Raw genomic sequence first — 72,089 nt, forward strand, 5'->3', positions numbered from 1 at the left:
TTCTTGTAATTACTCTTGTTTTCTATTTATTTTTTGTTAGGTGAATCATCCCAAAAGGAGTCATAAAGTGATAAAAAGATCTAAGAAGAGAAGTAATCAAAGTATCCAAGTGCCCCAATCTAAGAGAAGTGGAAGAAGTGTGACGAAAATGAAGAGAGGGGTCAAAGACCTAGTTTAAGTCATTCAAATTAAGGATTTTTCATCACCATATCGAAAAGAACTGAATACGAAGAGAACAGAAAAATAATGAGGTAATTCCGAGTTTGGACGAAGAGATTACGAGCTAAACAAACTTATCAAATATCGAAGTCTACAGTACTGTCGGAATATGGAATTCGTGAAATGATAGGATACGTAGACTGGATATGTGTACCAAAAGTCCCTGAATTTTATTTAAAAGGAGTACGTGTACTACGAAGGCTAAAGTACGAACTCTTTTTAGGTCTTTCTCTACTTTTTTTTTACGGTCGGGTCCTGGAATCGACTATGATACTCGAAGACCAAGAATTATAGACCCCATATAAATAGGTATAAGGCCTTGCAAAGAAGATAACAATCTCTACATGTCATATCACAAACTCTACATCTAAACGGTTTACTCCTTTAGGGGGAAGCCACCGTTATTCATCTTCTTCATCATATTTGTAATATGAGTAGCTAAATCCTTTGTTAATACATATCTAATCCGAGGTTTTATTATCATTGTTTGCTTTCACTATATTGAGGGTTTGTTATTGGTTTCTAGATTTCTCAAGTGTACAATTGGATTATTCTATTGACCATTTTAAAAACAGTTAAATTTGCCAGCATTTTTGTAAGAGTGTAATCCTTGACAAACATAGATATGGATCAAGATAGGAAAATAAGAATGAAAATAGTAAAGTTTTCGGTCTAAGTATTTTTAAGGAAAAGTTTAAAGACATAGAAACAAGTAAACAAGTGTCCAAGGAAGAACCATCTTAATTAAGTAAAATCACATACTCCCTCCGTTCCTAATTAATAGGCTGGTCTTGTTTTTAGAGAAAATTAAGGAAATTAAGAGAACTAATCATTGAAAGTAGTTCTCATGACACTTGTCAATAAAAGAAGTGAAGTGAAATGTCCCCATGACACTTGTCATCATAAGAAGTAAAGTGAAATGGTCCACATGACACTTGTCATCAAAAGAAGTTAAGAGAAAAGTGGTCCCAGAAAACTAAAGTAACATTTGACTTTCCCAATTAGGAAACCAACCTATTTTTTTTTGAAACATCTATTTATAGAAACCAGTCTATGTTGGCAATCTTTTGTATAAACTGTAATGAAACAAACAGAGAAAAATAGAAAGAGAGGAAGGATGCAAACTCAGTTAGACAAACCAAAGTCGAGGCAAGGATTATATCCTCTAGCCTTAAGACAAATTCACCCCGCACTGGTGCTTACAGATTATCGATTTCTGTGTCATAGGATACAACGACTTTCTTCTCGATGTAGTAGCACTCCAAACTTCGAGAAACGACGAACCAAAACTTAAAGTGATGAACTCTCTCTTTGACACAAATTTTAGAATGCAAGTAGAATGATGATTAGGTTTCTGATTGATTAATCTTTTCTAATCTAGGTGTGCACAGTATTTGTACATTATCTAATACCTCTTCATTGAAACATCACGACGCTTCATGGAGCTCTGATCAAGGGGTTTGTATGAAAGGTCAAGTCCTTTCACGTTTCCGAAGTTTCAATTTGGTTTCCAAATTTGAAACTAACCTAACTAACCGGATCAGAAACTTTATTGGGCCAAACCAATTAATTCTAAAATCCAACTCCATTAGGTACTAGACATGGACTTTCCATTCATCTATGAAAATTGGATTCAATTTTCGAACGGCCTATTATTTAGGAACGGGAGGCTATTTACTTAAATTAAGATACACACCCAGAATTGTTATGCAAAGGTCATGTCATGTCACATCACATGATTATTTATTTGGACAATTTTTCTATCCTAATCGTCTAATAAAACCAATATAAATCAAACACAACAAACAAGTGAACAAAATTGAAGAAATTTGGTGTAGACCACCTAAGAGAAGCTGAAGGTTGGAAACCCAAAAAAAATGGTTCCTTTAAGACAAGGTGGTCGAACACCGAGATCTATTATTGAAAAGATGGAAATCGAACGAGTAGAAATATAACAAGTCCACTGGATAGGTTGGCTCGAAAATTTTTGGTCGCCATCCGGTCCTTACGGGCAAGCCCTATTAAATTTTTGGGGGTGGGGGTGGGGGATGGGTAGGCGATGATTACGTCTGCAGCCACGTACCATCTCCAAGGAACCTTATCCAACAACAAAGAGGTTTGGGGGAGCCGAAAGAGATGAATCTAAATCAAGTGGGAATGTTATAAATATTCTCATCTTTGTTCACCTAGCACAAATACTCCCGAGGAGTAATAAATAATTTTTTTGAGTCAACTTGAAAAAGTTGCTTCCACTTTTTGGAAGCAACTTATATAAAGGTGTGTCAATTTCTAAAAACAATTTGTATTAGTTACGTCCACTTCTAAAAACAACTTATGCTAATTGCTTCCATTTTTCAGAAGATATGGATAATTTCAAAAATTAAATAAGGATATATTTAAGGGGCGGATTTTGAGGGGTATTAAAATAATATTCCCATCTAAATCAAGGGGATCACATGTTGCGACCATATACATTATTAACGTTGCGGCCGTATACATTACTAACATCTCCAACCACACATAGTTTAATAGCGCGTTTCGATACACATTCAGAAATAATTTTTTGCCTTCTAGAAGTCAAAAAACAAAAAATCAGTTTGAATATAAATTTTCAGAACCATTTCTAGAAGCACAAAAATCGACTATTTGTGAAGCAAAATATCTGGACTTCTGACTTCTATTTCTTCAAAAACAGAATTAAATCCAAACACGCTATAACAAAATTACTGGACACCTGCACAAAAGGGAACAAAGGGCAACTTGAGATCATGGTCATGTTTCAAATATTCAACTTAGTTATGTGATTCATTTTTTACAATTCATGGGACTAATTATGACTTGACACGTGTCAATAGTTGCCCCCAATTTCTTTTGCAAGGTGTCACATTGTGATTGGTCCCATGACCAACCTCTAATGACCCCACGTAAACAAAATAAAAAAATGAAAAATATTCGTTAGTTGGTATCCTATTCTATTTGTATTTCTATTTTGAATATGAATAGAAATAGGTGTACGAGAACAAGTAGGAAAGCTGCCCTGATACGAGACTTGTATAAAGGGAGCACGCAGGTATATCAGCAAAACACACACATTGCCTTCTACAGGAGCTAGCTTTTCTTTCTCCTTCAAGGTATGGACGGGTATTCTTCGAAAAATCGCGGGTTCTCATCATCTTCTTCATTAAAGGTATTCTTATTCCTCTTATGCAGTGTTTTATGTGTATTTTCCGTAGTATCCAAAGAGGAAGCAGCAACAAAGTTAGGAACAGTAGTTGGTATTTGATCTTGGTACAACATATTTGTGAACACATAAATCACGAAGCCATCCACGTGTTCACAAACAATATTCGCATACATTCTAATTCTAAAATTGTACGTCATATGTGTAAAGGGGATAATTATATTGATTCATCGACTCAAAGCCTTCGAGCTTGTCATTGTCTAGTCGAATATTATCATACATAATGTTCGTATAAAGGGATAAACTGAGAAACAAGTATAAATGTAAAGCACATGAAGTTCAATGCTGAATGTAAAGTGCTGAAATGTAAATAAGACAAAGGTTTACGTGGTTCAGCACTAAGGCCTACATCCACGGGGCTGGTGTTTCACTATGTATTGAATAATTACAAAGATAGTCGAATGACTTTAGAGTACACATAGGTCTGCGGAAGTAGGGGATTACTTACTCTTCCTATTTCTCTCTCCTATATTCTCCTATAATTGCTCTCGATTGGTCGCCCCCTTCTCTCTTAGTGGAGAGGGGTATTTATAGGGTTGGAACGTGGGTCCTACTTCTGAGGTGTCGTTGCAACCTTATCTTCTTGTGCTTTGTGCCCATTACGCAGAGATCTTCGGCATATGCTGCGGTCAAAGCTTGAATACGAAGAGCTATCCTCGCTTATTCCACGAGCTGATTGACACGTGTATATCTCTTGGTATTTAATGCAGGCAGTTGGACGTCTGCTCGTGTCAGACAAGTGTCTCTTAGTCTGGTCACATCTGCGTCAGTCAAACTCTCTCTCAGCCGTTGATCTGGGATCTTCCTCGGGATAGGATGTACTGTCACCCAAGGGGTATTATCTGGTGCTCCTCCTTTCCATCATACCTCTGTGATCCTCGGTCCCTGACCGTCAGATCTGCTGACCGGTGACATTTTCTGATGAGATGCTTCTCTAGGTTATGACTGCTTGTTATCATGTTTTGATATCTCGCTTTGCATGCCTTCCACGTGTCTCTTCCTGTACACATGGTGGATGATGAAATATTTACATACAATATTCATGTGTTGGTGTTTACAAGAACGGACATGTCGAAATCATAGCAAACGCCCAAGGTAACCACCCATCTTGGGTTGGTTTTACTAATTCTAAAGAGCGTTTGATCGGTGAGGCTGCAAAGAATCAAGCTGCTTCTGATCCCGAGGGAACTATCTTCGACAAGCGTCTAACCCGGTGCATGCGCACCGGAAAAAGATGCAATATTGATGATATAAAATCTTGAAAATTGGTGACCGGTATTGTGTTACATAGTTTGAGCTTAGAATGATATGTGGAAAGCTAAAAATAGTGTCCCATGTTAACTTTATTTTGTGCCCATTGCCCCCGAAAATCAAACAGCAGGTAAACCGAAGTTTAAACAATTAATAACGGAACCAAGGCAGTGAACATTAGATTAAGAAATAGTAATGATCCTAGTTTGCACAAAAAGGATTAGTCACATGCAAGCACATTGATATCTGGTTTTCCTTGTAATTCATTATAAGGATTTGCACTTATAATGTGCATGAGCGGATGAGCCACCTCTTTCCCAGATAAGTTAATATATGTATTAATGTAACCATAATTAACGGAAAAATTGTGTATTCTTGAAGGTATACTAAGCAAATCTACTTCTATGGCACGTAGATTTTTTCCCCTCTATTCCAGTAACAGGAAGCTACTCTTTCATTAAGAAATCATTTTCTTGTTTATCCCTAGAACTGCCATTTTATGAAAAATCTTTTCATAATTCTTCACAATACTACTCAACCATTATGCTTGGTGTTCTGATAAAATTATCACCTTTATCTCAATTCATAATCTAAAACTAGTCTAATAATGCAACGGACGAATGGGAACAGCTCGTCCTAACTTGGTACAGTATAGCTGTTCCATCGGCTATTGCAGTACTTTCAGCCATTGAGTAGTTAACCCTCATGCATGATACTTTTAGGGATATATAGATTTATGTTGTTTCTTGAAGTATGTTACCTTTCCTATATCCGATAGTCTTACTTATTTGGTTTAAACTTTAAACTTACTGTTGTTTTCTTCTGGAAGATGCCAATGATAATGTCTTAATTACAGAATACTTGCAACTTCACTTCTGTGCAGTAATGCAACAGATAATTTTTCCAAAGCTGATAAACTTGGAGATAGGGGATTAGCTCTGTTTATAAGGTGTTGAAATTATTTGATAAAGCAATTGAGCATGACATTGTTAAAAAGTATAAGTCTGAACAGAGTAAGTCGCAGTTAAACTGAATGAAGTTTTATTATGACATTGGAATGAAGTTCACATTGGGGAAAAACTGACAATTACTGAAAGTTAATTCTTTTTTTCTTTTTTTTTTTGAAAAACATCAAAGAACAAATAACTCAACATAACAGCGACAGTTCATTTATCATATTCTTTATTGACATATCTGAATAGGTACTTCACCGCCGATGCTCAGTTTGTTCCGAAGACATACGGCGCATGACCATTATTGATGTTTGTGTTTACTGATTTGGTTCTTCCAATTGCATCCAACGTTGATGTATATAGTTCCCATATTTTTGCTTTGCATGCCACAAATAAAGCTTAAATCTAATATCACAAAAGATTGGATAATTTCTAAATTCACAGGCATTACTGGGATTTATTAGCGGACAATATATAAATTCTTATTTAATAGTGCGCATATAGTGAGTGCGTATGATTCTGAACTCTTGTTTGTTAGACCTAATAGGTTCATTACCGTACCTGGGATAAATTTTTGTGAAAATGATTTTCTGAAATGTATAGTCTCCTTCCTTTTTGAATTTTTCTTGCTTGATTCTCCTTCTGTCGCACATATATTGGAAAATATAAAACCTTTCAGTAACGATGTTGTAAATGTTATCTCGGAAGTTATCGTAAGGTCTGGTGTTCACCTGTTTTTTTTGAATTAAACTTTGTGAGATCAATTGGGCACACAATTGAGGTTGTAGTATTTTCAACCGATCCGTCAGTATGCATAACGGAATGTGAATGGGTAGTTGTCATACGGTTATCTTCTTTGCTGATTGTTTGTTCTTCCTCATCTGCATCTTGCTGGTTTCCATATCCATTGCAAGCTTACATATCGTTGGTTATCTGTGAAGCCGATTTTGTCGAGTATTTATAGAGAAAATAAGCAAACGACGTGTCTATTGAGATATTGAAATAAAGATGCAACTCCAGAAAACGCATCTTTTCCGATTTTAAAATAAGCAAACTACATGTCTTTTCGTGTAAGATTTGAAGTCTTTTAGTAGTACTATAAGATTGACGAAAACATATTTCTTGAAATACTAAATTGAAGGGGAAACTCTTCTAAAAATACCCAGAAATATGTTTTCTTCAAATACGTATCTTCTTTTCCATTCTAAATTTATCAGAAAGTGCACCGTTTGGTGTCTTTCAATCAAATGTCGGTAAGAATTAACCTGAAAGGTGGCGTTTGGTGGTCGGTGTTTCGTTTGAATTATGTCTTGGATTATGTCTAAAAACAATGGCGACTGTTGGATGGGGTCTTTAGGGTTGCCTACTGGGTTATGTCTTATAGAAATCGTGACTCTTGAATTTGCGACTGTTGGAGGAAACTTCGGAATCATCTACTGGATCATATATATCCTATTGGAATAGCCAATCAGGTAGCGATGACATGTATACTTTGTGCTGACATGGCTTCACCACAATCAAAGAGTGATTGTGGCTGCGACATGTGGCGACTTGGGGTCTCTTATTATAAAGAAAGATATCAAAAAACTTATTATTGGAAGATTATTTGGCGATAAAAATGTACAAAAGGATATGAAACTCTTACCGTATAACGTCGTGAATAAGGATGGGAAGCCTTATATTCGTGTTACGCTTAAGGATATTGGGGAAACTAAAGTTTTCAGTCCTGAGGAAATCAGTGCTTACTAAGATGAAGGAGACAGCTGAAGCGTTTCTTGGAAAGAAAGTTAAAGATGCTGTTGTGACCGTACCTGCATACTTCAATGACGCACAGAGACAGGCTACAAAGGATGCTGGTGTGATTGCTGGTTTAAATGTCGTAAGAATCATCAACGAGCCAACTGCAGCTGCTATCACCTACGGTTTGGATAAAAAAGGTGACGGAGAGAAGAACATCCTTGTTTTTGACCTTGGTGGTGGTACTTTTGATGTCAGTATCTTGAATATTGATAATGGAGTTTTCGAGGTTCTTTCGACCAACGGAGACACACATTTGGGAGGTGAGGACTTTGATCACAGAGTTATGGATTTAAACTGATCAAGAAGAAGCACGGAAAGGACATCAGCAACGACAACAAGGCTCTTGGGAAGCTAAGGAGGGAGTGTGAACGTGCTTTGAGTAACCAACATCTAGTCCGTGTTGAGATTGAGTCTCTATACGACGGCTTGGATTTTTCTGAACCACTTACCCTAGCTCGTTTCGAAGAATTGAAGAGTGATCTATTTAAGAAGACCATGGGACCTGTGAAGAAGGCTATGGCTGATGCCGGACTAGAGAAAAACCAGATTGATGAGATTGTCCTTGTTGGTGGAAGTACCAGGATTCCCAAGGTTCAACAGCTCCTTAAAGAATACTTCAACGGCAAAGAGCCAAGCAAAGGTGTCAACCCAGATGAGGCTGTTGCTTATGGTGCTGCTGTACAAGGAGGTATATTGAGCGGACAAGGTGGTGATGAAACCAAAGATGTTCTTCTTTTGGATGTCGCTCCACTTACTCTCGGTATTGAAACCGTTGGTGGTGTGATGACCAAGGTTATCCCTAGGAACACAGGTATCCCAACCCAGCGATCTCAGTTTTTTACCACTTACCAGGATTAGCAGACCACTGTCTCTATACACGTTTTCGAAGGTGAAAGAAGCCTGACCAAAGACTGCAGGGAGCTTGGGAAGTTTGATCTTTCTGGACTCGCTCCAGCTCCAAGAGGAATCCCTCAGATTGAAGTCACATTCGAGGTTGATGCCAATGGTATTCTTAATGTAAGAGCTGAAGACAAGGCAAGTGGAAACGCAGAGAAGATCACTATCACAACTGAAAAGGATCGTTTGAGCCAAGAGGAGATTGACCGAATGGTTAAAGAGGCAGAGGATTTCGCAGAGGAAGATAAGAAGGTCAAGGAAAAGATCGAGGCGAGAAACAGCTTGGAGAGTTATGTTTATAACATGAAGACCCAGGTGAATGATAGTGACAAGCTTGCAGACAAGCTGGATTCAGATGGGAAAGAGAAGATTGAGGAAGCAGTAAAGGAGGCTCTTGAGTGGCTTCATGAGAACCAAGCAGCTGACAAGGAAGACTACGACGAGAAATTCAAGGAAGTAGAAGCTGTTTGCAATCCAATCATCACTGCCGTGTATCAGATATCTGTGGTTGGTTCACTGCATTTCTTATTCTTTAATCCGTGTGGTTGGTTCTTAATCGTATTAAGAATGAATGATGTATAATTAAGGGCGAATCAATGATATATATAAACCCTTCTATATCATCTGCATTCATTTACTTTGGTGGCTTCTTCTTCTTCTTTTCTCTACATTATATTGCTCCAATCTTGAAATCATATTCATTGGTTTAGGTTCTTGGTAACTATTGGTTCTTGTTAATAAATTATGCGTATCATTGAGTCGGATCATCGATTAGACATAAATTAAATCAAAGAAGACAATGATTAAAGTGGTTCGGCACTAACGCCTACGTTCACTGAGGAACCCCGTAGGGTGAATTAGATTGATCTCCAGAATCATTGTGTTGGGATAACTTTACATTTCCATTCACGCTCTTATTTATGGTGTGATATGACTAAACCTAAGAAGATAATACCTTAACTAAAATATCTTGACTAGGTAAATATTTAGGAAAATATAAAGATTGCATTTAACAATTTTGATCTTGTAATCTGTAATTATCTTCTAATATCTTCTCTTCATGGACATTGCACGGACACCTCGGTATCTTCTCTTCATGTACGGTTACCTTGATATCTTGTATATGGGGAATATATTTCAACACCCCCCTCAAGTTAAACACGGAAATGTTTTGAAGTGTTTAACTTGAACCATCTCAATAAAATGTCTTGTAGCATGAACTTTGATTGTTGACCATGGTATTTGATCTTCGATGACAGACCACGATAGTTGAATAAAGGAAAGTCGCGATAACAGAAGCAACAAAATGATAATTGCAGAGTATATATATGTAGGTCTTTTACGGAGAATTGGCTTGATTGGCCAATGGACTTGATTGTTAATTACTAACCATACGATAAATTCATGTTGAGTCCATGTTTAGAAACATTAATGGACTTCGAAGAGACTCCTATAAAGTGAATACAAAATGGTAAAACAACTCATTTGGAAAGATTCAGAAGCTAAGATGAACCGTTCTTGATTGGAGACGCATAAAAAATCTTGTGACAGATTTTCTTAAACCAAAGATGCAGCAAGGTGAAGGACCACTAAGGAGTATGTTGAAGAAAGCGATATGAGTTTTGCTTTCACCTTAACAGACTTTAGGTAGTCGTACATTTGAGAAACTCAAGATGTTCTCAAATGATAGACTTTAGATAGGCGATTAATAATAAATCATCTTTGATGATCGGATGATTTATAGAGATGTAATGAATGGAAAGTCCATTTACGTGAGCAAACTCGACCTTTCAGATGGCATAGACGATCAATGTCGATGCAAACACATATATTTGATCACTTGGTAGGAGAATACCAATTATAGCAATATTAATAGTGATAACTGCAGATGTCAAATAATAGCAGAGAGTTCAGTTTTGAGTTTTGACTTTTGAGAGATAAAAAGAAAATCTTGCGGTGAACAATGGCAAGAAATCTTGATAGATATTTTGTTGAGGGAGATGGATATGGATCTACACCACACCAATAAAATGGCATAAGATGTCAAAACGAGTTTGATGATATGAATATTTTGTATGAAAATTATTTTTGGAAATAAAAAGATCTTCATAGTTTGGTTTAAACTAGATTCAGAACCAGTACAATTACCAAAACGAAAATTGGCAACCATTTTCAAATTCCAGAAGGAAATAATATCATTAACATTAGCAAAGAAAATCTTGCTAAAGTTAAGGAACATTGATAGCAGAAAACAATCCTGCAGTGAAGAACAAACATAACTTTACCTTCGTGATTTTCGCAGAGGCCGCCAAAAATAAGCAAGATAACTCTGTTGATAAAAGAAATATTAGTTCAATAGAAGTCATTGAAGAAAAATGATTATACTGTGTTGACAGTAAAATGATCAACTAATTATTTAGCTCATAAAATCCGAGCAATATGTGAATAATAAGATCCTGGATAAAGACCTGAAAGAAGATATAGTTGATCATTAAAGAGAATTTTTCTTAGTGAAAACTGATAGCAAAAGATATCCATGAAACCATGACGAATGGGTTGTGAATAAACCCTTAAGATATTGGGTAAGAGCATAAAAGAAAACAACTTCTGACCCATAACAAATACAACAGTTGATAAAGATGGGAAACACAATATTTTGTTGAGAAAGATAATATTTTGATATAAGCGGACTATTGGCCGAGCAAGTGAATAAATATCACAAAGAAAGTAATCGAGAATAACTTTTTTGATGATAACTCTAACTGAAAACTTAAAATTAATAGTCATCCATTGAGAAAAAAAAAGAAAAGAAAAACATACTATTTAAAAAAAATCTAGTCTAAAGAAATGGATGAAAATGATAGCCCAATAAATAAAAAGCGGAAGTAATTGAGCGGTTCTCCCCTGGTGCCACTACTCTGGACAAGCGGAAGCAATAAAAGAAAAGATATAAATAATGAAGAAAGATGCATTGAGAACTCCTGGTGCCACTACTCTAGATGTATTAAATTTTTTAATTTGTTACCATAAATCAAGCCTGCCATTTTTTAGTCCTACAATTTGATCGCAAGAATGGATAATATGTCATATTCAAGAAAACAAAATATTCTTACTTTCAAGTTGTGGATCTGGGATGTAACTTGCAACAACATAATCAAATATCGTAACAACTTGGCTATGTAGTGAACAATTAACATGTATATGATTATCTAGTTGGTAGTAATACAAAAATGATTGAGAAAGATATATTTACCTGACATAAGGCTTATCCCTGCAATAAAAATAAAATAAAATAAAATAAAGATCACTCAGCTCATAAGCAGCCAAATTTGGAGCACCAGCTTCATAGTTATTATTTTCACCAACACTGCCATCACTATGAGTACGAATTATGACCGTGATTAATGGCTCAAGATGGACACCGACTTTTTGGTTGCCCTGACCTCCTTGCTTGCGAGGTCCGACAACCTATATGTATGTTTTCTGTATGCATGTATCGCCACTAACGGATATATTCAAAGGAAGACGACAACTTAAAGATGCTATGTATCCTCTAAAAGTCGAGTATGCCGCGTCTCTCCTAGAAGCGTAACGGGAAGCCCTCTGCAGTTTGAGTTACTAAAGGGTGAACCCAAATTTAATAGTAAAATCAATATTGGTTTTGAATCTACCAACGGATGACAGCAATGAGGAGGAATTTTTTTACTATCAAAGGATGTTCAAATTAAAGATGGTAAATATATATTCACGGATGGAAAGGTTAGTACTTAGTAGTGAGACGGGAAAAGCGATAAGCTGAAAATTCAGCTGGCTCCGCACTTATCCACAATATATAATATGCAGCTGGTAATCCCACATATACTGGCAATATATATCAGAAAACTAATTAACGGAAGACTAAATCAGAAAATTTATGAACTTACCATAAAAGATAATTAGTATCTGACCAAAAAACTTCTGCAAGCCCTCCACCATGATAATCTATTTGATTAACAAAGTGTTTTATCATGACCAACAACCAACATTAATTTCTGCAACACATACACAAACGAACAAAAGTAGACCTGATTAATTAAATTGTATAGAGGCAGTAGTATACTTGGGAAAGGAAAAGAGGCAGTAATCTCACAAAAATTAGGATTCTGCATATTAGATAAAAAGTAAGGTGTTATGAGGAAGATTTGAATTTTGTATATTGAGAAAAAGATTAAGGCTTATGAGAAGTAGAATATGAATTCAAGTAAGTGTTTCGTCACATTAGCTAACCCATAGAACTCCTCCTCTTCCTCCTCTTGTCCGTTCCTGCTTCACTTCTTCGAAGTAAAGTACCCTCCGGTTCATAAGCTTTATATACAGTTAACTTCTTTAGATTTTTAGGCCTCATAGAATATATTATAAGACCTTTCTGTAAAATCATTTTCTACAAATGATGCTAACCTATAAAAGTCAATAAGCAAGGGTTTCTCCCAAAATGATCCGCGAACACCCCCACACGACCCACACTCTTTGTGGTGTACCTCCTATTTGATGGAAAATAGCACTGAAAATTTGTAATCATTTCTCCAAACAACCATGAGATCGTTGTGATTGGTTATATGACCTAAATAAGAAGTATGATTAAGCAGCAATTGTTCTCACATAACCACGTAATATTGTTCTTAAATAAGCCTATACATTTTCTCATATAACCACGCAATATACACAACCAAGTTTAATACATGGGAAATTGAGATACGATCTTGATGCGACAACTCCATTTTCGTGATGAATTTTCTTTCACTACATTGCTCCTGAATACAAACAGATCAGACTAAGTAAGCCCATACATTTTCTTATTGAGAAACTACTGGAGTAGCACTTATCTGTATAGACCAAATATCAAAATAATGGAGATAAATTCCTAACACTTACGCAATGCAGTGTTTGGATGTTATTTCTTTTTGAACTTCAAAATAAAAATACGCAATAGACCAGTTACACCTATTTTAGTTCATTATAGGATGCAATCAAGAAAATCATTAATACCTGAATTATATATTGAGAAACTTTTGGGAATTCATTCAGGAGAACCACTGAAGTGGATACTAACCAATTCTACCAGGTAGAAAAACAGCACAACCTCATGTGCATCAACAGATCTAGCCATTTATTTGAATTTCCTCTTCAGAAGATTGCTGCAAGAAGAATTATAGAATAAAACATCAACAATAGACTTCAGAATACATAATGAATCAGAGTAACAACCAAAGTTTACTAAAAAGGAACTTGTTAGAACTGAACATTACAACAAATCTAAAATATAACTAAATAAAGATTATGATCCCATAAGATAAACCATTGAACAAAACCATCAATTGGGTAGTAAAAACTCGAATGGGTTGTAAAAACTCGAATTAAGAAATGCAAAAAGTTTATCCAGCATAAAACCTAGGATTTCTCATATTGATTCTACCTTGGACTTTATTGATCTTCAATCTCAAATAATGAGTCGTCAACAATCACTAATAGCTACATCATAATCTCCATTCTCCGCTATCAGCAGTAACACCTTCATCAAACAATTAAAATTGTCAGTACCTTCATCAATCAATCAAAATTTTTTTAATACAGAGCCAAGAAAAAAGAATCTAAAACGCATATAAACTAAATGGTTCTTCTCAGTATCACTGAATCAGGAGATGATCATCAAAAGAAAATGGTGGTGAAGCATGAGGTGGTGGCGGCTATCGGAGGAAGCGGAAGAGAAGATGGAAAAGTTAGGGTTATGGGAAAAGACGGTGAAAAAAAGCGAAAATAATTTCTTCTTATTATTTTTGGAAGGTACTCATCACCTACCCAGGCGTGAGTGTTCAAAAGACAGATATCTAAAGACTTAAAGGCCTAGACAAATAAAGCTCCCACGTTGAACGGTGATGAAATCCTCACTTATTCGCCAAAATAGGCCCTTTTTGAATTTTGTGAAACGAGCGTTTTGGTGAGGACACTTGACAATGTATGACTGGTTTAAAAAGAATAGGAAAAAATTAAAAAAAGAAAACTAAATTCAATATTTAGATGACGACACTTGGCAACGTATGATTGGTTTAAAAATTACAAACTTAAAAGAAAAACTTAACTTAACATGTTTGGAATTTTATGGAGAATTCAATTTGGAAATTGAGTAACTAATATATTAGGGCTTCTCTTAAATGTAGTCCATACTTTTATTAACCATAGCCCAAAAAATTTAAGTTCAAATCAAAAATCAATTTTACCAAACAAGTCTTAATTTTGTTCTAACAATCCAACTTCTTCCCCAAAATCAAATTACTATCTTTCCTCTCTTTTTTTTTAATCCAAACTAAGTTATATTTCACTATTCTTACAAACCTTAATTTTATTTCCCATTATTACAAACTAAACTTAAATCACCGTTTCTCTAAAATGATTTTATTTTTCCTAAATCAAGATTTCGGTAATATCGATCGAGGTTATATGCTCTAATTATTTCTTTTAAAATTCTCCTTCTCCACAATCGAAAATCGGAATGAAATCAACTAAGGTTTTGATTCTTTTCCTAAAATCAATTTTCTAAAACTCCATAAGCATTATTATTCTATAAAAAAATTATATGATGATCTTCTTTTTTCTTAATCACGATTATATTAAATTGAATATTATTAAAAATCATCAATTATGTCATAAATCTTACATAAATTTAATTATGAAAATCATATAATTAACTTTATTTTTTTATGATTTAGAGATTTGATAATCTATTCAATTATTTTGGGCTATATATAAAAAATGTGTTGAATTTTATGGGTCAATAATATGGGAATCTGTTTGGTTAGATTAATGACTTATTTTGTAAGGGATATGGTTAATAAGAGCATGGGCTATATTTAAGAGAAGCCTATATTATGACTCTTTTTTCCAAATTAATATATAAACGGAAAAGAATCCACATATTTTCTACAAAAATAAAAACAAAAAAATAAACTAGAACTCTTTTTTCCAAATTAATAAATAAAAGAGGAAAAAATCCACATATTTCTGAAAAATAAAAGTAAAAAATAAATAAAATCTGCACATATTTTCTACCTATTTAATGTTTTTGCCCCGCCACACCAAATCAAAATTTCATCACTACGGGGCGAGGCGAAGCCCTGCGTACACCAAACCAAAAATGCATTGCTACGGGAGGGGCGAATCCCCGCACACACCAAGTTTAAAGAAAAAAAAAAATTGCACATATTCTCCACCTATTTAATGTATTTTCCTCGCCACACCAAATCAAAAATACATCGACAGGGGATGGGACGAAGCTCCGTGCACACCAAATCAAAAATGCATCGCCACGGGGCGTGACAAAGCCCAGCGCATACCAGATCAAAAATACATTTACACGGGGCGGGGCGAAGCACTTCGCACTCCAAATCAAAAAACATCTCCACGAGACGGGGCGAAAGCCCCGTGCACACCAAGTTACAAGAAAAAATAAATAAAATATGCAATATTCTTCACCTATTTAATGTATTTTTCCCGCCATACCAAATCAAAAATACATCGCCACGAGACAGGGCAAAGCCAACTCAAAAATACATCACCACGGTGCGGGACGAAACCAGCGCACACCAAATAAAAAAAAAACATTGCCACGAGGCGGGGCGGGACGGGCGATTCCCGCGCACACCAATTTAGAAAAAAAGGAATATGCACGGTGCGTAGCACGGGCATATATCTAGTTTAATTGAAACCCTTTATTCTTATTGGTCCGGGACCAGGAGCTCTAAAATTCAAGCTTTTGGCCTAACTTTCACTCTGAAACCAGTATTTCGGCCTCAAATTATATATACAATTGGGGGAACGGTTAAACGAGAACCAACTGGGGACGATATTGAAGGAATTACGTACCTGTATAATACCTGTATAAGGATCTTCTAGTTCCAGGAGATGAAGATCCAGTTCCAGGAGATGCAGACTGATGTGCCAAATCTAATGTCTCATATGTAGCCGTACTAAATTTTATAATATATGTCACACAATCTATCTATATATATGTATATATATATATATATATATATATATATATATATATATATATATATATATATATATATATATATATATATATATATATATATATATATATATATATATAATTTGATCAACTTCCATTTATTTTATTTTTTAATTCTCTCCTTTGTTTTTAATCATTTTTACTAGTCTCTTTGTATCTGATCTTTGGGGTTTTATACAAAGTCGTTATCCTCCTGGTAGACCTATTGATGTACAACTGATAACACTAAAAACTGCTTGGGGTAAGGATACCTTCATTTGGGGCGAAGACATGGTACAATGAGCACCTATTGCCAGTATCACTGTAGTACAGTGGTAAAGTAGCTGGATGATGATACCAGTGACCTGAGTTCGAAACTCGCTAGCATCAAATTTTTTACCGATCAAAAAAAAAGAAAAGAATGAGCACCTATTCTCATGGTTTATGGCATGACTTGGAAAGAGTTGCCACTTCGGATTTCATGAATCATGTCAAAGCTGATTTACCGTGTTACTGGATTTTAAGGATAACTTTGAATGAGCATGTCAAGTACTTGGTGCTGCTGGGTGAACCACCATTGGGGTGATGTGCATTCAATGTAGAAAGTTATTACTGACCGTCAATTGAAAGTAATCGAGTTGTAAAAATCAATCTTTCGCCAAAAATATGGTTTTCTAAGAAGTCGCTTAACCTGCTGGATTGGAGGCTCATAGTATGTGTGCTTCTTAAGTGATATGTGTCATGGATACTTCGATATTTCAGTTAAACCGTTCCACTTCATCAGTTGGATATCTTGAATAAAATAAAATGACTTTCTAGAATTGACATTTCAGAATTTGGGCAAAGCAATAAAATGATTTTTGTTTCCATTTTCAAGACAACAAAATCATGACTATCTCAAATTCAACATTATTATTCCCGTCGTCTCCAATCTCCATCGACATTCTCATTCTACTAGTTACAGAAACCACCAGGTCCACCATATGCGATAGTATTTTCCCACTCCTCACCTATTCGACCAGCAAACATAATGTTGTAGCATTGCGGTACTGTTCCATATATGGTTTGCACTGAATATGGGTCTAGGTCAACATCGTCTCCTGCCTCGTTGACATACTTCATTAGTCTCATGTAAGCTGTCGTATCAAAGTCTTGAAGTTGAGGCAAAAATCCATTTCCCATCGGTGGAGTTGATGCTTGAGACATTGAACCTACATATCCTCCATATCGTACAGCTGACGCAGTGTTTCTTAAAACCGTAAAGATTTCATTCGGCCAGTATCCTACATCTTCACTTATTTCAGCAGCCGCTCCCATTCTTAACCACCAGTGACCAGTACCTGGGGCCTGTAATTGTATAAAAACATTTTCAGTGAACCTCCTGTGTTTTGATTTTGAAGAATTTAATTCTCTTGACTTTTACAATAATAAAAATTTCACGTCAAGCCTAAGTTGATATTTACTTAACCGCAAACTTACCCGATATACTCTAATATGGATATCATATGATATTTGACCATATACTGACGAGCGTACAAATGGTTGATCGATAAATATACGAGGGTTGGTCTGGATGAATCCTTGGCACGCCATATTATAGCAACCACCGACCTCGTGTCCATTAGCCTACAAATTTAGTAATTTGAAAATTTTTATGTTAAAAGTTTGGAATTAATATTCTGATGAGTCTAGGATTCGGATTATAATTAAAGGCCGAAACTTAATTAGCTTTGAAATATATATACAATGAATAAGGGTTGTACATATTTCCACAAGATGTATACCATTTTGAATAAACATTTAGATAGAGAACAACCACATAAAACTTACAACGATCCAAAAACCAAATAGTCGAGGGAGGTTACCACCAACTATACTTGGATTTTTCTGAAAAATTTATGATATAACCCAATTAAGTGAGACTTTTTTGATAAGAAATGTGATCAAATTTTACATGGTAAAAAAGGAATAAGAGAAAACAAAAACTTACCATTATTCCGGCTTGGATGCCGTTTATTTCTGGCGAAGTAACATTCACAATCCAAATTTGTGAAGTACTAAATTGGTCAGGATCTACTGTAAGGTTATGTATAGACATAGAAGCTGAGCCTCCGTAATATTTTCTCCGATGAATGAATTTCCCACGAATGATTTCTTCTGCATAGACCGACTGGAAAACACAAATAAAGTATATAAATTAATAAATTTATACAATCAAATGAAATAAGCTCATCAGAATGTATCACATAAAGTATATAAATTACATGGTAAAGAATGTTAGGGAAACCGTTTGCATGAATTGGTTCGACTTTCTTTGCGAAAACCAAGTCTTCTCTAGTTAATCTTCGAATAGGGACGGTTCCTAAAGGACATCGTTCCTTTTGAAGCCCATGAAAAATATAGGATGTTGAAACATTATTACTTCTTTTCTGTCCTGGAGTTGATCTTGGACTTATCTGTGTATATGTAAATGTCGAATTCCATAAATAACATCGAAAGTCGGTTAGTATCAATATCAATATCACACTGTATAATGAAACATTATGGATTTTTGGAAATATATATATATATAATGTGAAATAATTTTTTTAATAAAGGAAGTTAATGTTGAAACCTGTGAGTTACATTGGCTTATGATCACAAATGCATGCGAATTTAACGAAAAAGAACTAAACGTTTTCTCCATTAGGGACGGAGTCAGAAATATTTTTTAAGGGAGGCTAATTAGGCAAAACACAAATTCAAGGGGAGCTAACTAACAATTTTTTCTTCTAAATAACAAAAATTCCCAAGGGTTTATAATGAATTAACGAGAAACAGGGGAGGAGGGGGCCACCCATGAACTACACTAAGCTCCGTCCCTGTTCTCCATAATCTTATCTTGGTCTTCCCCAACATGTGAAATGAGCTTGCACTTTTATTATATGGGTAGAACCAGTGCATGGATTATCCCGGCTCTAAACCACCCTAATGTCTATTAATAAATTATAGACTTTAAGCCATCCTAAAAAAAAGTATAGGCTTCGAAGCCTATCCTACACAAATTTTAGCTATGCCATTGCTTTTATAAATGATTTGTACAAAAGATAATTGTATCTTACCTGGATTTTATGATCCTTGAGCAGTGGGTTATCAAATGCCGGTTGCTTATAAATGTCTATGCAGTCTATTATGTCACCCACCTCGGTCTGAAAGTAAGGAAAAAATATTAGAAAAGAAACAACTGACATGAATAACGAATTCAAGAACTCATACTCGAAGTCATCTTTATCGCGATATACCAGTCTAGAAATACAAGTTAAACACTTGAACATGAACAAGGGCATATTTTACTTACTATAATGGTTTTAACCGGCTTCTTGTTTAAAGCTCTTAGTTGTCTCTCAATTTCTCTATCATCTACTTCCTCATTTGATAAGTTTCTTTTTCCATCTATGATGTGTGTTGTTGATATAAGACTAGGAAAAAATAGGACAAAGAACACGAAAAGGGAGCTTTTCCTTAAATACTCCATTGGAGTTAGTAATGTTCTTTATGAGTTAAATATTTAACTATGTCCTTAATTTGTTTAATTTATATAGTTCATTAATATGGGTTTTGTTAACTTGTATACCCTTATACATGTTAAGGTTTAATAAATAATTTTTTAATGGTATTGAAAATTGTGTGTTTTTTTTTATTATACTAGAAAATTGTTAATTCTTGCACTAAAAACAACAAATCATGTTCCAATGCAAAGAATTGTTGTTTTCATTGCAATAAAACAAACAAATCTTGTTTCGAATGCAAAAAAATATTAATTTAATGCACCTTACGGGTATACAAGTTAAGAGGACCCCATTAATAATGTGCATTAAATGAGAATCTATGCAGATTATCATTTATTGCTATAAAGTAACGACATAAATGAATATCCGCATCCAAATCTAAAATTAAGGCCTAACGTAAAGAAAATCTTGAATAGATTTTTCAGTGTTGTATATATCAATCTGCATTAAATGTTGAGGATAATAGTCCAACATTAACCAAATGAGTCCTGCTGTCACGCGTGTGTGACAGTTGACGTGAAGTCGCATATAACAATAGTTGGATCTCTGTACAATAGTTACTGATCCGGAGATCAACGAGAATTTATTATTCTCCATATATTTTATTTTATAGCAACCATAAACTTTATATGTCCTCCGCAAAGCGAACTGTGATTTTTTTCTTCTCTTTTAAGTTTAAACATCATGTACAAGTGAAGAACTTTCATGGAGAATATATATTACCCACCATCACACAAATTATTAGGGTTTCTGATCAAATCCCTAGTTGGTTTCTAAATCTTGTATTCATGTCCAGAAACCCCAACTAAATTAATCCTTTCATCCTCTATTCGAGATAAAGAAATCACAATTACAGCCACAATTAAAATCAACGAAATCTTGATGAGATCACTGGAAAAAAAAATCCATAATTATGATCGCAACTCTGTACATGCTTTACAATACTTTAGATGGGTTGAGAAGACTGGGCATAAAATTGATTGGGTTGAGAAGATTGGGTATCGAATAGATCAACTGAGTTAAAGATTATTGAAATATTAGGTCGTGATTTCGAAAAGAAAAAAAAAATCATGCCTGTTGTGTAAATGATCAGAACATCTCAAATTCTCAATCCTACTAAATACTAATCACATGAAAATCAAAGCATATCACACGTACACACTTATTATGAATAAAAATATTTAATTCAACTACTGATTTGTGATTTTAAGAATGCAAAATTTGTATAAATCATTTTGAACTTCGTGATGGGAAATGGAGATGTCGGCATCTCTTTGGGGAACTGGTAGCAGGATTGAACATTAATTAATGTTATTGTTTGATTTCAAGGGCTGGATATAAAATAAGCAAGAAAATTGTGGGTGCTTAAACAATTAAATATATAGCGTTTCACTAATTCAAGGATCGACATCTGTGATACACATCTAACGGCTCGCAAATGCGAGTTCATTTTAGCTATCACGTGAACGCGCGCGTGATAGCATGACTCTTAACCAAATCCTTAGCTATACCACTTATTTCCGATTGGTTTCAAGTAAGCACATCAGCTATCTATACTTTGTCCATGATGTAGAAACCCCAAATTCGTACCCACCATGGAGGGAGATACCCATAAAAGATATAGGGTTCGCCCTAACATGATGGGACGTGCCCGTATAAAGGTCCCACATTATATAGACTCCAAATTCGTTACCTCTCAATGCAGCTCGTCTTCATTAAGCTATCTCAATTATGCCTGCAAATTATATTATATTGAATGTGTGGAAAACAAATTACAAAGAAAACCAATAAAGAAAAATATATGCTAGTTAATGAAAATAAAATAAAACACCTCAATATAAAACACATTCTCTACATTTTACTTCATAACAGTGAGGGTTTATTGAATTAGGTTCGTCTTAAGGGATTTCTCAGTAAACATATATAACCAAGTATATAACATATCTGCTTACGATACCGGTTGGAGATTGTTGTTCCATAACATGTCCATGGCGTGCAATATCATCCCTTTCCAGTAGTATGTAAAGATTGCAGTAGCTTCCTTGATTCCTTCTATATCTTCCTTAATATATGATATGCTTCTGAATTATGCAAGTCCACGAATTTCTTGAAATCCACTCTCTCCACACAGTTTGGTATTTTATTCGTTCTCTTAGCAACGGTAGCAAATTTATCACACCATTTTCTTAGAGTAGTCTTTTTGTTCTTCCATGATTTATTTTCCATTCTTGGAGACTTTTACTTGATAATTCAGGTACCCTATACTCATTCTTGATGAAAAGTCTCGTGCCATCCGTCTCCTTCATAATGATTCACATTACCATGGCTTGGAGAATGATCACCATTTGATGAAGAACATAAATCGTAAATCTTGCATTAATAGCCATATTAAGAAAAGTAGACGAGTCAAGAGTCTCGAATTATAACAAACAATTCTTAATGGAAAATTACAAAAATAGATTTATAAGTAAAACATTTAAAGAATAAAATTATTAATAATCTTTGGTGCGAGGAATGTTTATAAATAATGGTATAATGAAACTACGTAATCTACTTGCTAAGAGGCAGGCTTTTCGATGCAGGTGAGCAATAGGCGTATGTGGAGATGTGTTTGTTGAGATCAGGTATCTATAATAGCTATCGCGCTTATGAATATGGTGTATGTGAACGTGTACCAGATACGGGGTTATCAATCTAAATTATTTAAGGATTTCTTGGAAAGTATATCTAAGACAATGGGTTGTGCAAGATTCATAAAAGGAAAGGCTACGAAGCTTAATGCCTGGAAGATTTGGTTGAACGAAAATTAATAGTAAAGTTTTTTAAAATAATTTAAGATATTTATTATTTAAATTTTAAGTGTGAACGAGTACAAGTTCAAAGCAGAGTCCAGCAAATAACTAAAAGAGTGTTACTACTAAAGTCTAGTTTTTGTGCATCATTTGGCTTGTTTTTTCGCTGCAACATATTACTTTAGAAATTTCCTACTGAGATTATGTGCTTATCCTTTTTGGTCTCTCTTCCTACAGAGTATGCAAAGACACTGGTCGAAGAAAATAAATTATACTGTAATTTTTAAAAAGGATTTTTGCATCAGTATTTCAATATTGTTGAGTTGTTATTTATGAATAGTTTGGTTAATTTGGAAATGGATTGTATCCATTAATTTATTTATTTTTTTTATAAATTATTTACTCATTTAACAATATTTGTTGGATTTTCTTTCGCAGTATTAATTTATTCTTACTTTAACAGAGACTTTATTGTTATCGCCTGACTAGGGTTCTGAAACCTGTTTTCACACAAATACATTATGCTAGCAGCTGGATCAAATTGAATGCTAATTGAGTTTGGTTTTTGATTCCAAACAAATTTAGCATATCTGCTGTAGAAAAGCAGATGTTCGGTCGTTTCTAATGTTTCTCCGCACATTGGGAGAGCTTTCCATGACCATCATGGCATAGGTCAAAGGAAAGGAGGAGGAAAGCCTTCCCATCTTCGGTACATCTTGATCATCGTCATAGGGATCTAGCAGGTGTTCAATTTCGATACATTTCCAGAAAAAAGAAATTATTCTCTAGGAGGTGTTCAATTTCGATAGAGCTTTTCAAAAGGTTTTAGGCAAAGGTAAACTTACAGCTTCTGCGGCTATTTTATTAAACTTTCCATAGATAGACTGTATAGTGTAATCTTCTGATGTTTTTAGGGTCCATCCAAGCCTATTTTTTGAACGCTTAATTTATCTAGAAACAAGTATGAGGAAGGATCTTTTCACACTCCTATTATCATACTATCTCATATTTTGGACGTCCATTTTGTTAATAAAAACAAACAATAATGTATTTGAATCAAATATTTTAGGGATATATTCGTTTTATAAAGATCTAAATACGCACTAAAAATGAGAACATTGCGAAAAATATAACTCCATCATCTATTATTTCGAAAATCTCAGCCGTCGAAAATCAACAAATTTTCAACTGTCTAAATTAAGGTTGGTAGATGATGAGGTTTGGCATTTCAGAATGTGCTAATTTTTAGTGGATATGTAACCTTTGTAAGACGAATATATCCCCAAAATATCAACTACAAATACGTTATCGTTTAGTTTTTATTCACAAAAAATACGTCCAAAATGTGAGATAATGCAAAAATAAGAGTGTGAGCATGTGACGGAATCCTCCCTCAACAACTATATTCTACATATTTGTGAATCCATGTCTGGTAAGCTATGTTCGAGAGAAATTAATCATTGGTGAGAGAAAAGTCCCATTTTTTAGTTTAAATCCTTACTCTCCTTCTAAACTTGCTTGGCGGATAACACAGATTGACACATGAGGGAAATAAATGGGCCGAACACTATATTCTACAAACAAGCCCATCAAGACGTGATAATACACTGTCTGTTTACAAGTTCGGACGTTTTAAGCAGAAGAAATGGACTAAACTCCTTTGTGAGGGATCAAGCCCAGATGTACTCAAACATGTCAGTCCTTCGTGACTGACAGCTTAACCCTAATCAAGATATTTTCAATCTTCTAGATATTCGGGCTATTAAACTAGGTAAACTAGTGAACCCTAGTCTGAGTGTGAAGTGAGTAGAAAGAAAAGGAAGAAGAACGAACTAGAAATGTGGTTTTCAAGAGATTTGAAATGAATGATGAATTAGGTTTTTATTGTATTTATACATTAAATGCTTATATACAGACCGGCATTTTAAGGGATATTCAAATTTTGGGTCCCAATTTTGTGACCAGCTTTGAGTTTAGGTCTTGAGAAAACATTAACTAGAGTTTGGATCCTGAATCGTAGATCGTCTTGACCGTAAACAAAATAATTTTAATAAAAATAAAAATAATCTCTTCATCTTGTTCTTCATTTATTGTTCACAGATTCTTATTTTCATTATTACACGCTCGTCTTTATACATGAACTTTGTATTTGCTGGAAGCAAACACTTTGAACCTTTCTACTGATCATCCTACAACACATCACCAACATCAATTAGCAATACCATCATCACCATTCAATTAGACCCATCAATTACTGTTGATGTAGAAGAGATTTCTTTCCGGACTTTCTTCGTACATTTGTTGGGCGCACACTGGTGTTGGGAGAGATGAGCTTGCTCTAATCTTCTGACCTTTGTTATATCTCATTTCTTACAGAGAAATCAAAATTCGACAACCACCCAAAGGTAATAATCAATCACCATCACCAATCAATTATATTGCCAAATTAAAGCCAAGCTAGGGAAATGGAAGTATTTTAAGATTCCTTGGATTTAAGCTAGTGACAGAACATTACCTTGCATAATCTGCTTACAAGAAATCACCAGGCATTTTCATTACAGTATATATATGTTAATTTCAAAACTAATGAGTTAGTAGTGGTGTCGTGGTAAGTTGAAAATGAGTTAGTAGTGGTGTGGTGGTAAGTTGAAGAAGATGGAAAAAATAGGGGTAATGGTGGTTCCGGCGTTGATAGAAGATGAAGAGGAAGAAAATGGCGAAGTTGGTAAATAAATTAAAATCTGAACTTCAAATTGTCTTTTCGATACTGAACCAACTTATTTTAATTGTCAAGACGATCAACTATGGTCAAGGACCCAAACTCTAATTAAAATTTTCTCAAGACCCAAACTCAAAGTTGGTCACAAAGCTGAGACCCAAAATCTAAATATCCCTCATTTTAAACAAGGGGACAACCACCCCTTCACAAATATTATGGACCCCACCACCCCAAAATCAAACATGAGGTCTCATTGATATATATACGTGGGTGAGAGGTTTTGGTAATCCCTCTATAAAAATTAATAAATTACTAAAAAATAGAAAGATTTAAGGACAGCATAACCACTAATTATCACCAAAAAAAAGTTAAGAGGAATGTTTATAGAACTAGAAAAATTGTATGCAACAAAAAAAGCTATTGTGAAACAACAATCAAGAGACAATTTCATAGAACTAGGAGAAATAAATACTAAATACTTTGATACAATAACTTTGAGAATGCATAAATGGAACAATATTGAGTGTCTAACAAATAATCAAAACTTAGTCATACGAAACAGAGTCGAAATAGGTGATCTTTTAACTGACTATTTCCAAAACTTGTTTGCTCAACCTGCATCGACCTTGAATTCTAAAAATGATATCTTTGTAAACATTTCACCAGACATCTCAGACATAGATAATAACAACATTATGAAAACTACATCTCTTGAGGAGATCTGTTTAGTGCTTAAAAATATGAAACCAAACAAATCTTCGGGACCAGGTGGTTTCCTACTAGTTTTTTTAAGAATAATTGGGAAACAAAAGGAATTCAAGTAATAGTTGCGGTGCAAGATTTCTTTCAAACTAAACTCATGAATCCCGAACTGAATAAAAAACATCTTTTCTTAATTCCTAAGTTAAAGCAACCAAAAAACCCTAGTCAGTTTCGTCCAGTAGGCCTTTGCAACATTATCTATAGATTGATATAAAAAATCCTAGACAATAGCATTAAGCCTATGTTAAATAAAATAATCTCTCCTTTCCAATATGCCTTACTCTCATCTATGCAAATTTTTGATAATAACGTAGTAGCCCATGAAATAATCCATTCTTTTAAAAAGAAAAAAACAAAAAGGGGGGGTTTAGGCATTAAGATTGATATGTCTAAAGCCTTCGACAGAGTTGATTGAGACTTTATTTTAAAACCTATTTCTTTGCTAGGTTTTAATAAAGAAGTATGTAATATTCTTGAACAGTGCTTTTCTACAACTTCGATTGCGGTTCTTCTAAAGCCATGGGGATCCTCTTTCTCCTTACTTACTTATTCATTATTTGTATGGAGATCTTCTCACGACATCTTTATTTATTAGAACAAAATAAAACTCTTCACGGTGTTAAAATAACATCTAAAAGGGAACCGATTTCTCACCTCTTCTTTGTAGACGAATTTCTTTTTTTTTCAAAGCTGATCTAGTTTAATGCAAAAACATTTTAGAAACCATCGATAAGTTCAGTCAACCCTTATGACAACTTATCAATTTTGAGAAATCTGGGGTATGTTTTAGCAAAAAAGTTGAACCAAAACACCAGAGGATGATAACGTAACTCTTAAAAATTAAACACACTAACTTCAAGGACCCTTATTTAGGTGCACCTCTGTTTATTTAAGTCGAAAATTAAAACCTTCGCCTTCATTATAGAAAGAATGGAATCTAAGTTAAAAGGCTGGAAAGGAAAAATCCTTCCTCAATCTAGTAGAACGGCATTGATCAAAGCTGTGTTAGAAAGTGTCTCTATGTTCCAAATGGGGTGTTTCATAACTCCTAAGACAATAACTAAAAAAATAGATGCAATTCAGAGGGACTTATGGTGTGGAAAGGATACTAACTCTGGAGGGTTTTATCCAAAACCTGTCCAAGTCTATGCAAACCTATTCATAAAGGAGGTTTAGGATTTGTAGATGCTCACAAGTTTAACCTCGCAATGGTAGCCAAATTGGCATGGAATAATCTAAATAAAGCTCTAAGATATTGGAGTAAGCTGAAGAAAACAGGAAAATGAAATCGTGTTTGGAGAAACGGAGCACACGTCCCACCTATTTGGTGACATGTAATAGCATAATCTAATAAGATCAAAAATCATTACCTTCTTGGTCTCTATTATGTCTTGTTATCACCTAAAGCAGGTTGGATGCTGCCGCACAATAGTCTTATTCTTTCTAGGGTCCTCCTTACTATGAAATCGATTTTGAGTCTGTTTGTATGCATGAAATGGGTCATATTCTTGGAATATACTATACTGATGAGCCAAGATCTCTGATGAATTCTTGCTTGTACAATCCAAGAAACTAAGATGGTAAATTTCCCTATTTTCTTTCTAAGACAATTATGGTTTGAATTAGAGTTTGGGTGGGAGTTTCTTCCATCTCGGACAAGTGATGGAAATAGTGTAGGGCTATTAACTATATGGGATGATTCTGTTTTGGAGATTTTAGATTAAAGATTGGGCTTTAATTCTATTTCTCGTCTTTTTCGGTGTAGAGGAAATGGTTTCAAGTTCATCCTTACAAATGCTTATTGTTAGGTACCATCTGCATTAAACTTGTGACGAAATAACCACATGGAACGAATAACATGAGATCCAATAGGTCGTGGTACTAGGTCCCAAGTGTTAGTTTTTAACATAGCAATAAACTCATCTAGCATGGCCTTGGTCCAGTTGGGATCTGATGAGTGCCAAATATTGTATATATTTATCCCTTTTTGTTGGCATTTTAACTCATCTTTTGTGCATTAATTCTACATGTTATCCCATATTCTGTATTTTCATTGTTTTCAAGAATAAATATTTTTATTAATTAATTTTGCATTTTTAGGTAATAAATAAAGTTCGGATGAGTCGCGGAGCGAAAAGAGCAGAAAAGTAGTGAAAAGCCGGGAGAAATTACGCAAGGAAGCCGCGAAGAATGGTGCGCACAACCTCATTTTCTACACACAAAAGCGCCTCCGTTCTCAGCCGTCAGATCAGTTCTCAGAAGCATCCGATGGTCGCTCCTTCATAGAGCATCAAAATCTGAAGTCTCTGCCAAGCACCACAGCGCTGAAATTCCAAGCCTTCAGATTAGATGGTTGTTGAATCCAACGGTCGCTCCCTTGCTGTTCATCAACGTTTGATATCTCCGCCTTACACTACAACACCTAACCCCATCTAGAGCCGTTAACTTCGTTGTATCAAAAAAATCTGACGGTCTCTACAAGCTTCACTTCACATCACCGTCCGATCTACCTACCAGCTTCGCATCCAATGACTCAGCGTCACAGAACATCAAGATTGGATGAAGCCGCCTCACACTTTAGCGACCGAACCCATCCACCTAACCAAACACCCTTCTCTCCCAACCAGTCGAGCCACTTTCTTCTCCACCTTACCCCTCTGCAGAACCATCTCCCTGCAGCCATCACCACCACCTGCTCCGCCACCAACTCCTTCTCAATCACCACAACCACCACCATCTCTTCTCAAATCATCATACACACTCGACCCATCACCTATATCACGTTCTAATCTCTATCAAACAACTAATTTCGCCTATTCTCTCACCACTGAACCCTAAGAGTGAGTTGGTGAAATTAGTTGATGATATAGATCAATTGGAGGTATGGGAAGCAAGAGAAGATGACAAGGAAGATTGGGTCGAAGCTATTGAGTGCTATCAGTGATTAGGTAAAACCTAATTTCAATTTTCACCAAACCCTAATTTCACTGTTTTGGGGTTTTTGATTGTTTGTATAAATAGATGATATGGGTATATGTTAGAACTCATGTTTGGACTAGCCTACATCCAGGACTCTCATGTCCTGTTAATTTTCAGTTTACAACTCAATTTCAATTTCATGTTCAGTTCAATTTCCATGTTCTGTTAATGTTGATTTTTTTAGTTCAATTTGCTGCTTAGTTCATGTTCATGTTAGATTTTTCATATCCTGATTGTTTCCTGATTAATGTTAATGTGTGATGTTCCTGTTGTTAGTTAGACTCATTGTTTTGTCACTGTGAATGCCATGTTTAGTGTAGTGTTAAGTTTGTGATACATGTTAAGTCATGGAGTGTTAGAGTAAACTTTGCTGCATAGTGTTAATTGAGTAGTGGGGAGAAACTAGTGCTCACTAGTGACAATGAGCAAGCTAGCTCTCTTCCCACTCTAATAGAGTGCCTTAGTTTAGCTCCATGTTAGCTTAACCATCTTCTCCTGCCTTAGGCTAACTGCCTTTGTGTCATTTTCACTTTGCTCCTTTGTGTTTTGTTCACTGTTTAGTTTTCATTTGCTTTGTTCCATTGTTTTTGCCCTGTATTGCTTTTGTTTGCTGTTTTCCTGCCATTCCTTGTGCATTCTGTCACTGCTGTTGTGCACTTGCTTTCTTGCATTGCACTGCTGCATTACTATTTGCTCCTCTGCTGCTACATTGCCTTCTGTCACTGTTGCTGTTGCTGCTGCTACTACCTGCTGTGCACTGCTTGTGCAGCTGCTGCTGCTGCTTTTCTGCAGTTCCTGCTGCCACTCCATTCTTCTGCTGCAGCTGCTTTTGCTGTTTACCACTCCCTGTTGCAGCTGCCCTGCCAAGATGCTGCCACTTCTTCTCCTGCTGCAGCTCCACTCTGCTGCCACTTCTTCTGCTGTGCAGTCTTGCCACTGCTGCTTCCTCCCCAAAGGCCTAGCTAAAGACCCAATCCAACTGAGCCCAATTCACTTCAGTGAAGCCTAAGGCCCAGTCCTCAGTAACCAAGCCCAGATTTGAACCAAAAGTTGAGGCCCAAGTTTATTAAAAGCCCAATCCAAGTAACTGTGGGCTTAATCAAAAGCCTAAGTTTAAGGCCAAAGCCCATTTACACTTCAAAGAATAACTGAGCCCAAGGCTCAGTTCAATTCAAAGGCCCAAGACCTAAAGTATTTCATTGTTAAAAACAAACCCATTAAGCCCAATAGTTCCAAAGAGGTATTCAAAGCCCAATAGCAAACTAGGAACCCAATTAGCTAAAACACTTCCGAAACACACCCGATCTCTGTGGATCGACCCGTACTTGCACGAGCTACAACCGACGACCGTGCACTTGCGGTATTACTGTAGGCCCGCGTTTTCATCGCATCATTTCTATACACTTTCAAGGCCTGCCAGGATCCTTAAGAGCATAAAGGTGAGATTTTGGCAGATTGGAGATATGCTGTTGTGTCTGAACATTGAGATTCAATCGGTGAATGGGACGGAAGATTCCACGAGAGGCACGAGTAACAGAGCGAGAGGAGTTGGCTGAAGTGCCAGGATGAGCGGAAGATGGAGGCGTGACCGCCTGGATAGTGCAGTCAGGCGCTGTTGCAGTGACAGTACGCACTGAAGTGTTGCTGTCAGGAGCTGTGGGAGCTGACTGCTACTGTGGGGGAATATGGAGGTGAGGTTCTGTAGTAGAACGACGATGAGGAGGTGTGTAGGGCTGTACTGCAAGAGAAGGTGTATGTGCAGTGGCGGAAGATGGTGGAGCAACGTCTGGGCGCTGCTGCGTAGCGGAAGAAGAAACTGACGTAGTGGCGGAAGGTGGCTGGACAGGAGGATGAGGAGATGTTGGGTAACGGAAGCGAATGGGAAAAAGAATGGAAGATGGTGTGGAGGGAGAGTCTTGACAGTTTGATGGAATAGAAACATTGTCCTTGAATGGAAACCCGTTTTCATCAAACATCACATGACGAGACAAGATGATTTTGTTAGTGGCTAAGTCGAGACATCGATAGCCACGGTGATGAGTTGGAAAACCAAGAAAAAAACACTTAGTGGAACGAGGAGAAAACTTATGAGTAGTGGTAGAGGAAAGATTGGGATATCAAAGGCAACCAAAAGTACGAATATGAGAGTACGTTGGTTGACGTTGATAGAGATGGACACCGGAGAAGAGAAATTTAGGATTTTGGAAGGAAGAATGTTGTGGAGGTAGACGGCCATATGTAGGGAGTCGGCCCAATATTTGGGAGGGACAGATGCATGGGACACAAGCGTGCGAGTGATGTCATTGACACGACGAATCATTCACTCAGCTTTGTCGTTTTAAGATGAGGTATGAGGGCATTAGAAACGGAAAACTAACCCATTTTTGTGAGCAAAATCATGAAACAATGAGTTGTCGAATTCACGACCCATGTCACACTGAAAAGATTTGATTTCTCGTTCAAACTGAGTTTTAACGAAAGAACGAAATTCCAAGAACTTGGTATAAACTTGGGATTTTAATTTGAGAGGATAGATCCATAAATAATTTGTGAAGTCGTCTAAAAATATAAGATAGTAATTAAAACCAGTCTGAACATGTAATGGTGAGGTCCATAAGTCGCTATGAATGATATCAAAAGGAGCAAAAGTAACAGAATTTGATTCAAAAAATGGCAGACGAACATGTTTACTAACTTGACAGGAATGAGAAAGTTTGGTAGACTGATTTTTATTACATTGAATTGAAGAGTTTGCACGTAAATTATTTAAGATAGCTTTCCCTGGGTGGCCAAGGCGGCTGTGCCAAATGTCATGAGAGCACAGGCAAGGGATATAGGACGAGACAGAGACGAAGTTGAAGGTGATACGGCAGAAGCAGTAATAGGGTAAAGCTCCCCGGAACTGTTACATCGAAGGAGAATCTTCCTCGAATTCAAATCCTTCACAGAAAAACCAAACGGATCAAATTCAACAGACACATGATTATCAGTGGTGAATTTACGAACAGAAACCAAGTTTTTGATTATGTCGGGAGCAACAAGAGTATCTTTGAGCTAGATTTAGGGTGCGGGATGGAATATCTATGAACTTGGTACCAGAGGCAGTGACTGGAATACTGTGACCATTTCCAACTAAGATGGAATGAATATTACTAGTATTAAAAACAGTATTCAAAGTACCTGAATCCGCAGTGAGATGCGATGTTGCACCGGTATCCATATAGAAACCGTCGTCAGGTGAGTATAAACTCATGGAGATGTACGCTTCGGCAATGTCACTGGGTTGAAGATATTTCGTGGATGGAGTTAGATATTCCTGTGCACGTCCGACGCCAGAGGTTTGACCGCGTGACTGACCAGTACGGCCACGGCCTTGGAAGGAACCGCGGCTGGAAGGTGGCTGCCAAGGTGTTGCCAGAGGTGCTGTAGGGTATGGACAAGGTGGCACTGCCCATTGTGGTGGACAGTGGATGTTGTACGTTGGATGGGGTGCACCGTAGAGCTGGTAGGGATGCGGAGGTGTTGGCAGCAGGGGCGGTTCGGTGGCTGGAGCAGAGGAGCGATGGCCACCGCGTCTGGCATGACCACCACGCTGTGAGCGCTGGTTGCTGCGGTCTGTGGGTGGAGCTGCAGCGGCAAGAGCAGTAGGTGCAGAAGTCGGCATTGATTGTTGTTGGGAGCGGCGAATCTCTTCGGTACGCAGCTGGGATCGAGCGACATCAAACGCCGGCATTGATTGTTGGATAAAAGAGGCTACCGTGTTGTATTCCTCCGGAAGGCCGTTGACAAGTTGAATCACAAGTCGTTTATCATCCATGGGAAAGTCAAGATCAAGTAATCGATCGGACAGGGATTTAAGCTTATCGCAGTAATGATCAATACTAGTGCAATCAATAAACTTAAGATTGACAAACTTACGTTCAAGAGTCGCAGCGGGGTTACCTTTGTTGTCTTTAAAGAGTTTCTTGAGATGATTCCAAATCTCTTTAGCAGTTTTGCCAGATTTTAGGACGGTGAGCATTAAATCCTTGTCCATGGTGGAGAACATCCATTGACAACAGAGAGCGTCGAGTTGGAGCACGGTGTCGGCGTCAACATCTGGGGGGGGGGGGGGGGGGGGTTGTCTCCATTGATGAGAAAAAGAAGGCGATGATCCTGAATATGGAGTTCAAACAGAAAAACCCAAGATGAGTATTCATCCTGTTTGATGTCTAGGATAATAGGGATTAGGGTTTTGATGTTGTTGATAGCAAACGCCGGATGGACTGTCTTTTTATCTCCTGCCATTGTTGGTTTTGGTGAAGAAGATGAAGAAGAAGAAGAGGATTGGCTATTAGGTCGATACCATGTTAGAGTTTTTGTTATAACACCTTACCCTCTTTCGAGAGATAATGGCCATATATATTATTATGATTTTGGTCAATTAAGGAGAATATCATGTGACCGTAAATAAGGCAGAGTATCTTCTATTACTTATTCTCCTTATGACTATAACTTGAGAGAGGATTTTTGATGTGATATTGATGACATTAGGAGCTGGTGTTCGGAAGCACGGTATTTTGTTTCGAACTGGAAATTGCGCAGGTGTGGACGTCTTTAATCAAGATGTGATAAAAATGGAGTTACAACAGTATTATTCTTCTTTGTTGACAGCCTCTTCTTCAGTTTCTCCTTCATTTGAGAACATAAATTTCAAGAGAGTTGATAATACTCAGAAAAGTTGGTTGGAAAGAGCATTTGAAGAGGAGGAGATGGTTGCTTCAATTAAGAGTCGTGGAGGAGACAGCAAAGCTCTTGGTCCAAATGGTTACAATATTGAATTATACAAGGCATGCTGGAGTTTTTTAAAAGTGGATGTTAGGGATGCGGTTAATGAATTTCACAGCAATGGTAAACTGGATTGGAGACTAAATATGTCTTTCATCAAGTCAATTCCAAACAAGGAGGATTCATCTACTGTCAAGGACTTCAGGCCATTAAGCCTTATTAGCAGCTTTTATAAAATTATATCAAAACTTCTAGCAGAAAGGTTGAAGATAGTAATTCCTAGCCTAACATCTAGTGTTCAGGGTGATTTTCTTAAGAATAAGAAAATTATGGATGGCATTTTAATTGCAAATGAATACATCAGTAGTAGGTTAAGGAAGGAGAAGCCTGGAATTTTATGCAAAATAAACTTTACTAGTCTCTTTGTATCTGATCTTCGGAGTTTTAGACAAAGTCGTTATCCTCTTGGTAGTCAGCCCTATTGATGTTTCTCAATTGGGTATAAGCGACTCGAGAAATAATACTATGATTGTAACTATGATCATTACTAAATTTCCCCTTAATCAAGAATTTCAGTATAGAATGTGTTATTCTTCTTCATAATGCATGTGAACATCTTTCGCAATAAGCATTTTGCAAGCTCCTTTGTTTATGGTACTTTATGCACTTTGTTTCCCTAATACTTGGCAGGGTTGTTTAGTTATTGTTGTTTCGTGTGGTTATAATGAGGACTGTTGGTTGGTGCTACATGGATTGTCTGGGTCGAGAAAAACGGTACCTTTACCACTGATAACACTAAAAACTGCATGGGATAAGCATCCTTCATTTTGGGTGAAGACATGGATGAATGGGCACATATTCACATGGTTTATGGCATGGCTTGGAAAGAGTTGCCACTTGGGATTTCTAGAATCATGTCAAAACTGATTTACCCTGTTACAGGATTTTAAGGATAACTTTGAATGAGCAAGTCAAGTACTTGGTGCTACTGGGTAAACCACCATCGGGGTGATGTGCATTCATTGTAGAAAGTTATTACTGACCGTCAATTGAAAGTAATTTTGAGATGTAAAAATCAATCTTTCGCCAAAAATATGGTTTTCTTAGAAGTCGCTTAACCTTCTGGATCGAAGGCTCATAGTATGTCTGCTTCTGAAGTGATCTATGTCCTGGATACTTTGATATTTCATTTCATGTTTTAGATTTTTTTTTTGGGTACCATAGCATTTAATGTTGGTCAGCTTGTTCCAATCCAAAGAACTTAATCTAGTATTTAATTGGTGTATCTCCAGTTAGACTAGGAGCTGCTGCAACGGCTTTTGTTCGTAAACTACAGAAAGGTCACTCCAGTCATATCTCTCAAGGGGCAAGAAAAGAAGACTTGAATTGGCACATACTCTTGGAAGGGCAGTTGCCACTTGGGAAGGTTGGTAAAATAAACAGACATTACTTCTCCTCATCGTCTTTGCATAAAGAATTCGAATACAAAACTTGGGCAAAGCAATAGAATGATTTTTATTGCCATTTTCAAGACAACAAAATCAACATTATTATTCCGGTCGATCGTCTCCATCAACATATCATTACATTCTCATTGACAAAAACCACCAGGTCCACCATACGCGATAGTATTTTTCCATGCCCCACCTATGTTACCAGCAAACATAATGTTGTAACATTGTGATACTGTTCCTTTATTGATTCGCACTAAACGTGGGTCTAGGTCAACATCGTCTCCTGCCTCGTTCACATACTTCATTAGTCTCATGTAAGCTGTCGTATCATAGTCATGAAGTTGAGGTAAAAATCCGTTTCCCATCGGTGGAGTTGATGCTTGAGCCATTGAACCTACATATCCTCCATACCGTACATCTGATGCACTGTTTCTTAAAAGCGTAAAGATTTCATTCGGCCAGTATCCTACATCTTCACTTGTTTCAGCAGTCGCTCCCATTCTTAACCACCAGTCACCATTATCACCTGGGGCCTATCATTGTATAAAAACGTTTTCAGTGAACCTCGTGTGTTTTCATTATGAAGAATTTCATTCCCTTAACTTTTCTAATAACAAAGATTTCATGCCAAGCCTAAGTTGATATTCACTTAAATGCAAACTTACCCGGTATACCTTAACATGCACATCGTTTGACATTTGGCCATATAATGACGGGTGCACAAACGGTTGATCGATAAATACAGTAGGGTGGGTCTGGATGAAGCCCTGGCACGCCATATTATAGCAACCAGCAACCTGGTGTCCATTAGCCTGCAAAATTAAGAATTCGAAATTTTTTAAAAGTTTATAATTTAGATTTAAATGAGTTTAGGATTCAGATTATAATTAAACGCCGGAACTTAATTAGCTTTGAATATATATACAATGAATAAGAAATATTCATATTTCCACAGGATGTGTAGCATTTTGAATAAACATTTAGATAGGGGACAACTAAATAAAACTTACAGCAATCCAAAAACCAAATAGGCGAGGGAGATTACCACCAACTAAGCTTGGATTTTTCTGAAAAATTTATGAGTGAGATTTTTTTAGTAAGAAAAGATAATCAAATTTGATATAGTAAAAAGGGAATTGGAGAAAACAAAAAATTACCATTATTCCGACTCGGATGCCGTTTATTTCTGGCGAAGAAGCATTCGCAATCCAAATTTGTGAAGTACTAAATTGATCATGATCTACTGTAAGGTTATGTATAGACATTGAAGCTGAGCCTCCGTAATATTTTTTCTGACGAATAAATTTCCCACTAATGATTTCTTCTGCATAGACCGACTACAAAATACAAGTAATAAATTTATACAATCAAATGAAATAAGCTTATCAGAATGCATCAAATAAAGTATATAACTTGCATGGTAACGAATGTTAGGAAAACCGTTTGCATGAATTTGTTTGACTTTCTTCGCGAAAACCAAGTGTTCTCTGGTTATTCTTCGAATAGGGATCGTTCCTAAAGGACATCGTTCCCTTTGAAGCCCATGAAAAATAGAGGATGTTGAAACCTTCTCACTTCTTGTCTCTCCTGGAATTGATCTTGTACGCATCTGTGTATATGTAAATTTCAAATTCCACAAATAACATCGAAAGTCGGTTAGTATCAATATCAATATCACATTGTATGAAACATTATGGAGTATGTATATACATTACAGAGTTTTGGAAAATATATATATAATTGAAATATTTTTTTTATAAAGGAAGTTATTGTTGAAACCTGTGAGTTATGATCACAAATGTAGGCGAATTCTACGAAAAAAAACTAAATGTTTCCCCCGTAAGTCTGTCCCTACATGTGAAATGGGATTGCACTTCTATTATATCGGCAGAACCAGAGCATGGCTTATCTCGGCTCTAGCCCACCCTAATTCTCAATCTATATTCTTTTTAACACCTATTTTAAATATAAATAAAATAACATATATAAATTATAGACGTCAATCCAAAAAAAAAAATTAGGTTTTTTTTTTTTGTAAGTTACAAAAAAAAAAAAAAACATTTGTACACATATTTTAGGTTGCCAAGCCTAAAATATGATCCTTGCTTAAATTTTAGTTATGCCATTGCTTTTATAAATGATTTGTACACAAAATTATTGTATCTTACCTGGATTTTATGATCCTTGAGCAGTGGGTTATCAAATGCCGGTTGCTTATAAATGTCTATGCAGTCTATTACGTCACCTACCTCGGTCTGAAAGTAAGGAAGAATATTAGAAAGAAACAACTGACATGAATAATGAATTCAAGAACTCATCCTCGAAATCATCTCTATCACGATCTACCAGTCTAGAAAAAACAAGTTAAACACTTGAACATGAACGAGGGCATAATTTACTTACTATAATGGTTTTTACTGGCTTCTTGTTTAAAGCTATCAGTTGTCTCTCAATTTCCATATTATCTACTCCTTCCTTTGATAAGTTTGTTTTTCCACCTACATAGTGTGACGTTGATGCAGGACGTGAAAAAGTTAGTACAAAAAACATAATAAGGAAGCTCATTTTCAAATACACCATTGCAGTGAGTAATCTTGTTTAATTATGAGTTAAATATTTAATTGTGTCATTAATTTGTTTGATTTATATAGTTCATTAATATTGTACATTTAATGAGAATCTATGCAGATGATCCTTTGTCCCATAAAGTAACGGCATAAACGAATTAGAAAATCTTGAGTAGATTTTTCAGTGTGGTATATATCAATCTGCATTAAATATGAAATAAAAGGTATGAACCTAATTTTTTATCATCACAATCAGAAAACCCTAACTCTCTATCGAAGATCAAAAGGTATGAACCTAATTTTTCCAGTTTCATACTTGTCAAGACTATTATTCCTTAGTAACAGAAATCATTTGTGAAGAGTAATAGAAATCAGTGGAGATGTTTCGGTTGGATGCTGTTCTTCAATTAGGAATTGTTGGTAATTCTTCGTATCATTTCTTCTTAAATCTTTTGTGAATTTTTTAACCCAGACTTCATTTAAACATCACGAATAATTGGGGGTTTTGTTGTTTACAGATTTGGGTTTGATGTTGAAGTTGTTTCTTACAAGGTGAACGCCCTTTTCATTTAAATCTAGGGTTTTATTGATTTTACGATAAGAGAATCATAAAGATTGAAACTTATTGGTTTGTATTAATTGTTGTTGTTAGTTGATTAGATTGTGTTTAATTTGGTTGTCTGTATGTACAGGGCATCAGCTCCGGCTCATAGAAGAGTTAAGGAAAGTCATCTTAGTTCTGATGCCATCTTCAGACAGGTGATTTTCATTCATTCTGATTTCTTCTACTCAAATTATGAATTTTGTAATTAGTTAGCTAAAAATTTGTGATTTATCTGAAATGAAAGTGGAAAGTTCTGCAAAATTAATGTTTTCTTGCAAAATTAAGATGCCCATGTTGTGTTTGTTCGTAAGTACTGTCAAATTTGATCAGGTTGAGACTAGTATTCATGGATTGATACATCAATTTTAGGAGATAACACTATATTGAACTTCTCTTTAGGATTATTGGGGTACTTTTAGTGGGAGTACCTTTGAAAATTCTTGTTAGTACTTTGCTAATTTCTCTTATTGCAAAGGATTGTTACAAGCAAATCTAAAACTTGGTAGTTATGTTTGAAACAGTAAGCTTAATTAAGGTGATGTTTCGTAGGAAGTTATTATAAAGAATTGCTAAGATGAAATGTTGGAAATGTTGAATGAGTTACAATGGCTAGTAATCAATCTCAAAATCTTGCTTTAGCTAGGAAATGTTGTTCTGATAATTGTCTGAAGATATGGATGTGGAAAAGTGTGGTAACTTATTATGAACCAGTAATGAAGTCTGGTTATTTGATTTTGTTAGTTGAACTTCTTATTTTGATTGCAGAGTCATGCTGGTTTGTTCAATCTCTGTATTGGTGTACTGGTCGCAGTCAAAATAAGACTTATTACTGAAAATTTAATGAAGGTTTGTATATATTTCCTTAGTATGCTACGCAGTTGAATTGGAGCTCGCTATTACAGAAGGCTTACTAATATATTCCTCAGTTTTAAATCCAATCCTCTTGTGGCATACGACTGTTTAGTTGTTTGAGTTTTTGTTATGCTTATTATTGCAATATGGCTTACTAATTGGATCTGGATTTTGGTTCAGCTTTACATCACTAAGAGACTGGCCACTTTTCATGTGTTGGTATGCATCTACTCTCTATCCCATGCTTACTTTGAAGTAACTACATCTTTGGAACTTCCTGACATGAATATTATTGAACCGTGTTTATCTGAATTCAATCTCAGCCTACCTTTGTTTGTGGTTGCTTCTTATATGGTTGAAAAGATAGCTCAAAATAAGCTCGTTTCGGAACCAGTAAGTAATAACAAGGTTATTTCATTTTGCATTTTATGCCCTTTAGCCATCAGCATAGTTATCCATGACTATATACATTCACAAGATGTGCTTTTAAGCTCCCTTGGGAAGTTTTAGTTCTTGTACTGGACTTGCCAGTTTGACATGTAGGTGAGTAGAATACCCTTCCGTTTTTTCAGCATACGTGACTTCGATTTTTGGTCTTTACTTTAGTTGCTAATGCCCACACCATATGTCACAGGGACCCATTTTTGAATGAGATCGAAAAATTGGGTAACTATTCGGAATCTTAGGATCTCTCCTGAACTAATTACTTAATATAATGCAAATATTAGCTTTCAAGATTCGAACAAAGGAAAAAAAAAGAAGGAATGAATGGTTATTGCTAATTTAGAAGCTTGCTCAGTTACTCTCATATCCTGCAGTTTGTAATTTCTCTTCACGTAGTTATTACCATAGATTCAATTATGTACCCAGTTTGTATGATTCTCAATTGAGTGAACTTAATGCATTTCGACTTAATCCTTACATTCTCCGGATACATTTTTTTTGTTATATTAATGTGATGGTTTTACTGTTGTATGTTAGAGACCCCGGTTTGAGTTATTCAGCTTTTGTGCAGGATTGATTCAATTGATGTATCCGGTGTAACACTAATGCTTTTTGCTAGTGTTGTGTGGTTTAAGTTGGTGTCATATGCACATACAAATTACGATATGAGGGCGCTTTCCAAGTCCAGCGACTAGGTAATCTCAACACTCCTATCACATAAGTACTTGCAGAAAAAAAAACTAGTGGTGTAATGTTCTAGAGATTTCAATTTATTGAATAGGTGGATATATAGGTAACGTGAAGTAACATACTTGGCCATATGAGGACTTAGATCATATTAAGCAACTGTAACACCAAAAGCAACATGAGCTTCTGTTTGTTATATAGTAATCCAATCCACCAAGGAACAATCACTATTTTATTAGATTGTTATTTGGTGTTCATGTACCATTATACCTAAAGGGAATAACATTCCAATGGGTACTTCTGAGAGCACAAGTGTGATATCCCAAGTTGGCCGAACTTGAATAACTTGTTCTAAACCTTCTTATGATTCCATATTCTCTTTTTAGTATACAGAAATGTTGCTGATGAACATTATGGATCCATTTTCATCCTACTCATTCTAGAAAATGATACAGAAAATTTATTGATCTTTCCTGCACAAGTGGCCCCTTACAGTATTTTCTATTCGCTGATGGAAGAGCACCTGAGCCAAGTTGGTGTCGATACAACTAACAACAAATGGAACAAAACGCTTGTTTTGGGTGTGGTGGATCCAAAGGATTCATTATCTCATCCGGCAGGGGTCTTTGATGTTCAAGTTAATTCTGCTACGTGCTTAGATTCTGATCATTTTGCCAACTTCTTGGTACGTTTCCATCTCATTTTCGTCTTAATGGTGTGAAAGAGAGGATTCAATTATGTTTCAAGCTCTGTAGTATAATTTGCTTGTGTGGTATTCCTTGTGTGGTAGTTTGCTTTATCAAATTACAAGTGTTTGTAGCTGAACCTCCTATGTTCTAAGAAATTACAAGTTATAAAGTCTAGTTCCAATATTTGAACGGTTTGTGTCTGTTCATTTTGCATGTTCTGCAACTGCTGGGAGAAAATAAATAATTTGTTCTAAGGTTGGGTAAGATTAGTTAATAGATGGGTTGACATGCTTGTCACTAGAGAAATACTCACTTGCCACTGTAGTGTATCATTTGCTGATCCAGTTGACGTGAGGCATGCTCTAGGAACGATTTCTGAGTTGGCCTCTAAAGATCTTTATTCTAGAGCTCATGCATTAGATGTTCTACTTTGATTGTAAGTGGTGATATAAGTATTCTTGCATAATCAAATGTTACAGCTCAGGATGGTGATACTAAAATGAAGCTCGCATGCAGTTTTATGTCTGCTGTTTTCTCACAGAATTCTTTGTATGTTGATATTTGTTTTCATAAGCATGGTCTTTGGATTTTTCCTTGTTAAATAATTTATATTTCCTGTTTTGCCATGCCGGTTTTAATAGGCTGGAATATGTTTCATTTTCTCGTTACAGGTGAAAACATAGGCAAAGCTTCTGAATGCCTTTTGTACTGAAAGATGGAACTCGAATTAGTCTACAAAGTCTAATCCAATGTTATGAGGACACCTAGCTGATGAAGTTATTCCCTGAAATTGTTCGAAACATCTGTGACCAAGACGTGCTTGCAGAAGATAAGATTCTTCAATGACTCCGCTGAGGATTAAACCTCAAGGGAAGTTGAGCAGTTGGGATATCACTTGCTAGAAAACTCATAAGCTTTGATTTTACTGTTTGTATCTGGCTAATGGCTATGCATGTAAATGATGATTGACGATTTTGGTTTTTGTACTTCAAGGCTTATGGTTTATAATGATGATTGCCATAATTTTTCTTCTGGCATATGACCATGAATGGCAAACCCCTTCCTTTCGCTTATTAGAAAGCTAACCCCCTCCTGAAGAAGTTGGTTTAATATCCAATATAGTGAGAGAGATACAAGCTTCAAACAGGTTACATACAGAATGTAGATAGTCTTTGCTGTAGTAAAATTTTTGGATTCAAACAGATTCGAATGACCTTCATATTATATTGTTTCAGCGTTGCAGAGGGAAAAGACCTTGTGTTGTCGGTTACATCTGTCATGGGAAAGGAGCAGATCTGTACTGTTAAGGACATTTCTATCCAAATAGAAAATGACCTTTAGACTTTATTACTACAGTATCTGTTTGTTACTTCATATGGGAGAAGAAGTGAGCTTAAGTTAATGAGTGGCCACTTTTACTCCTATCTTTCTGTTTTAGGCAGACAAGAGCATATCATTATTAGTTTTTCATGGGATGTTTACTTTTATTTTATTTTAATTTTAATTTTGGTGGATTTGGTTTGCTTGAGACACACAACTGGTACTCATATCTTTTATAATTGTGAATTATGATTTGGTTCGCAGGTGAACTATAATTTGTAGTCCCCAAGCAATTGATGTGCTGAGGAAAACTAATGTTCTTATTACTCCAACAAAAGCTACTAGCACTGGAGGGGTATGGATAACCATCCCATGAGATATTGTCATCTTCAGTTGGTGAAGAATTTGTTAGTAAGTTTGAGAATTTACTATGATTGTTTGGTACTTGTCTACTAGGTTCACAGATCCAGCATTCCTCGCTTACATTTTCTTGTTAGATACCCTTGGCCGGCATCTCATACTTTGATCTAACATCATAAGGTGTTGCATCTTTATAATACCTATCTATTTATAAGTAGAGCTTGATGATATTGATGCATCGCCTTTTTTGTGTTTTTGTTATTTTTTTGTTGGTCTGTGAAGGCGAAAGTTTTCAATTAGGTTCAAAGGTTTTGTAGCTGATGGCGGTAGATTACTACCTTCGGGACAAGCAGGGAGGTAATACTATTTCTTTAACATCTCAATTTTGTCTTATGTTAACTCTGTCTCAGCTCATCGTTGTGATTAGTTTCATCTCAAATATTACAGATAAGTCTTGTTGGAATCCTGCGACGTGCTCAGGGCTGTGTTGTACTTGACAAAGATGGGTTCACAACAATGAAACAAACACATCTCTTTGATATTGTGAGGAGGCTCCAACGAAGAAAGTTGATTCAACAGCTCATTGTAAACTAGGGTATTCAGACTTGCACTTGTCTTTAAGAATTGTCTTTAAGAAACATGTGAACCTATCAGCTAAGACTTATATTGGTGCAAATTCAGGATTTTTTTTTTTTTTTTTTTTCTGATTTTGAAGCTAAGTGCAGGTTTCATTTCATTGAAATTTTACAATTTGAACATGTATGAATTGTACAATGAATACTGGTTCCTAAATAATTGTCATTTAAATTTATGAATCCAGGTTTCATTTCATTGTAATATGAATTTCATTTTAGTCTCAGTCAGACTTGTTTTAGCTCAGACAGATTCAGTCCAGGCAAGTCATCCAATCTGAATCTATTATTTTTTTACATTAAAATGTATATCTACGACTGGGGAGGATCAGTCCTACTAGCTTAACCGTTAAAATTGGTCGTTCATATAGGTAGGTTGTACTACGACCCGCAGCGCCCCGTCAAAGATAAAAAAAGGCGTTCAAACAGTGACCATTTCCGTGACTGTTCAAGCAAGTCATTTAATTCGGATCCATGACTTGCCCTGGGGGTCGCGAAACTGCTATTTTCCACTAGTGTTCGACATTCAAGGAATTCAGCACTTGTATAAGGATCTCCCAGTTTCCTAAGACGAAGACTGATGCGCCATAACTAATGTGTCATTGTAGCCGTACTAAATTTTATTTACAATATATGTCACACAATTTATATAATTTGAAGAACTTATATATATATATATATATATATATATATATATTGTTTTTCTTTTTCAATTCTATCCTTTGTTTTTAATGATTTTTACTAGTCTATTTGTATATGATCTTTGGGGTTTTAGACAAAGTCGTTATCCTCCTGGTAGACCTAAATGTTGCTCAAGCTATTGGGTATAAGCCACTCGAGAAACAATACTACGATTGTAAATATGATCATTACTAAATTTCCCCTTAATCAAGATTTTCAGTATAGTTTTTGCGAAATATGTTGTTTAAGATGTGTTATTCTTCTTCATAATGCATGTGAGCATTTTCATAATGCATGTGAACATCTTTGGCAATATGCATTTTGCAAACTCCTTTGTTTATGGTACTTGTGCACTTTGTTTCCGTAGTTGCAAGAAATCCTAAAACCACATGCTCAAATGAAATTCTAATAATAGTTCAAGTGATCATCTTAAAATTCATACATTCATTCATTAAATTCTTAATTTGATTATAAATATTGAGATGAAATTTAACTTGGAGAACAAATAATCTTTTTCTCTCCTAAATTCAAAGTCTAAACTCTCAAAAGAATCTCTCCTCTACAAGGTCGCTCGGTCCCCTTATATAGGGATTTTCATAGTGGATGACAGCTAATAAAAACCTTTATTTTCAGATCTGGCGTGCGTTATTAACGCACACTTACATTTCATCTAACGTCATCTAGTGCGTCGTCCTGAATAAATTACAGGAGATGGTCTTCGCTCCACTTTGATAATCATTACTTCGCATACTAAGTAGACGTGCGATATTTAGTATCTACATTTTGCCTCTTCTCATGTCGTTTTCTTTTTAAAGGGAGCGATATTAGAAACTCCAAATTACAATGTCGCACCTACTCACTTTTTCGTATTCCTTTAAGTTAACATATTTCCAAGATTTACGCGTGAGAATCTACGCGTGTCTTTTCGACCACTCTTTAACTGGCACGTCTTTACAACCGCTTTTTCCTATCCGTTCATTCTTAATCATCGCATTTATGGATGGACATCTCGGAAATCGGGAGTGAATATCTTATTTATTCCCTCACTTCTTCTTCATTCTTCTTTTTTTTACTCTCTCTTCTTTTTTCTTCTGTTGTTGTACTTTTGATTTAATCTTCATCTTCACCTTAACCTTGACTTTTCTGATCATCTTTAATCATCTTTTCACTATCTTCCATTCCCATACTAAAATATGCATGCAGCCGGTTGGAATAACCAACAAGCATTTGACAGATTAAAAGATGAACTTGGTAGACGAGGTTTTTCATTGTCTGTTCCTGCTGGATCAGAACCAACATCTAAACTTGGACCTGAACGGTTTTCTCTTGAAGAATGGAGTGATCAAAAAATTATCATTTTCATTGGGCAACTTCTTGCTGGCCTTTCTATCCCACTTTATGATCCCAAAATTCCTTTGTTTTATGAGATTCTTTCACATCCTAATTTTTCGCGCGGAATATTTCAACTTAGTGGGGAAAGCATTAGAGTAGATCATGAATATGCCTGTCGCGCAGCAAGTTTAGAATCTTAGTATATTATAGGGGTGCGAAATCCTGATCATCGGGATGAGGAAATCAATCCAGCTGAGTATACCTTAGAGAATTTTTTCAATAACTATGAGGTTGTCATCATGAAAAACAGTGTGTATAAATGGGGTATTGGTGTGCCAATGGAAAACACACAGAAACTTGCAAGTATACAAGGCCAAGTTTATAGAATAGAAGGAAAGCAGGGGAAAGTCCACAGGGAGTGGGAGCACTATAAGAGAAACCTAAGTTAACAATGGAGACAGTGAGCAAGACAAAGCAATATGGCATACAAAGTGGCAGAAGTAAAGAACCAAAGCAGCAAGGTAAAGCAGCTAAGAACCAAGGCTTGGAAGCCAAGGGCAGAGGTGAGTTTGTGCACTGACTTCAGTGCACAATAGGCTTCAAAATGCAAGAACTAAGCAAAACATGCAAGGAAATAAACTGAACTGAAAGCACACAGAACTGAACTTGAGTGACTGAAAAAAAGGAATTGTGGCTAAGCTAAGGCTTAGATTCCACCTTGTGTCCTAATCAAATATCATATTCCTAGGTTGAGTTGAGTCCTATGCATACAATAGAAAGGAAAGAAAAAAAGCTTGCTAACAGAAATACCCCTAGTATTGACTGTCTTTTGACAGCACAATCAATCACAAGCAATCATAGCACTGCTTTCTTCCCAATGCACAAGAAAAACAAGCATATGGCATCCTATCCTAGCAATTTACCATTTGACAGTGCACCAAGGCTTCATCAAAGCCTCAGCTTGTTGCTAATTAGCTCATACTACACATGTTAACAGCAATAACATTCATAATATATGATAAACTAAACACAGTAATCAACATTCAAGATAAAAATCAAAACATCACAACTTTCACTGTTAACTGCATAGATGAACTGAAATTTGGAATTGTGACATAAAACAGAACAAAGTGTTTTTCTGGATAGTCCAGAGATCATCCCCCTCTAACCCTCTACATCACCCCCTATTTATATCACTAAACAAAATCCCCAAAAATCAGGACCACATCAGTCCAATTAGGGTTTGGTGAAAATACAAAATTGACTCACCTAATAGCTCTGATTTTACTCAATTATCTTCACCCACTCTGCTATTTCTAGTTACAATCAACAATTCCCAAAAATTCTTCAATTTGTAAAATTAGGGTTTTCTGTTGTGAAATAGAAATCAAAATTCACTCACCAAAACTTTGAATTGACGTCGCCCCATGTCTTCTCTGCCTCTCTCGGTTCTTATCCATGCGCCTATTGATGCAATTGCTCCCTAATTTGAGGTGTTTTATCAACCCTCACCTAGGTCAGTTGGTGAGAGAGGTTAAAGCGCTTCAAATTAGGGGGATGGGTCGTGTCGGGTAATGATGGAGATGGTGGAGGTGATGGTGGTGACAGGAGTGATGGATGATGGAAGTAGCAGGTGGAGGTGATGGTGGTGGAATGGGTGTTTCTGTTGCAGAGAGGGGGAGAGGAAGACGAAGGTGGAGGTCGATATGGGTTAGGGTAGGGAGCTGTTTGGCTAGGTCATAGGGTTCGAGTATTAGTGTGTCAGGCGGGTGTATCAAGATGTGTGTACCACGAGCTGAAGCCGCTGGATATGGAGATGGTAGGTGGATCGGACGGATAAGGAGGAAGCAGCTTGTAGCGACCGTAGGATGTAAAATACAACGAAGTCTACGGTGCGAGATTAGGTTAGGTGTTGTAGTGTTTAGCGGAATCATCGGGATTTGATGCACAGGCATAGGAGCGACCGTGAGGATGGATCTTCGATCTGACGGCTGAAATCCGAGACGGGCTTGGATATAGAAAATGGGTTTGGGTGAGGGTTTTGGGCCTTGGGTATGCCAAGCCCATATCTTCTTTAAGAACAATTCTTCCTTCTTGAGCCCATTCCTAGCTTTTGGTCTTGTGCACCATTCTTTGCGGCTTCCTTGCGTAATTTCTTCCGGCTTTTCACTACTTCTCTCTTTTCCGCTCCGCAATTCATCCAACTTTATTTATTACCTAAAAATGCAAAATTAAGTAAGAAAAATATTTATTCTTGAAAACAATGAAAATACAGAATATGGGATAAAATGTAGAATTACTGCACAAAAGATGAGTTAAATGCCAACAAAAAGGGATAAATATATACAATATTTGGCACTCATCAAATACCCCCAAACCTGAATTTTACTTGTCCTCAAGTAAAACAAAACTAAGGAAATCCTACTATACCACTGTCGCTGGTCTCTCGAATGCATTTAGCGTATGCACTAAGCCTTTTAAACCACTAAGTGTCCCTAGTGGACGAGTTGAAGTCTCGTGAAGGTTTGCTTAGAACGTACCTACAAAGTTCTAGGTCAAAATATAAGCTCAGATTCCATCAAATGTGACATGTGCAAAACAGTTTAAGCTCACAGCAAAATGGAGATGTCAATCTAGCTATCAAGGCACAATCCTAGCACTGATAACAAAAAAGACATGTGATAAGAGTGTAAAGTGTATCTACACATGTGTAAAGAAAGATCTGAAGTTATGACTACTAATCACCAAGAGATAGTTTCTCAGGCTAAGAACCAAGGTCGAAATCTAGCTAGCTGTCCGGACTTTACGAGAATTGTGAATGAGTTGGAGGTATTTCACAATTACTCGCGTTGTACATCAATGGCATACACCCTCCTTGCTTATTACAATGAAACAACAAAATGACTATTTACATGACTCTTATTTACATTGACTACTCTCTTTTATTTTTGGAACAAGAGATGATGGAATTGATAAATACTTGATTTTTTTGTATTTCTGATTTTTCTGTTTTTTTTTTTTTTTTTTTTTTTTTTTTTTTTTTTTTTTTTGAAGAAAACACTTTTGATACAATACAAAAGGAAACAAAAGACATGACACTTTGCAAGAGGTAGCCCTTTTTGATGCACCCAGTTAAATTCGATGGTTGTCTTTCTTAATGTAACCTCCACCTTCTATCCCAACCAACCAAAGAACAAGCTAGTCAAGTTTCGTTCAGTATTCTAAAGTGATTGGCAATCGTAACTTCCTATCAAACACCTTGAAGATCGAGGCCATACATGTATTGGTAGATCGTGCGCGTGCAAATTTCTTATCACTATGTGAATTGTGCTAGAATCAGGGTGCCTAAATATCTAGACTAAGACTCCTAATAATTACATATTTGCACAAGAGTCAACATTTCAAGGTAAATGAGCTCCTTTTATGATTTTTATTTTTTTAATTTATTTTGATTTTTCAATTTTTTTTGGAATTTTTCAATTTTTTCAAAAGAAGAGGAGTTCGTTTTCAATTATGGCAATTATCATGGTATCTACTCTATACCCCCAAACCTAAACTAAACATTGTCCTCAATGTTTCAAAATATGGAAAGAATATAAAACAATATATGAAGAGGAACATGCTGAGTAGAGTAAAAGGAGAGAGAATACCCGATTGTACGGCGAAGCGATTAAAACTCCGTTATTCAAGGCAAAAATCCATCATATTAGGAGTCACAATGGATGAGCACAAAATATACAAAAGGAAATTTAACTAACACATTATCTACAAGAAAATTTGGTTTTTAATGGGATTGGACTTTTTGGGAAAAATTTGGTTTTGTTGGGAAAAAGAAAAATTTTGGTTTTTAGGGAAAGATTTGGAAAACTTTTTGGTTATTTAGGGAAAGAGTGGACCAGTTTAGTCCACATAGACTGGGTCCTCCAGGTTGGTTGTTTCAATGTCGGGTGGAAATGGCTCAAGGAATGGCTTTAATCTCTGCCCGTTGACTTTGAAAACGTTCTTGTTGGAACATCCTCCAGCTCTACAGCTCCATGAGGAAAAACTGTGCGTACTAGGTACGGACCCTTCCATCTGGAACGCAGTTTTCCTGGAAAAAGATGTAATCGGGAGTCATACAGCAAGACTTTCTGACCAGGAGTGAAGGATTTGCGTAGAATACGCTTGTCATGAAACATCTTCATCTTTGCTATACACTTGGCACTGTCATAAGCCTCATTTCTCAATTCTTCCAACTCGTTGAGTTGAAGTTTCCTTTGAATTCCAGCTTCGTCCAGAGAGAAGTTCAGCTCTTGATTGCCCAGTAGCACGATGTTCTAATTCCACAGGTAGATGGCACGGCTTTCCATACACTAGACGATAGGGGGACATGCCAATTGGTGTCTTATAAGCTGTTCTATAGGCCCACAAAGCATCATTCAATCTCAATGACCAATCTTTCCTGGACGGGTTAACCGTCTTCTCAGAATGTGCTTAATTTCCCTATTAGAAACTTCACTTGTCCACTCGTCTGAGGGTGGTACGGAGTAGCAACCTTGTGAGTTATGCCATACTTGCGTACTAAAGACTCAAAGTACTTGTTACGAAAATGTGAACCGCCGTCACTGATGATAGCTCTAGGGGTACCAAAACGTGCAAATATGTTTTCCTTTAGAAATGAAAGTACCACCTTGTGGTCATTTGTTCTGGTTGCTATGGCTTCTACCCACTTAGAAACGTAATCAACTGCGACTAGGATGTACAACTGCGTCAGACATGGGAAATGGACCCATGAAGTCTATCCCCCAAACATCAAAAATCTCCACAATCAAAATGGGGTTCAATGGCATCATGTTTCTCCTCGAAATGCTTCCTAGCTTTTGACAGCGTTCACAAGCAACACAATAATCATGGCAATCCTTGAACAATGATGGCCAATAGAATCCACACTGCAAGATCTTTGCAGCGGTTTTCTTGGCACTGAAATGGCCTCCACATGCTTGGTCATGACAGAAAGATATCACATCTTTCTGTTCAGTGTTGGGGACACATCTCCTAATGATTTGGTCTGGGAAGTACTTAAACAAATATGGGTCATCCCAAAGGAAATGTTTGACTTCAGCCAGGAATTTAGAGCGGTCTTGTCTCGACCAACGTGAGGGCATCCTACCTGCAGCGAGGTAGTTAACAATATCAGCAAACCAAGGAAGGTCTGAGATAGACATCAGCTGTTCATCTGGGAATGATTCTCTAATCAGCTCAAATTCATCAATAGACTCTAAAGTTAATCTAGACAAATGATCAGCAACCACATTCTCATAACCTTTCTTATCACGGATTTCGAGATCGAATTCCTGTAATAAGAGTATCCATCGAATAAGGCGAGCTTTAGCATCCTTCTTGGAAAGAAGATACTTCAAAGCCGCATGGTCTGTGTATATGATGATCTTAGACCCTATCAGATAAGATCTAAACTTGTCTAATGCGAAAACGACGGCAATCAATTCCTTCTCGGTAGTTGAATAATTGAGTTGGGCATCATTAAGGGTTTTTCTAGCATAGTATATCACATATGGTAGTCTATCAACTCGCTGTCCTAAAACAACACCAACAGCATAATCAGAGGCATCACACATAAGTTCGAACGGAAGCTTCCAATCGGGTGGTCGGACTATAGGAGCGGTGGTGAGAAGGGTTTTTAATTCCTCCCATGCCTTCACACAAGCAGCATCGAAATTGAAGGCAACATCTTTGGAGAGAAGACTGCACAGAGGTCTGGAGATTTTGCTGAAATCTTTGATGAATCGCCGGTAAAAACCAGCATGACCTAGAAATGATCTGATCTCCTTCACAGAGCAAGGTTGTGGTAGATGTTGAATGAGGTCAACTTTAGCTTTATCCACTTCAATTCCTTTTTCTGAGATGATGTGTCCTAGAACCATTCCTGAATTCACCATAAAATGGCATTTTTCCCAATTTAGAACAAGGTTCTTTTCTTTACATCTGGATATCACGAGGGAAAGATGCTTCAAACATTCGTCAAACGAGGAACCAAAAACAGAGAAATCACCATAAAGATCTCGAGAAACCTATCTATCATGTCAGAAAAAATGCTCATCATGCAACGCTGAAAAGTAGCAGGTGCATTACACAACTCGAAGGGCATACGTCTATAAGCAAACGTCCCAAATGGACACGTGAATGTAGTTTTTTCCTGATCTTCTGGAGCAATGTGAATTTGGTTATAACCGGAAAAGCCATCTAGAAAACAGTAGTGACTGTGTCCAGACACACGTTCTAGCATTTGGTCAATGAAAGGGAGCGAGAAGTGATCCTTCCTTGTTACTATGTTCAACTTCCTGTAGTCGATGCATACTCGCCATCCTGTGGTTGTACGAGTAGGGACTAATTCATTCTTGTCGTTTTGAACTACAGTAATGCCTGACTTCTTAGGCACAACTTGAATGGGACTAACCCATTTGCTATCGGGAATTGGGTATATGATACCCGCATCAAGTAGTTTCAGGATCTCTCCTTTGACTACATCTCTCATGTTAGGATTAAGTCTCCTTTGCATTTCCCTCGATGGTTTGGCATTCTCTTCAAGGTTAATGTGGTGCATGCAAATGGTGGGACTAATTCCTTTGAGATCTGAGATGGTCCATCCTAAAGCCTCTTTGTGTTCCTTAAGTACTTCTAAAAGCTTACTTTCCTGTTCCGTGTCTAAACATGATGAAATAATGACGGGTAAAGTATCAGAAGAACCTAGGAATGCGTACTTCAACGTACTAGGAAATGTTTTCAATTCAAGCTTGGGTGGCTCAAAAATGGATGGAATGAGCTTGGAATCAGAGAGTAAGGGTGGTTCCACTTCATATTTCCTTTCAGTGACGTCCATTTGAGGTACAGATTCGAGCAGAGATAGGACGTCACTACAGTATGCATCATCATAGGAATCTGGGTTAAAGTTCTCCATACATGCTTGAAAGGGGTCGACGGATAGAATGTTAGTCAATGAATCTTGCATTAATCCTTCAATAATATTAACTTCATGCACATCATCATCATCAAGATTCACAGGTTGTTGACTAATATCGAACACATTCAATTCTACCGTCATGTTGCCAAAAGACAGTTTCAACACTCCATTACGACAATTAATGATCGCGTTGGACGTAGCCAAGAAAGGACGTCCTAAGATGACAGGAATGTGACAGTCTGGGTTTTGTACAGGTTGAGTGTCTAAGACAATGAAGTCTACGGGAAAATAGAATTTGTCAACCTTGATCAAAACGTCTTCGACCACTCCACGAGGAATCTTGACAGATCGGTCTGCCAGTTGCACCTAGGTTATAAACAGAATTTGTCAACCTTGATCAAAACGTCTTCGACCACTCCACGAAGAATTTGTAGAGTGATAGATGTTGGTTTCAACTCCCCAAGACCTAACTGCTCATAAACAGAATATGGCAGTAGGTTAACACTTGCACCTAGGTCTAATAATGCTTTATTGACCGTGTGTTCTCCTATAGTGCAAGAAATTGTTGGACATCCTGGATCCCTAAACTTGGGTGGAGTTTTGTTCAGAATGATGGAACTCACCTGCTCAGCTAAGAAAGCACGTTTTTGCACATTGAGCTTGCGCTTTTGAGTACACAAGTCTTTGAGGAATTTGGCATAAGCAGGGATTTGCTTGATTGCTTCAAGAAAAGGAATGTTGATGTTGACTCTCTTGAACAGATCTAACATCTCATTGTAATGGGTACTTTTCTGTTGATAGATCAATATTTGAGGAAATGGGGCAACAGGAGAATGAGTTGGCAAAGGGACATTCACAGCAGTAGAATTGTCAGATTTTCCAACTTGCTCAGGTTCTTTGGTTTTCTGGGGTTGTGGAGACAGCGTGGAATTTGTATCAGATTCATTAGGTTCGTCCACGTTGTTCTCGATGACTTTACCACTTCGGAGGGTGGTAATGGCATAGACTTGATCAGGTGAGGTTTCAGTGCAGGATGTTGTGCCTGTTTGAAATATCCTCTTTGGATTTTGTTGGGGTTGGCTCGGAAGTTTACCCTTTTCTCTCTCACACATTTGATCCATCTTTTGATCTAGATTTTTCTGACTTTGCATCAAACTCTGGAACATTTCCTCTAGGGTGGATAATCTCTTGTCGGTATTGTGTTGAGGATATGATTGTTGTTGAGAGTTTGATTGTTGTTGAGGGTTTCTCGGGTGTTGATAACCTTGATTGTTCTGATATCCCTGATTGTTTTGATAGCTCTGATTGGGTTGAGATGGTCCTCCCTGAGTGGGTCCTTTTGACCATGAAAAGTTAGGGTGGTTTCTCCATCCTGGATTGTAGGTCTGTGAATAAGGGTTATGCTCTGGTTTTTGAAACATGGCATGTGCCTGTTCAAGCCTAGATTCCTGGACTGCAAGCAAATCGGGACAATTTTGGAATTGATGGTTGGGGTCGTTACAAGCAGCACAAAAAGACGAAGCGACATGTTCTCGGAGAGTAGTGGTGGAAGGTTTTGAATTTTTATGTAGTTCTAACTCTTCTAATCTCCTAACTATTGATGCCATGTTTGCTCTTCCCTCAAAATCCGCTTCAATCCTAAAAGCCTTTGCTTCGGATGTAGTCTTTCTGGTTTCACAGATGGATTCCCACTGTTGCGTCTTTTCAGCTACTTCAATCAAGAAGTCCCAAGACGCGTCAGCAGTTTTATCTACGAATAGACCATTACACATCGACTCAACCGTTGTTCGTGTGGACACATCTAGACCTTCATACAAAATTTGCACAAGTCTCCATTTTTCAAAACCATGATGGGGACATTGGAGCAATAATTCATTGAATCTCTCCAGGTATCTAGCTAAGGTCTCACCCTCTAATTGCACAAAGCTATTCAGACTTTGACGAATTGTCGCAGTCTTGTGGTTCGGGAAAAACTTTTTGAAAAACTCCTTTATGAGGTCATCCCATGTCATGATGGATTGAGGCTGTAAAGCATAGAGCCAGGCCTTTGCCTTATCTTTCAGGGAGAAAGGAAAAAGCCTTAACTTCAGGGTTTCGTCGGACATTTGAGTGAAACGCAGAGTTCCACAAATTTCCTCGAATTCTCTCACGTGGTGGTACGGGTTTTCATTCTCAACACCTCTAAAAATAGGAAGCATCTGTATTGTGCTTGATTTCAGCTCATAATGGCCATTAGCCTCGGGCAGCACAATACAAGAAGGTTGACTGGCTCTAGTTGGGTACATATAATCCTTGAGGGTACGGGGTTCTCCCATTGTTTCTGGTTGATCTGGACTGTCTCCCTCAGAACTTAGAATTTCGATAGGTTCGTCTGGGTTAATTCTAACAAGTCTGTTTGTCTGGTCTCTGTAGGTCACAATCATATCCTAGTAGGTACCTTAACTAACATGTTGGTCAGACAGAGCAATCGGAAACAATTTGGCCCACAAGGGTTATGAAGATTTGGTTTTGAATGGGTGTTGGACTAACAAGGGATTTTGGTTTTTGGTTTAAAATTGGGCTTTGGAAAATTTTTGAACTAAACCTAGCATAAATTAGCACAACTCATAAAAGAAAATAAAAACAATAATAATAATTAAGACAAGCCCATAAAAGAAAAAAGAAAAATAAAAGGAAAAAAAAATAAAATAAATAATTACAGTCCCAAATATATAAAAAAAAGAAAAAGAAAATAAATAAAAATTATTACAATCCCAAATAAATAATTAAATTAATTATTACAAGCCCGAATTTGAATTTAAATGAGGCCCAAGTGGGTTAACTCATGGGTTAGGCTTACTTGTTTTTTGGAGGGAAGCCCAAAAATAAGCTTTTAGTCCCCTTTTAGTTGCACAGCCCAGTTGGGCTTTAGGATCGTCCTAAGCAGCTCACGTCCAAGCCCAGCAACAATTGAAGTGACTCAGCAACACAGGCCCAGCAGAATCTGCAGCGAAGCCCGGCAGAAAAGGCAAGCCCAGGAGCAGAAGTTGCAAGCCCAGCGAAGTTGAGATTACTGAGCCCAGCTCAGTTGGTTCAAGCCCAGCAGCAATTGAAGTGATGAAGCCCAGCAGCAATGGTGGAACAAGCCCACCTCAGTTGGATGAGCCCAGCAACTTGTTGAGATGCAGCATCCCAGCAGGCTTTGGCTTGGCAGCAGGCTTGGCAGCAGCAGCAACAGCAGCAGCAGGCAGTTTGCAGGCTTGGCAGCAGCAACACCACAAATGAAAATCAGCAAAGGAAATCAGCAGATGGCAGCACCACTCCCCGGCAGCGGCGCCAAAAACTTGGTGTGCCAATGAAAAACACACAGAAACTTGCAAGTATACAAGGCCAAATTTATAGAATAGAAGGAAAGCAGGGGAAAGTCCACAGGGAGTGGGAGCACTATAAGAGAAACCTAAGTTAACAATGGAGACAGTGAGCAAGACAAAGCAACATGGCATACAAAGTGGCAGAAGTAAAGAACCAAAGCAGCAAGGTAAAGCAGCTAAGAACCAAGGCTTGGAAGCCAAGGGCAGAGGTGAGTTTGTGCACTGACTTCAGTGCACAATAGGCTTCAAAATGCAAGAACTAAGCAAAACAGGCAAGGAAATAAACTGAACTGAAAGCACACAGAACTGAACTTGAGTGACTGAAAAAAAGGAATTGTGGCTAAGCTAAGTCTTAGATTCCACCTTGTGTCCTAATCAAATAGCATATTCCTAGGTTGAGTTGAGTCCTATGCATACAATAGAAAGGAAAGAAAAACAGCTTGCTAACAGAAATACCCCTAGTATTGACTGTCTTTTGACAGCACAATCAATCACAAGCAATCATAGCACTGCTTTCTTCCCAATGCACAAGAAAAACAAGCATATGACATCCTATCCTAGCAATTTACCATTTCACAGTGCACCAAGGCTTCATCAAAGCCTCAGCTTGTTGCTAATTAGCTCATACTACACATGTTAACAACAATAACATTCATAATATATGATAAATTAAACACAGTAATCAACATTCAAGATAAAAATCAAAACATCACAACTTTCACTGTTAACTGCATAGATGAACTGAAATTTGGAATTGTGACATAAAACAGAACAAAGTGTTTTTCTGGCTAGTCCAGAGATCATCCCCCTCTAACCCTCTACATCACCCCCTATTTATATTACTAAACAAAATCCCCAAAAATCAGGACCACATCAGTCCAATTAGGGTTTGGTGAAAATACAAAATTGACTCACCTAATAGCTCTGATTTTACTCAATTATCTTCACCCACTCTGCTATTTCTAGTTACAATCAACAATTCCCAAAAATTCTTCAATTTGTAAAATTAGGGTTTTCTGTTGTGAAATAGAAATCAAAATTCACTCACCAAAACTTTGAATTGACGTCGCCCCATGTCTTCTCTGCCTCTCTCGGTTCTTATCCATGCGCCTATTGATGCAATTGCTCCCTAATTTGAGGTGTTTTATCAACCCTCACCTAGGTCAGTTGGTGAGAGAGGTTAAAGCGCTTCAAATTAGGGGGATGGGTCGTGTCGGGTAATGATGGAGATGGTGGAGGTGATGGTGGTGACAGGAGTGATGGATGATGGAAGTAGCAGGTGGAGGTGATGGTGGTGGAATGGGTGTTTCTGTTGCAGAGAGGGGGAGAGGAAGACGAAGGTGGAGGTCGATATGGGTTAGGGTAGGGAGCTGTTTGGCTAGGTCATAGGGTTCGAGTATTAGTGTGTCAGGCGGGTGTATCAAGATGTGTGTACCACGAGCTGAAGCCGCTGGATATGGAGATGGTAGGTGGATCGGACGGATAAGGAGGAAGCAGCTTGTAGCGACCGTAGGATGTAAAATACAACGAAGTCTACGGTGCGAGATTAGGTTAGGTGTTGTAGTGTTAAGCGAAAGTATCGAGATTTGATGCACGATGAAGAAGCGACCATTGGATGATGAGATGGATCCAATCTAACGGCTGAGAATGGAGGCGGGTATGGATATAGAAAATGGGTTTGGGTAAGGGTTTTGGGCCTTGGGTATGCCAAGCCCATATCTTCTTTAAGAACAATTCTTCCTTCTTGAGCCCATTCCTAGCTTTTTGGTCTTGTGCTCCATTCTTTGCGGTTTCATTGCGTATTTTCTTCCGGCTTTTCACTACTCTTCAACTCTTTTCCGCTCCGCAAGTTATCCAGACTTTATTTATTACCTAAAAATGCAAAATTAAGTAAGAAAAATATTTATTCTTGAAAACAATGAAAATACAGAATATGGGATAAAATGTAGAATTACTGCACAAAAGATGAGTTAAATGCCAACAAAAAGAGATAAATATATACATTATTTGGCACTCATCAGGTATACGCTTATCAATGAAGGATGGTATAGCTGAAGATAAAAGGATCATGCGAGATGTTGATTGGAATGATAAATCGAATAAGACCGCTCGCTGGTCAAATGAAATGCGATGTTCAGATTATCCAGTTGTCTTGGCTGGTCCATATATAACTGGCCGAGGTGAAAATGGATTAATCCTTCCCCTCCCTAAGGGGCTTCCTGGTTATGATCCTTGGGTATTCAGATGGTCCGAGGAAGATAAAGTGGTAAGCTATCTTTTAATTACCTTTATTTCTATCCTTTATCTTTGATCTTCCACGTCTTTATCTCTTTTTCTCATTTCGGCGGGTTGAGAAGGCGAAAAAAGCTATAAAATCATCTCGAGCGACATCTTCGCATAATAATGAAGTAAGAAATATCTGTTGTTTAATTTTAACAATATTGTTGCCTCTATTTCTTATCTTTCAGTATTTGCGGAGGAAGAAATTATTAAAGGAAAAGGTGTGATTCGCAGTAAGAAGACTGCCTTCAAATATTCTTCTAAGAATCCTTATAAAAAGAGGAAAGTTCTTTCTACTTATTCTTCAAGTTCTCATTCCAGCGAAGAAGACGATGAAAACCTTCTCGAGGAAAATTCTACTATTAAGTCCGCAATGGATCAGATTTCTGGTATTTTTTCTGATTCCATGTCAGCAGTTGGGGATGACTCTTTGACCAACATATGTAGTACCCTTGCGAGAATAATTGATGCCCCTACCTTGGATGATGATTCTCTTCGTATAGCTTCCTTAGCTCTAAGTCCAAGCTTTCAATATTCTCTTGCTTCTGTGGTAATTTCTTATACTTTCGCGCTTTCTTTTAAGTTGCATCATGCGAAAGTTTCTCTCATATTTGTCTAATAATCTCGCAGGTGAATTGTTCAACATATGTTGTATCTTCATATTATGAAAGGAGGCTTCGCAGACTTGCAACTGAAAATACTGAACTCAAGTCTCAAGTTTCTACTCATGAGAATGACGTTGTTAATCTTCGTAAAAGGAACTAACAAATTGAATGTGATGTGTCCTCTTGTACAAACAAGATATCTGATCTTCAAAAGAGGAATGAAAATTAGCCGGTGAGTAACCTTCTATCTTCTTTTTCCAATCTATTTATTTATATTTCTTGTCCCTATTGTAATTATCTATTCTTGCAGAGATTTACGGTGTTACTGATGAGGCGATCTCTTTATTTCATTCTCTTCCTCATCCTGTTGATGATGACATTCTTCTATAGTATCTCAATTCTTATTTAACTAGTTTTGTTGATAAGTCAAATGCACTTTCTTTGGAGGAAATGAAGGCGAAGTATCAATGTCTGAATGTTCATCATAGGAGTGCTTTATCTAATAACAACAACTTTAGACGTCGCTTTTTAGAAGTTAAAGAGAGAAATAAATCTATTCAAGATAAGATTAACGCTCTTATTGATGAGAAGGATCAAGTTACTCTTAATGGTGCGAAGGCCTTAACGAAATTCCAAGATACCATTCTTCAAGTTCAAATAGAATGAGATCAAGCTTTAAGTGAGAGAGATGCACTTATCGAACAAGGAAACCTGATTCGTTCTCAACTTCTTATAGAAAGCGAAGACGAATTTGATTGGGCTGCTAGAGTCTTAGATAATGCTAGGAATGACTTAGCTGTGAATCCTAGCCTTAATTCAGATTATTCCTCTCTGATTAAAGATATTATTTCCAATAAAGAAGGTCATTCATTATGCCTCTCCACTTGTTATTTCTTGACCAATTTTCGAGAATTGCAAATAACCTTCTTATTTTCCTCTGCAGAAGTGGAGAAAGAACTTCGTAGTCAAATTCAGAGTATGGAATCAAAGATTGCTGCTGATAAAACTACAGAGGCGAAACTTGTCGCACGCGATTCTAAGTATCGTAGCTAAGGAGACAATTTTCTATCACCATTTCCAATAACAGCAAGGATGTTATTCGCGTTCGTGATGCAGAAATTAAGAAGATATGTGCTGAGAATGGAATTAATCTTTCAAAATATAAACTTGATGATGTTCCTCCTAACGAAGAAACTTCAGATATTTCTAAAAGTGAAGGAGAAGATGAAGAATATGAAACTGATGAAGAATCTGAAGCAGATAATTTTGAGACTGATGAGATTAATAAGGATGACGCAGGCAAGAAGTAAGTTCCCTTGATTTTGAACATCTTATGCATTCATTTATACTTTGCAAAGCTCTTATCAAATATCAACTTCGGAAAGTTTCTTTTTGTAATCTTCTTGAATATTTGGTACTTCTTATTTGTATATTCCTCTTATTATATATCTATATAAAGACTTCCTTTTCCAGTGAATGAGATTATCATGGGATAGTGTAACATTGTGTTCATGCGTAAATCCATCATGTGAGGTCGAATAACACTCTTCTAAATATTTGCATTCCCATATTTGCCTCTGATATTCGGCATCAGATGATTGATTGAAGCATGCGAAAGTCTCGCTTGACGACTTCTCTTATAATATTTATTCTGCAAAACAATAATCATTAATTTTTATAATATTTTTCTCATGAGGTCTTATTTAGCCTTCCTATTTAAAGGTCTTATTTCGCCTAGTTTATGTATATGTATTTTTTTTGTGCGACGAAATCGCAGGATGTCCTTACGTTTTCGCGCAGTGACCCATTGATCTCGCCTTATCATCTTTTTGTATTATTGCCTCTTCAGGTTTTATTGCTGCGCAAATATGACAAGTCTTAATGCTCTATTGAGTAAAAAGCCTCATAATATTTACGTCTTTTGACACAATTCAACTCCCTAATGGAGGGTGCCGTCTTTACATTCCTCCTGATTTCCCCTTCAAGGAGATGTACCCCTACCGGGTTAGGGTGGGCTCCTTCCATCCAGTAATTCAACAATCAATTGTTTTCGTAGTCTCTTATCCCTCCACCTATATGGCTTATGCTTACAAAACCGCACCCTAAGTGGGGTTTCTTCGGACAGAATGCATCATAGTCATGACTTGTCAAGAATGGCCAGGTACGCTCCAGGCGCCCCAGGCACTCTTGACTCAACCGTGTACCTACGCGCCTTGATCTAGTTTCTACACTCCTTAGGAGAGACCTTGTCACCTTAACCTTTCGATTTAGGCGTCTCTTCCGTATGAGTTTTTATTTTACCCCAAATCTCCATGACTCAAGCTCCAGGGTCGGTGTAGCATTCACTTGAGCCATGCTTAACTAGCTTCCGAATTATGACACGCGTTAGTACTTATTCTTGCCTCTTGCTATGTGCGAACTAGGGTGCACCCACAATCAGATAGATAGGCTCCTTAATTGGAGTCTTTATTTCTGATGCCTTTTGTCAAGGTCTTATTATTAAGATATTATTTCAAAAAAAAAAAGAAAAACTTCTTTAATAGCATTATTACTTTTGAAAAATACAATTCTGATATCATCTTTATTCTCTTTATCTTTTAACTGATAGTTGAGTCATGTACGACTGTTACATTTGAGATAAAATTCCCATTTCTTTCTCCTTGTATGCGTTTTTAAGTGCATTTATGCCCTCAATCATAGTGATGCGTATTTGCTCTATTTCTTCTGATGTACGAGAATTGCCGCACAATCCATATTTTTTCAGGTATACTTGGTTCCACAATGCATCAGATGATTTTCCCTCCTCATTTATTAACTCATACATTCCATGATCAGCGACTCTTTTGACCATATAGGGACCTTCACACATGTTTTCCATGTTCCCTTTACCACTTCTTAGATCCTTTGGTTTCTGCCTCAATACTAGATCTCCTTCTTGGAACTTGTATTGTTGCTCTTGTGAAATTGTTTTCGTCCTGTAGAACCATGTGTTATCTCTTCCCTTTGTTTACAACATCTACCATTAACTTTTCACTTTGCTAACTATCTTTTATCTGTTGTTTCCAGTTTCTTCGCTTGTTTGAGCGCTCTTCACACTTGTCAATATCAATCTCATGATATGCTTTTCCTTCATTTGGATCTCGTCTTATTACTCCTACACCTTGAGGAACGGGAAACTTAATGCATTGGTGAAATATCGAAGCTACCCCTAGAATACCATGTAACCATGGTCTTCCAATCAAAGCATTGTACATTGATTCTACATCAACAACACAAAATACTATTTTCAATGATATATCTTTTAGAGGAATTCGCATGGTTATCTCTCCCTTTGGTTTATTAGTTGTACCATTGAAACCGTATATCTTATAAGTAGAGGGAATTAGCTCATCATCTCGACCACCCATAGTTTTGTATGTATGGTAAAATAAGATATCCACGGAACTACCAGGATCTATTAATATTCTGTTAATAGCCTATGTAGCTCCATCTTCACCTTCATCTTCATCAACTCTTGCACTGGGATTGATTTCCAATTTCACCACTAAAGGATTCTCGTGCAGTTCTTCTCCTCCAGGCACCTCTTCTACATTGAAGGAAATAAGTTGCTTCTGCCAATTCTTTAGAGGCAAGATCTTCACAAGATTCAATATCTGTCTTCCATTGCTATCTCTCGCATAAACTCTAATCAATAATTATCATGAAAGTCCTCTATATTCTTAAATGAATGTATTATCGAACTACAATATAGATTCCTTGCCTTCGCACCTGCCTTAGTCAAATATGTATTCCTTCCTGTCTTCATACCTTGTGTGCGACCTTCTGGAGGTGGTGGTGGTAAATTCTGTTGTTGTTGTACCAAAAAGTGATCTAACTTTCTAGTAGGCTTTTAAGAGTGTAAGAAAATAAGACAATGAAGAAGCCTACTTGTTAACCGCAAGTGCACGGTGTCGATTGTATACAGGAAAAATACGGGTCATTTCCACAAGGACTTGGGTGTGAGTTGAAGCTTTCCTAAGCTAAGCTAGTTCTCTAAGCTAAGCAGTGGCAGTGAACTAATGAATCAATGATTGTGACAGTGGCAGTGATAGTGACAGTGGAAGTTAAACAAAGGCAGTGAGCCTAAGGCAGTGAACTAGTGGTGAAGTAAAATGCAATACTGTAAAAGTAAGAGCAACAACAACAAAAAGAGGCAATAACACAGGCAGTGATAAAGAAACAAAGAAACAGTGAAACAATGACAAACAAACCAAGGCAGTGAGCCGAGGGCAGTGATAAAAGATTACAAAGGCAGGTCCTCCAGCTATGTTCTTGTCCCTTGTTAGTTATCAGTCAGCTTCTAGGCTTTCTGAATAACTAGATGACAGTTGCGGTTCAAAGCCGGCTGTTCATCTAAGGGTTGGTCTAGAAAGGAGGCTAAAGGCACTAAGATGAATTCTAAACCTTGTGATAGTTGGGGCTCTCACACTGCAACTACCCGCAGATAAGCTTGCTTAGTGTTTTAACAACCTAAAAGGATATTCAATCCTAGACAATTCAAGCACAACAAGATCAAAGCATGGATAGGATAAAAACAATTGAAATTTACAACATCATTTAAAATAAAAACTAACCCTTGAGGCACTGGCTATTCCAGTCCTCTTGGGTGAAGCACTGGCTAGTCCAGGCATGCCCTATACAACACCCCAAGACTCTAATTTATAGTCAATTACAATTCCCCCAAAATATCCCCAAAAGCCCCAAATCAGTAAAATTAGGGTTTGTTAAAAATACAAATTAACCTCACCTAATTCTATGAATTCACTCAGTAGATCTCACCCATGCTTCCAATTCATACATACAATCATTAAAACATAAAATCCCCAAAAATCCAAAATTAGGGTTTTATCAAAAATTGAATTAGCCCTTACCTAATCTCTGAAAACTCTTGAGTATGTCGACCCATGCTTCCTTATGGTCTCCTGATGCTTCCCACACCTTCAATTGCGTTTCTAGCTCACTAATTTCATCAACCCCTAAAACTAGGGTTTCAGTGGGAAGAATAGGTTGAGGGGTTGATGTAATGAGTGGCTAGGGGATAGGAGAATGATGGAGTGTAGTGGTGGCGGTATAGGCAGAGCAGGTGGTGGTGGTATAGGCAGAGCAGGTGGTGGTGATGGCGGACATGGGTTTTCTCTGCAGACGGTGAGGGGGGAGGTGGAGGAGAAGAGATCGATGGATTTAGGTTTAGGGATCGTTTGTTTTGGGGTATAGATATTAGGTACTAGGGTGTTGTGCGGGAACATCAATATTTGATGTTTTGTAAGGGGAATCCGTTGGATGAAAAGATGAAGGAATGATCCAACGGCGTGATGGAGATGGGTGTGGAAAGACCGTTGGATCTGAGATACATCAAAACTGACGGTCCAAGATGGAGTTAGGTTCTATAGTGTTAGACAGGAACATCAAAGCTCGATGTACTCTGATGTAGCGACCGTTAGATGATGAAATGGATCTAATCTGACGGTTAAGAGGGGAAACGGGTTCGGGTATTGATTTAGGCTTAGAAAATGGGTTTTGGGCTTAAACAATCTTGAGCCCACTTCTTATTTAAGAACAATTTCTTCATTTGTGAGCCCATTTTCATCCTTGAGTCTTCCATACCGCATTCTGCACTTCTTTTCCTCTAGAGTTTCCGCCGGCTTTCTCCGTGTCTTTGCACTTTTCGCTCCGCAACTCATCTAGTCTTTATTTATTACCTAAAAATGCAAAATTAATTAATAAAAATATTTATTCTTGAAAACAAAGAAAATACAGAATATGGGATAAAATGTAGAATTAGTGCACAAAAGATGAGTTAAATGCCAAGAAAAATATATAGAAATATGCACTTTTTAGCACTCATCACTTTCCCTGATCTATCATTTGCAATATGATTTTCTTTATGTCCCTACAATTGTTTGTTGTATGGCTATGAAAGCGATGGTAAACGCAAAATTCTCTACTCCTCCTCCCTGGTGGTGGATCATTTCCCGCATTTGGTGGTGCAGGTATTTTTTCCATCAAAATTATAGCTTCCCATATTTTTTCTACTGTAGCCTTTGGAGGTGGCATCTTTATAGGCTCCCAAACTACTTTATTTCCTCTTGTACTTGATTAAAATATTGTTATTGGCCTCCATAGCCTTCTGGCTGATTATCGAGTCTTTGAATTTTATTATTTCCTCCACGATTGAATCGTTGCTCTATTTCCCATTCTTCTTGATCTCGACTACCCATTGCTACTAGCTTTTTTTTATCTTCATTTGTCGCCTTTTCTTGTCTTCCTTGAGAGGTACTTGCGATTGTGTTTGTTATCTTAGGAAGTAAGCTTGTATTCCGAACTTTTGTGTTTGTATTTTCCACACAATAAGATTCTATTTCTTTCTACTTTTGTTCTAGAGCGATGTATTCTTCCTGGTATTCACGTAATTCTGTCATGGATATGGTATCTTTGATTCTAAAAATTTGTATGTATAGTAGGTCTGTTGAGAAGAGTGCATTAATGAATGCTAATATGAGATTTCGCTCATCAACCCGTCCAACCATTTCACTGCACTTAGTTCTCCATCTTGTTGTTAAACTTCGCCAATCTTTATTTGTTCTTCTTCGCAAACCAAATACTTTCTCTATGCCTGGTATCAACACATTATTACTGATGTATTCTCCTAGAAAGATTGACTGTAGATGATTAAATGACCTGATTGTTCCAGTAGGTAATCCTTCAAACCACTTCAAAGCTTCTCCTGATAAACTTGCTGGGAAATACTTGCAAAGAACCGCATCATGATCCTCCCATTGCAATAAAGATCGCACATAGGCTTTTATATGTTGTATTGCACAGGTTGTCCCATCAAAGATATTGGCAAATGCTGGTAAATTGCATTTAGCTGGTGTTCCCGCCATCTGTATTTGCCTTGCAAATGGTGTTTTCCCTGCTTTTTCAATTGTTTCATCCAATTGTCTCCTACCACCTTCCTTCTTGTTGTCATCAATTCTCTCAGTTCTGCTAACTCTCTAAAGATTTTTTCATTCAGCACCTGATCCTGTTGTATCGGCCTTTTCAATCTTGCTTACGTTGTTCTGTTCTCGTATCTACTTTGACGTATAGCCTCCTGCATTTCTCTTTCCTCTTCAGCATCTCTGAGGCGTCTCCGTCTTTTCCTTTCATCATTTTCTATTTGATCTTGTCGAGCTATTAGTATCTCTCTTTCCTGCAATCTAGCTCTTCTTTGTTCTTCTTCGTCCTCCACAGCATGTCTTGTATGTGTGCGATTAAGTCGGCGCCTTCTTACTCGATTATCATGGTTATTTTCGCGAACATCATCCTCCAATTCTCGCTTTTCTCTTTCTTGTCTTCTTCTCATGCGCTTTTCTCGTTCATTTTGTGCGTGATTTTGTTTTACCATATGTCTTTCAAATTTAGCTTCGCGTTCACGTTGGTCTCTTAATACTTGTATACCTTGTAGTATCATTCGTCCTTGTTCTGGATCATTATGTTCATCTTGATATCGCTCATCTTGTTGTTCATATCTATTACGATCTTGCGTGCGATGTACTTCTCCATATAATACATACCGCTCATTTAGTGGCTGTTGATCTATGCGATACTCATCGCGTCGATCATGTAGATCGTCATTTTCTTGACTATTTTCTACAATATCATCTAATCTTGGTTGTTGTCTGACCTCTCTTCCACTATATTGATTACGTCTTGATGTGCTTGATCTTGACCTTGAGAGAGTCGTACTTCTTGATCTATGTTCTTGTAATCTCATATTCTATTCTCTTAACTCGTTATTCTGACGCTCTTCATCCTCTCGCCTTCTTTCCTCAACTAATCTTTGTTGAAGTTCTGCAATTGTCATATCTTCTTCATCTCCTTCCATGAGTCCTCCCTCTCTAATTCTTTGTCCATCTTCCTCTGTTGAATCTGTTTGCGAAATATGAACACTCACTCTCTCATAATCAATAGTGTTATCTTGTACAGGTTCTTGTTGAACCTGTCTCTCTTGATTATCTCTTTCTCCCATCCTAGATGACTCTTCAATTTCACTCCTTCTGGCAATTCTCTTACTTCTTCTCACCATTTATGTTTTCTTGTTTCAATATAAAAAAGAACTTCTCTGTAAATAACTAAAAAATTGAGCAATGAGGATGAAATTTCTAGGGCTATCCTTATGAATTGTTAGATTTAAATTGACCACCGCGGTATATCATTCCAAGATGTTTCTAGCGCCAAATTGTAGTTGCAGGAAATCCTACAATCATCAATGAAATTCTAATAATAGTTTAAGTGATCATCTTAAAACTCATACATTCATTCATTAAATCCTTAATTTGATTACAAGTATTGAGATGAACTTTAACTTGGAGAACAAATAATATTTCTCTCTCCTAAATTCCAAGTCTAAAATCTCAAAAGAATCTCTCCTCTACAAGGTCGCTCGGTCCCCTTATATAGGCATTTTCATAGTGGATGACAGCTAATAAAAACCTTTATCTTTGGATCTGGCGCACGCTTACGTTGACTCTTCTCGCACATATTCTATAATCTCACATGATCAATCACATCTTTCTCGTGATTCATTTGACGTCATCTAGTGCGTCATCCTGAATAAACTATAGGCGATGGTCTTCGCTCCACTTTGTTAATCATTACTTCGCATACTAAGTTGACGTGCGATATTTAGTATCTACACTTTCCCTAATACTTGGCAGATTTGTTTAATGATTGTTGTTTCGTGTAGTTATAATGAGGATTAAAAACTGCTTGGGATAAGGATACCTTCATTTGGAGTGAAGACATGGTATAATGAGCACCTATTCTCATGGTTTATGGCATTGCTTGGAAAGAGTTGCCACTTGGGATTTCTTGAATCATGTCAAATCTGATTTACCCTGTTACTGGATTTTAAGGATAACTTTGAATGAGCATGTCAGGTACTTGGTGTTACTGGCGGCAAGGGTGATGATAATATAACTAGCATAGACAAGGGTAATGAAAAGGAAGCTTAATCCAAAACCACGACTTCGACTTGTTGCCATGCCTAACTTTGGTGCCAATAGTATGTACAGTATAAACTCTTAAATCTTCTATACAGTTATCTTATCCAGGCTAGCTACTTATAGATTAGAGCTCGATCAAATTCACAAATGAAGATATCAAAAAAAAAAAACAACAGTTTTTTGATTAATTATCCCCTGGATTTGAATTCCTGGATGAAAAGAACAAGCAAACTATGATTTCCGGTCAAATAACCACGATTTCAAAATATACTTTTTAACTATCCCAATTTGGGTATTATACCCACACAAGTACAAAAACGTGATTTCAACTGACCATTGTGCCCTTAAACACTAATATCGCCATTGACAGAGAGAAATAAAAGACTTGATTTTATATGTAGATGTAGACCTGAGTGGTGTAGGATGTTAGTACTGGAAATGGAAGAAACCACACATAGATAAAACTTCTCAATGGAAGAGTATGATTATTCAAAGTCTGCCATTTTTCCTTACAGACGAGGCCATATATAGGCCTTATGACATAATTAATATTAATGCAAATATCTCTTAAGATTAATGCAAATAAAGAGGAAATCCTAACCAAATATGATATCATGCCAATTTGCAAGATATCTCTTATTTCCTAACAAAAATAACAAACATGAAAATATTCCTGCATGGCTAAAGGATATTCTTTCGTCGATCTCTTTCTTCCAAGTAGGATTCTGCCATATCTTGCACTACATCATTCTCCCCGGCAAAGAGGAATTTCTCCCTCGAATTAGGCAGGTTAGGAAGATCATCATCGGACAAGTCGCCATAGTAGGGAATTAGATGACGCACATTGAACACATCAGCCGTATAAATATGACTGGGAAGCTTCAGACGGTAAGCATTGGGGTTGAGTTTTTCAATAATTTCAAATGGACCAATCTTGCGAGGACCCAACTTGTTGCATGTACCCGCTGAAAAAAGTTCCTTAATAAGCACAGCCCAAACGAAATCACCTACCTCAAATTCAACATGACGACGATGCTTATCAGCGGCCGTTTTATATTTGGCAGAAGAAACTACCAAATTTTGAGCAGCAATGTCATGTATTTGTTGAATATTCTTCACTAAAGCATCCGCAGTGGTACGCACACGTTGTAGGTCTGGAACCGGTGCTAGGTCGAGTGAAGAACGAGGTTTAAACCCACAGACCACTTGAAAAGGACTAAACCCTGTGCTCCTATGAATTGCTCATTCTAAAGCGAATTCAGCTTGAAACAGATGTTGATCCCATTGCTTAGTGTGAGACCCAACCAAACTACGAAGTAAATTCCCAAGAAAATGGTTCACTACCTCTTTTTGCCCATCCGTTTGTGGGTGATAAGCGCTGCTGAATTTCAGCTCCGTACGTAACAATTTCCAAAAGACATCTCCAAAAATGGATTCCGGAAGACCATGCAGACGGTACACATTTCTGAAAAATAATAGCGCCATATTAACCGCGTCCGTAGTCTTCTTGCAAGCTACAAAATGTGACATCTTGGAAAATCTGTCAACTATAACAAAAGCAGAATCCATCCCCTGTTGAGTTCGCGGCAACCCGACAACAAAGTCCATACTAATATCAGTCCATGGCTTCGAAGGAATTGGTAACGGCATATAAAGAACCGCATTCGTAGCTGACCCTTTAGAGACCTGACAGACGTGACAACCGGAGACAAATCGTTGTACCTCCTTAAACAGACGCGGCCAAAAATAGGATGAAGAGATCAGCTGGAATGTTTTGTCACGACCAAAGTGACCTTCGTTATGCATCTCTTGGATGATCTTCAATCGCCAGCTACAGGACGGGATGCACAACCGAGTGCCTTTGAAGAGAAATCCGTCCAGCAAGGAGAATTGTGCACTGTTGCCTGCACGTACAACTTCCAATACGACAGAAAAATATGGGTCTGATTGGTATAATGCCGCAAACGAGTCAAACCCCAATACTTCAGTCCGTAGTGATGTTAAAAGGCGTCGTCGACGACTAAGACCATCAGCCACACGGTTTTGAGTACCAGCTTTGTGTTTGAGGACAAATGTAAAATCCTGCAGATAACTAGCCCATTTAACCTGGCGTGCACTCATCTTGTATTGATTACCTATGTTCTTGAGAGCGTCGTGGTCAGTAAACAAAACAAAGTCGGAATGAATCAAATAATGACGCTAGTGTTTAAGAGTCTGTATGATGGCATAAAATTCCAGTTCGTACGTGCTATAATTACGTTTGGCTCCATTCAACTTTTCACTGAAAAAGGCGACCGACTTACCTGTTTGGCTTAAGACGGCACCAATACCAACCTTAGAGGAGTCTGTGTGAACTTCGAACGACAAAGAAAAATTGGGTAAAGCTAATATAGGAGCCAAACAAAGCTTCTCTTTAAGCAAGATGAAGCTTGCTGTCGCCTCTTCTGTCCATGCAAATTTTCCATTCTTCATGCAGTCGGTGATTGCCGCTGCTATCATGCTAAAATGGGGAATAAATCTCCTATAAAAAGACGCAAACCCGTGAAAACTCCGAGCCTCATGGATTGTTTGGGGGCAAGGCCAAGTACGTACAACATCGACCTTAGACTCATCCACCGAGATGCCATCCTTGGATATGACGTATCCAAGAAACAGAATACGATCCGTACAAAAAACACACTTCTTTGTAGCAGCAAAGAAATGTTGCTGGCGTAAAACTACTAAGACCTCACGAACATGACACAAGTGACAATCCAAGTTAGTACTATAAACCAAGATGTCATCGAAATAAACGACAACAAACTTACCCAAAAATGGTTTTAATACTTCGTTCATTACGCGCATAAATGTACTAGGAGCATTGGATAGACCAAACGGCATCAACAACCATTCATAAAGTCCTTCCCTCGTTTTAAAAGTGGTCTTACATTCATCTCCTGGCCGTATACGAATCTGATGGTAGCCACTATGCAAATCCAATTTGCTAAAAACCGTAGCACCATGAAGCTGGTCAAGTATATCGTCTAACCGAGGAATAGGAAAACGATACTTTACCGTAATCTTATTAATAGCACGACTATCCACGCACATGCACCATGTACCATTCTTCTTAGGAATGAGCAACACCGGAACTGCGCAAGGGCTGAGACTCTCCCTGATAAGGCCCTTGGATAATAACTCCCCCACTTGACGTTGTAGTTCCATATGTTCTTTTGGACTCATGCTATAATGAGCTCGATTAGGAAGCACTGAACCAGGCACCAAGTCTATCCGGTGCTGAATAGCTCGAGAAGGAGGCAAACCCTCTGGAAGATTAACTGGGAAGATATCCTCAAAGTCCGATAACAACGCATGGACACATGCCGGAACCTCCACAGAAGCTGTAGCCTCACGAGAGATACCACACAAGATTAACACCATCCCCTCAGTGAGCATCTCGTTTTCAAACGGACGGCAAGAAAGAAAATTGGAAGCCACGGGAGAAACAGGTGCGTGCACTGTCACATTGGCAGGAACCAGCGTAATACGAGTATTCTTAAATATGAATGAGTATGTGTTCAGCTTACCATCATGAGTCACTGCCCTATCGTATTGCCATGGTCGACCCAACAGGAGATGACAGGCATCCATCACCACGACATCACACCACACGACATCTTCATAGACAGAACCAATGGAAAACTTCACAAGACAACGTCTGGAAATAGTTACCTCGGATCCCTTACTAAGCCAGTGAAGAGAATATGGGCTAGGATGTTTTTTCGTGGGAATCTTGAGTTTCCGAACAGCCTCGTTAGATACCACGTTTTCACAGCTGCCAGAATCAACGATCAAACGGCACACCTTGCCTTCAATGGTACACGTCGTCTGGAAGATGTTCTTTCTTAGCCATGACTCGTCAGCGTCAGCTTTAGGAGTAAGAAACGATCGACGGTAAATCATCAAACATTCACCTTGGTCACCTGGCAGGAACACCTCATCGAACTCAGCTGCTGTCTCCTCCGCATAAGCAAAGACATCAGCAGCAGTATCCACTTCTGCAAGCAAAGCCTTACCAGGTCTTCCAGCCTTGCGACACTCGTTTGCCAAGTGATTCGGATCTCCACAATGATAGCACTTAGGACCAGACTTCGTAGGCGTACTAACACCCTGTTGTGCGGAAGCAGTATGAGAAGAAGAAGTCGGAGGACGGCCGATTGCTTCCCGAATCGACTTAGGAGATAGTTGTTTCTCCAATCGCAAAGCACGCTGATGAACCTCAGACACAGAATAATAGTCA

The 72,089-nt window shown here is 37.3% G+C and overlaps 4 protein-coding genes, 1 long non-coding RNA gene and 1 pseudogene across 13 annotated transcripts; 3 read left to right on the forward strand and 3 right to left on the reverse strand.

Annotated features, from left to right (window-relative positions):
• Positions 1 to 3,352: 3,352 nt before the first annotated feature.
• On the forward strand, positions 3,353 to 8,943 carry LOC113340545 (annotated as a pseudogene).
• An 8,301-nt stretch (positions 8,944 to 17,244) lies between these two features.
• LOC113340522 lies at positions 17,245 to 19,919 on the reverse strand. The gene is made up of 7 exons (XM_026585657.1): positions 19,740 to 19,919; positions 19,504 to 19,590; positions 18,667 to 18,858; positions 18,393 to 18,572; positions 18,233 to 18,289; positions 17,882 to 18,028; positions 17,245 to 17,749 (listed from the first exon to the last, which is right to left on the reverse strand). Exons 1-7 carry the CDS (start codon positions 19,914 to 19,916, stop codon positions 17,357 to 17,359), a joined length of 1,233 nt encoding a protein of 410 aa, XP_026441442.1. The 5' UTR covers positions 19,917 to 19,919; the 3' UTR covers positions 17,245 to 17,356.
• A 12,188-nt stretch (positions 19,920 to 32,107) lies between these two features.
• LOC113340547 lies at positions 32,108 to 33,238 on the reverse strand. Its single transcript, XM_026585678.1, has 2 exons — positions 32,299 to 33,238; positions 32,108 to 32,142 (listed from the first exon to the last, which is right to left on the reverse strand). Exons 1-2 carry the CDS (start codon positions 33,236 to 33,238, stop codon positions 32,108 to 32,110), a joined length of 975 nt encoding a protein of 324 aa, XP_026441463.1.
• A 2,322-nt stretch (positions 33,239 to 35,560) lies between these two features.
• On the reverse strand, positions 35,561 to 38,003 carry LOC113340548. The gene is made up of 7 exons (XM_026585679.1): positions 37,827 to 38,003; positions 37,592 to 37,678; positions 36,841 to 37,032; positions 36,581 to 36,760; positions 36,434 to 36,490; positions 36,098 to 36,235; positions 35,561 to 35,956 (listed from the first exon to the last, which is right to left on the reverse strand). The coding sequence occupies exons 1-7, from the start codon at positions 38,001 to 38,003 to the stop codon at positions 35,561 to 35,563; spliced, it is 1,227 nt and encodes a 408-aa protein (XP_026441464.1).
• Positions 37,867 to 42,339, forward strand: LOC113340482 (diacylglycerol O-acyltransferase 1-2-like). Of its 8 annotated transcripts, none has more exons than XM_026585624.1 (9): positions 37,867 to 38,007; positions 38,112 to 38,410; positions 38,509 to 38,542; positions 38,683 to 38,749; positions 39,360 to 39,440; positions 39,627 to 39,839; positions 40,462 to 40,585; positions 41,033 to 41,262; positions 41,938 to 42,339. In XM_026585624.1, exons 2-7 carry the CDS (start codon positions 38,371 to 38,373, stop codon positions 40,465 to 40,467), a joined length of 441 nt encoding a protein of 146 aa, XP_026441409.1. In that variant the 5' UTR covers positions 37,867 to 38,007; positions 38,112 to 38,370; the 3' UTR covers positions 40,468 to 40,585; positions 41,033 to 41,262; positions 41,938 to 42,339. The 8 variants fall into 8 exon arrangements, with proteins under 8 accessions (XP_026441409.1, XP_026441410.1, XP_026441407.1 ...); XM_026585625.1 differs by having other exon boundaries at positions 39,627 to 39,665; XM_026585622.1 differs by having other exon boundaries at positions 38,112 to 38,277; positions 38,351 to 38,410; positions 39,627 to 40,585.
• Positions 42,340 to 42,862: 523 nt separating this feature from the next.
• LOC113340572 lies at positions 42,863 to 43,463 on the forward strand. 2 transcript variants are annotated; one of them, XR_003355559.1, is made up of 3 exons: positions 42,863 to 42,941; positions 43,229 to 43,303; positions 43,394 to 43,463. It is a non-coding gene; the product is annotated as an uncharacterized LOC113340572 (long non-coding RNA). The 2 variants fall into 2 exon arrangements; XR_003355558.1 differs by lacking the exon at positions 42,863 to 42,941 and adding an exon at positions 43,052 to 43,126.
• Positions 43,464 to 72,089: the final 28,626 nt, after the last annotated feature.

The sequence above is a fragment of the Papaver somniferum genome, unplaced genomic scaffold (assembly GCF_003573695.1).
Source record: "Papaver somniferum cultivar HN1 unplaced genomic scaffold, ASM357369v1 unplaced-scaffold_22, whole genome shotgun sequence".
Classification (NCBI taxonomy): Eukaryota; Viridiplantae; Streptophyta; class Magnoliopsida; order Ranunculales; family Papaveraceae; genus Papaver; species Papaver somniferum.

Coding starts and splice junctions, on each gene's coding strand:
- LOC113340548 (XM_026585679.1), bottom strand. CDS start 38,003: ATGGTGTATTTGAAAATGAGCTTCCTTATTATGTTTTTTGTACTAACT. Junction 37,033..37,591: donor TCAAGGATCATAAAATCCAG/GTAAGATACAAT, acceptor ACATATACACAG/ATGCGTACAAGATCAATTCC. Junction 36,236..36,433: donor TATTTGGTTTTTGGATTGCT/GTAAGTTTTATT, acceptor TTAATTTTGCAG/GCTAATGGACACCAGGTTGC.
- LOC113340482 (XM_026585618.1), top strand. CDS start 38,371: ATGTTTCGGTTGGATGCTGTTCTTCAATTAGGAATTGTTG. Junction 38,411..38,508: donor TCTTCAATTAGGAATTGTTG/GTAATTCTTCGT, acceptor TGTTGTTTACAG/ATTTGGGTTTGATGTTGAAG. Junction 38,543..38,682: donor TTGAAGTTGTTTCTTACAAG/GTGAACGCCCTT, acceptor CTGTATGTACAG/GGCATCAGCTCCGGCTCATA.
- LOC113340522 (XM_026585657.1), bottom strand. CDS start 19,916: ATGGAGTATTTAAGGAAAAGCTCCCTTTTCGTGTTCTTTGTCCTATTT. Junction 18,290..18,392: donor GCATCCAAGCCGGAATAATG/GTAAGTTTTTGT, acceptor TAAATTTTTCAG/AAAAATCCAAGTATAGTTGG. Junction 17,750..17,881: donor TCCATATTAGAGTATATCGG/GTAAGTTTGCGG, acceptor ATACAATTACAG/GCCCCAGGTACTGGTCACTG.
- LOC113340547 (XM_026585678.1), bottom strand. CDS start 33,238: ATGGACAAGGATTTAATGCTCACCGTCCTAAAATCTGGCAAAACTGCT. Junction 32,143..32,298: donor TATTCCAGTCACTGCCTCTG/GTACCAAGTTCA, acceptor TTTTCTGTGAAG/GATTTGAATTCGAGGAAGAT.